General features: G+C 36.6%; 5 protein-coding genes across 8 annotated transcripts in view; all 5 read left to right on the top strand.

Annotated features, from left to right (window-relative positions):
• Window positions 1-13,434: 13,434 nt before the first annotated feature.
• On the top strand, window positions 13,435-14,540 carry LOC111911606 (uncharacterized). 3 transcript variants are annotated; one of them, XR_006187677.2, is made up of 3 exons: window positions 13,435-14,053; window positions 14,166-14,216; window positions 14,309-14,540. XR_006187677.2 is itself a non-coding variant. In XM_042898746.2 (2 exons), the coding sequence occupies exon 1, from the start codon at window positions 13,559-13,561 to the stop codon at window positions 14,048-14,050; it is 492 nt and encodes a 163-aa protein (XP_042754680.1). In that variant the 5' UTR covers window positions 13,435-13,558; the 3' UTR covers window positions 14,051-14,053; window positions 14,217-14,540. The 3 variants fall into 3 exon arrangements, 2 of the variants coding, with proteins under 2 accessions (XP_042754680.1, XP_042754679.1); XM_042898746.2 differs by lacking the exon at window positions 14,166-14,216 and having other exon boundaries at window positions 14,217-14,540; XM_042898745.2 differs by lacking the exon at window positions 14,166-14,216 and having other exon boundaries at window positions 13,436-14,053.
• Window positions 14,541-47,344: 32,804 nt separating this feature from the next.
• Window positions 47,345-48,266, top strand: LOC111897929 (VIN3-like protein 1). The gene is made up of 3 exons (XM_042902081.2): window positions 47,345-47,514; window positions 47,600-47,907; window positions 47,982-48,266. The coding sequence occupies exons 1-3, from the start codon at window positions 47,345-47,347 to the stop codon at window positions 48,107-48,109; spliced, it is 606 nt and encodes a 201-aa protein (XP_042758015.1). The 3' UTR covers window positions 48,110-48,266.
• A 4,812-nt stretch (window positions 48,267-53,078) lies between these two features.
• On the top strand, window positions 53,079-54,217 carry LOC128125970 (uncharacterized). Its single transcript, XM_052763633.1, has 3 exons — window positions 53,079-53,530; window positions 53,600-53,682; window positions 53,754-54,217. The coding sequence occupies exons 1-3, from the start codon at window positions 53,079-53,081 to the stop codon at window positions 54,215-54,217; spliced, it is 999 nt and encodes a 332-aa protein (XP_052619593.1).
• A 10,029-nt stretch (window positions 54,218-64,246) lies between these two features.
• On the top strand, window positions 64,247-67,071 carry LOC111897950 (3-hydroxyisobutyryl-CoA hydrolase-like protein 3, mitochondrial). The gene is made up of 10 exons (XM_023893903.3): window positions 64,247-64,519; window positions 65,017-65,118; window positions 65,280-65,344; window positions 65,413-65,547; window positions 65,628-65,724; window positions 65,826-65,955; window positions 66,049-66,227; window positions 66,323-66,450; window positions 66,536-66,637; window positions 66,734-67,071. Exons 1-10 carry the CDS (start codon window positions 64,318-64,320, stop codon window positions 66,833-66,835), a joined length of 1,242 nt encoding a protein of 413 aa, XP_023749671.1. The 5' UTR covers window positions 64,247-64,317; the 3' UTR covers window positions 66,836-67,071.
• Window positions 67,072-69,876: 2,805 nt separating this feature from the next.
• LOC111897962 (uncharacterized) overlaps window positions 69,877-72,089 on the top strand; it is a 3,566-nt gene continuing 1,353 nt past the window's right edge. The window contains exons 1-8 of one of the 2 annotated variants that reach the window (XM_023893912.3): window positions 69,877-70,116; window positions 70,691-70,784; window positions 70,901-71,004; window positions 71,115-71,167; window positions 71,260-71,332; window positions 71,484-71,545; window positions 71,640-71,708; window positions 71,818-71,923. In XM_023893912.3, coding sequence (XP_023749680.1) covers window positions 70,740-70,784; window positions 70,901-71,004; window positions 71,115-71,167; window positions 71,260-71,332; window positions 71,484-71,545; window positions 71,640-71,708; window positions 71,818-71,923 — 512 coding nt within the window. In that variant the 5' untranslated portion in view covers window positions 69,877-70,116; window positions 70,691-70,739. The remainder of the gene's footprint in view (window positions 70,117-70,690; window positions 70,785-70,900; window positions 71,005-71,114; window positions 71,168-71,259; window positions 71,333-71,483; window positions 71,546-71,639; window positions 71,709-71,817; window positions 71,924-72,089) is intronic. The other variant, XM_023893911.3, reaches the window with a different exon arrangement.

Below are 72,089 nucleotides of genomic sequence, written 5' to 3'. Positions count from 1 at the left end.
ATACTTTCTTTCAAAATAATAGGAGTAAATTCTCTTCCAGTGTCCAGTCTCTTCATAAAAGAATCAAGATCCATCTATTTGGACTTTAGTAGATTTCTTGGGCTTAAAGGTGTTCAGTCCATAAAACATGGGCCTTTTGGATCACACAAGGTCATTTTTTTAGCCTTGCATTATTCCAATGTTTAAACTAGCTTTAAATAAATATCACTGTATTTACTGGAATATTGTTTGACATGTTATATCATCAGATATATGTTTAAATTATCAAAGACTTCCTATAAGTCATGAATAACTATTACTTGCTTGATGTTAGAAGCATCTTTAGCATCATAGTGATGCCTTTACTAGATATCAGTTTCAGGTTTATTGCTCAAAGCAAATATTTTAGGACTAGGATCATTAAGTGTAACAATTTCATATCTCTCACGAGATCGTCTTTTAAGACATGAACTCATTCATTGAAGTTGTATCTATTAAATGTTATTGTTTCATTAAGTCATTAAAGAAAATGACAATTCATGATAATGAGAATGGATTATTTAACTACAAAATTTTAACAAGACCAGATCTACGTGACAAATGATTGCATAGCTTTATTCTTTAACAAAGGATTGCGTGGATCTATTGAGGATATGGTGGTATGTGGAGGCCCCTTCTTTGAAGACATTCAGTGGAATCTGGCTTCCTTACCAATTCGTTTCAGTGGTTTGGGTTTGTACTCAGCATATGAGGTTTCCTCCTACGCATTTGTAGCCTCGAGGGCCCAATCTTGGGCATTACAAGACCACGTCTTACGTTGCAGTGGCATATATTGTATGGACTCTGATTACTAATGTGTTATTACTCGTCTTCACGATATGATTCCGGGATTCAACTATAGCAGTTTCACTAATAAGGACACTGCCCCCCCCCCCCCTAAATCCCAAAAAGCATTGGTGTGTGCCCTTTTTAGTAAAATTGTCAAAGATATGGAAGTCAACTTCGACATGACTGTTAGACAGAAAGCAGCTTTTGAGTGTCTCCGGGCACCTCATGCTCAATATTTTCTACTAATTATCCCTGTTGATGGCCTTGGCCAGCATATGTCTCCTGTCGAGTACTGAACTATCCTTCGTTGCCGCCTCATGATTCCTCTATTCCCAATTGACGAGATATGCCTAGTTTGCCGCAAGGCATGTTTGGATACCTTTAGGGAACATTCGATTCATTGTAGAGAGCTCCCTGGTTTCAAGTACAAACATGACGTGGTTAGGGATGTTCTCTTTGATGCTTGTTGACGTGTTGGTATTTTTGCGAAGAAAGAAGCACCAGTGAACTATTTAACTGACCCGCACCATGGAAGATCCACACTTAGACCGGCTGACATTTCGGTCTTTAGGTGGGTAGGAGGGAAACACATGTGTGTGGATCTTACTGGGGTCTCTCGTCTTGTCGGTTTGAGGAACGGGGGTTTCATAGCAAGGCATGCCGCTTTGAAAGTCGTTGCGTGCAAAGTGGCAAAGCATGAGAATGCATGTATATAAAATCAACAGGTGTTTGTACCTTTTGCATTTGGTACATTTGGTTTTATCGCACCAGAGGCGGTGGAACTCCTCAACAGAGTCCAACAGGTCATGCATTCTAATGCCATATCTCCTAAATCCACAGATGTTGTTCTCAAAAGAATTGATTTTGCCATCCAGAAAGGGCTAGCAACGCAGCTTGTTGCTCGTTTGCGTTCCATCAATATGTATTGAACTATATTTCTTTATAAAAAAAAGATCCAAGTTGCAAAACAAATAAATGGTTAGGTATCATTTATCTCATCCATTTGAATGCAACCCGGTAGATAACGATTATCAGTTATATCTTGTTATATAATTCTTAGATTTATGGGATCTCTAATAACAAATTTAGTTAGACATGTTTGATCCCATCTATGTCTCGGAACTCTCTTGCTTAGGTATCCTTTATCACAAAATATTTCTGATCAAATCATCCAACTTGAAAAACTTGTGTAATCAGCCTATAGCTTGGTTATAGAAATCGCGAAGACACCCCGACCATCAAAAGACAACACTAAGCGGCTAGGTATCCTTTGTCCCGCTACTGCATACAAGAGATGTGCGGGTGTTTTTCAAAAGGATTGCATAGATTTGAGGTTTGTAAAATAAGGGTATTTATATGTTTTATAATTGTAGTTTAAAAACATATGATATCATGGTTATTACATGCATATAATAAACCATGTTATCAATTTTCAAAAGAAAATCACTTTTAAAGGTTCTATATAAAAAGCTAGTTTTTATATAAATTGGCGCAATTCAATTTTAATAACCGATATTAATTTTGAGTGCATCTGAACCTTATATATCTTTAATAAAACTTCTTTTTATTATTTATATATTTGGAGTTTGTATAAGTTACAAAAATGACCATTTTAAAACTTATAATAGAGTATTTCAAAATTTGTCATTATTAACGAGTTTATAAAACCGGGTTTTATTTTTTTTAAATTTCTTGTTACATCTTGTTTCCTTTGAAAACTCAAACTCCATGTGATGTTTATTTTGTCCAAAATTGTTTTAGCATGTGAAAAACTAATTTATCAACCACACATAATAATTGCATAAAATAAACAACACAAACATGCATAAAAAGATATGTGCATAAACATAACCAACTAATGACATTTTTTATGAGCCAACACAAAACATGTCAACTCCATTCCTAAAAGGACATTTAAGGGGACCAAAAAACTTCTTGTAATATTGTTGTAGAAGCTCCCATTTGAGTAAACACTTATTGCATGCAAAAGATTTGAAGAACTTCTTAAAGACTAAAAGTCAACAACTGTCGTTAAAAGTCCAACAGCCCTTTGTAAACAGCATTAGTGACACTTTTCAAAAAAATGTCACTGAAAATCCTGCACACATTTTAGACTCGAAAATTGCTCTTTTGTCTTCAAAAAATGGTTCCAACTTCATCTCTTTTTACATTTTTATACAAATAAATTAATTCTAAAATTCAATCTATTAGTTACAAAAATAAACTAAGAAAACTAATCTATTTAATTTATTACATACCATATGAATAAATAAATTATTACAAACATTTTTATAAAACAGCCAACAACAACACAACAAACATAATGGTCATTGATTAGTTTATGCACATCATATACATCAATATACATATAAAACATCCTTTGTTTTTCTAAGACAACTTTAAATGACAAAAGATGCATAAAACTTTTGTTACATAAAATAACAAATATAAAGTTGTCATAGAAAATATGTATGAACTTATTTTTATACAAAAACAAGTTATCCATATTCTCCAAAAACTAAGATTTCCAAAAATCAAAAAAATCTAACCAAACTTGCAAGTTGGCTCTCATACCAATTGTTGGGTTTTAGTTCCAAAATAGCTTCATAAACTAGAAAAATATGGCAACAGAAGACTTTAAATTTTGAACATAACATAACATTTTATACCCACCAAGAATCTCCTTGCAAGTTGTAGAAAGATTTAAACACCAACCAAAGAAGATGTGAAGAAATGACAACCTTTTTAGTTTTTTGGGTCCTCTTGGGAGGCTTGGAAGTTGATAAAGAATGTGGAACCTTTGAGACACCAACAATAACTCAACTTGATGTAGATACTAGTCCATAAACTCTTAATCCCTTAAGCTTTAAGTTCATAACCAATATGAACTTAAAGAGGGCATGAAAATACAGGTAATCTTCAAGAAGAGATGGAGAAAAGAGAGAGAGTAACCTTCTCTAAGGAGGTTACGGTTTTGGGAAGCAATAATGAAGCACCCAATTCAAGAGTGTAAGCCTCATATTTATATTGTCTTAAAGTGAAGTCTTTAACCATTAGGTTCTTTCACTTTAGACAAGCATGTCCCTAAAGCTTACATGTCTCTCATGCTTCTTATTACTTTTGATTAAACAAACATGAAAGCCATATTCTTGTCTTTTGACTCTTATTTTATTAAAATAATAAAAGGAAGAAAACAAAAGCTTTATATTTTATAAACCAAGTTTATAAAATATAAACTTTAACTTTTTGGTAAAAGACAAAAGAATTTATCCAATCCAAAATGTTGTGCATGACTTATTAATTCATACCATATGAATTATATATAATGTTACTTGCTAATGAAAATTATTATTTCCTAAAAATAAATAATTTTCAATTTAATTATAAAAGTTTATTGAATATTTATTAAAACCAATTTCTAATAAATGATGAGTTGTATCAAGTTGTTAGTGTGAACCATTAATATCATATGTTAATTAACAATATCACTTTAATAAGATTCTTAAACATACTCATGATAAAGATAACAATTTAGGATCGTCCCTTTCAAAAATGGATAAATACAAACATTACAAATATACCAAATACACCTTTTCTCTTATGAAAACAATTTTGTTCGTATGAATGGCCAATGTAAAAAATCAAATATATTAAAATAAATTTTAAAAAAAATGATGTTTAATCAAGATTTTACATCTCAATCCAATTAAACAAAACGTAATTTTCTTATAAGACCGGAGGGGTGTGTACGGTTTAGACCGCACTCTACTCGCCACATCATCACACACACCGCCCTTTAGGTGAGGTCCAGGTGCGGTCTAGGCCGCACTGCAGCCTTCTATGGGTGCATTCTCATTTCTCTCTCTCTCTCTCTCTCTCCTCTTTTACTTGCTCTGTCTCTTTTCTCAACCAATCATTTTTTTCTTTTTTCTCTCCTAACCGTTTTCCTACTCCCACCTTGTGGTTTCAAATTTATAAAATGAGAAAAAATATGAGTTGGCATGTAACAACGTAATTTTTCAAAACAATTTTTCATTTCTTAAAATCATAAATTGTTCCAAAACCAAACCATAAAATCCAATGTATCATAATCATAGTACAAAACATATCAAATCCCAAGATCAATTATATCCAAATCCGTCTGCGTGTGTGTGTACGAGTCATGTCGACGCCTTCCCACGGTCCTCGCTAGTACCTGAAACACATAACATAACAACTGTAAGCATAAATGCTTATTGAGTTCCCAAATATACCACTTACACACATACGCCCTTCCAGGCCATGACCTTCCGGTCCATGTGTCTCAGGGGACTTCCGTCCCAACCCGGTAAACCTTCCGGTTTTACCCGTGTCGACCTTCCGGTCCATAACTCCCTGATCTTCCGGTCTACATCATAATGCCTTCCGGCCCTTAACATAATGTCTTCCGGACCATATCAAGCATAGCATACATAACGCATACAAAATAGGCAACTTAACATACAATGCATATATCTTATAGCATACCAGACCTTCCGGTCACACATAGGTACCCTTCCAGGTACAATATAGTGAGAAGACTTACCTCGTATGATGTCTAAGTCTCACGTGCTCGATATTTCTGCATCTCGTAACCTCGACCTAGCCTCGCCTAATCACATCAATTAATCATTCTAAATCATTAACGGCTCGCAAGGCTATACTATATTCCTTCTAAAATTCCACAGAAGGGTAAAAGACCATTTTACCCCTCCCTGACCCAATAGTCCACATGTTGACTAAAACCCTAAAAGTCAACAGCAAGCAGTACGCGGGGCGTACTCTTGCATTCCAGAAACAGGGTACGCAACCCCTTACGCGGCGCATACTGGGATTACGCCCGGCGTAATGCCCAGTTTCCTTGTTTAGCCCATTCAGGTCTTAAACGGTTAAGACTTGCGTCCAAACTTCAGATCTGACTCTTCTAATATGTCTTAAACCATAAAGTTGGAAACTTTAAGCCTTTGCATGGCTGTAAAGGTCACTTTGTGCTCAAAACACCTTTCCTCTTTCCATAATGAGACTATAACTCATGCATGCCACAAGATCCACGTCCAAGACTCGATTTTTATGACTCCTCAACACATATTACACTAGAAAAGCTCAGATCTAAGCTTATGGAGACTCTTTGCACAAAAAGTCTCCAACTTTGAACCAAAAACCCTAAAAATGGTCCAACAAGCAAAACTTATAAAGAACAAGGAAAGCTTTGAGCTTTTTACCTTAGGAAGGATCTCCAACCACTATAGAGCTCGGATCTACACTTGTTGTTCAACCTCTAGCTCCAACAATGGCTCCTTCTTCTCCTTCTTCACCTTGAAAAGACAACTTCATGCTCAAAAACTCACACACCAGCTAAAGCACGAATCTCAGCTCTTCAAGGGCTCTCTCAAGGGTGTATGGTGGCTAGGGAAAAGGCCTACATGTTCCTTTTATAGAGCAAGGCCACAAATTAGGGTTTTGCATATGGGCCGGTTACGCCCGGCGTAACCTTGGGTACGCCCAGGGTACTCGGATGACCCGCATACAAATTAAGCGCGCGAGTACGCGCGCGGGGTACCCCCAGTACGCACAGCGTACTCACCCACTGCATCTTTCTCTTTAAGGGACTAACTAGCCAATTCTCCAAAATAGAAGGGTTATAAAGCTAACCTAGATTTCGGGTTGTTACAATTCTCCCCCACTAGAACCAGACTTCGCCCTCGAAGTCTCATGCTGTGAACAACTCCGGATGCTACTCCCGCATCTCCGACTCCGGCTCCCAAGTCAGCTCGGACCCTTTCCGATGTTTCCACTGGACCTGAACCAGGGGCACTTCCTTGTTCCTCAGAACCTTGATCCTCCGATCCAAGATTGCGATCGGCTTCTCAGCATAATTCAGACTCGCGTCCACCTGGATATCCTCTAACGGCACTATTGCCGACTCGTCGGCAATACACTTCCTCAGCTGCGATACGTGGAAGGTATCATGAATCTGGTCCAACTCCGCAGGTAGCTCCAAGCGATATGCTACCTTGCCCACCCTCACGATCACTCTAAACGGCCCAATATACCGGGGTCCCAGCTTGCCCCTCTTCCTGAATCGGATCACTCATTTCCAAGGAGATACCTTCAGGAGCACTAAATCGCCGACCTGAGATTCGAGTTCGGACCGTCGCCTATCCACGTAACTTTTCTGGCGACTCTGAGCGGTCAATAACCTCTGCCGGACCTGCTGTATCTTCTCTGACGTCTGAAGCACTATCTCTGTACTACCCATCACACGCTGCCCTACCTCACCCCAGCAAATGGGGGTACCACACCTCCTCCCATACAACAACTCAAAAGGTGGCATACCAATGCTCGAGTGATGGCTATTGTTACAGGAAAACTCAGCCAAGGGTAAATACGTGTCCCAACTTCCGCCGAAATCCAATACACATGCCCGAAGCATGTCCTCGAGTGTCTGGATCGTCCGCTCACTCTACCTGTCGGTCTGTGGGTGGTATGCGGTACTGAAATGCAGCCTCGTACCCAACTCCTCGTGAAACTTCTTCCAAAATTTGGAAGTAAAACGCACATCTCGGTCTGAAAAAATCGAGATCGGAACTCCATGCCGCGATACCACCTCCCTCACGTATAACTCTGCTAACTTTTCAGTAGAAGAGCTCTCACTGATAGCAAGGAAATGAGCATTTTTCGTCAACCGGTCCACAATCACCCAAATCGCATCGACACCCTTGGCCGTCCTCGGCAATTTGGTGATAAAATCCATGGTGATCTGTTCCCACTTCCACTCGGGAATCTCTAACGGCTGTAACTTACCATGCGGGCGTTGGTGCTCGGCCTTAACCTTGCGACAGGTCAAGCACCTCTCCACGAACCATGCAACATCCCTCTTCATACAGGGCCACCAATACTCCTTCTTCAGGTCCAAAAACATCTTAGTGGCCCCGGGGTGGATCGAGAACTTCGATTTATGCGCCTCTTCCATCAAGACGGTATGCGTTCCGCCCACAAACGGTACCCAAACCCGACCCTGGAAGGTCATAAGTCCTCGAATATCGATAACAAATTCCGATACCTGCCCGATCACTCGCTTTCTCTTGCGGTTCTCCGGTCTCACAGCCTCCGCCTGAGCCCCTCGGATGGCGTCCCATACCGGAGTCATAACTGTCAATCTCATGCAAATATCTCGAATCGGGGCGCCCTCCGCCCTACGGCTAAGGGCATCGGCTACCACATTAGCCTTGCCCGGATGGTATAGGATCTCACGATCATAATCCTTTACTACATCCAACCATCTCCTCTGACGCATATTCAGGTTGGGCTGATCCATCAAATACTTCAATCTCTTGTGGTCCGTGTATATCGTACACCGAACCCCATACAAATAGTGACGCCAGATCTTGAGGGCGAACACTACCGCTCCCAATTCCAGATCATGAGTAGGATACCTCGACTCATGAGGCTTAAGCTGCCTCGATGCATATGCTATCACATGCCCCCTCTGCATAAGCACCGCCCCCAATCCGGATATCGATGCATCGCAATATACCATGAAATCGTCCATCCCTTCCGGGAGGGCTAACACTGGGGCTTCGCATAATTTTTGGCGAAGTGTCTCGAACGAGGTCTGCTGCTTCGGACCCCAAGAAAATGCAACACCCTTCCGGGTCAACTTGGTGAGTGGCACGCGATCTTGGAGAAATCCCTAATAAATCTCCGATAGTAGCCTGCCAACCCTAAGAAACTCCTGATCTCAGAAGGTGACCTCGACACTTCCCAACTCATCACAGCCTCAATCTTGGCTGGATCGACCAATATCCCCTGCTGGTTAACGAGATGCCCTAGGAACTGGACCTCCCGCAACCAAAAATCACACTTGGAGAATTTGGCGTAAAGCCTCTCCGATCTCAGAACTCTGAGGATTCCCCTCAAATGCTCCTCATGCTGTTCTCTGGATTTTGAATATACCAATATGTCATCGATGAAAACAATCACTGATCGATCCAACATCGGTCTGCACACTCTGTTCATGAAATCCATGAACGCGACTGGTGCATTGGTGAGCCCAAATGGCATCACCACGAACTCGTAATACCCATAACGAGTTCTGAACGCTGTCTTCTAGATATCTTCATCCCGAACCCTCATCTGATGATTACCCGACCTCAAGTCTATCTTGGAGAACCAAGACGCTCCCTGCAACTGATCGAACAAATCGTCGATCCTCGGCAACGGATAACGGTTCTTGACCGTCAGCTTGTTCAACTCTCGGTAATCAATACACATCCGGTGTGAACCATCATTCTTCTTGACAAAAAGGATCGGCACTCCCCAAGGTGAGCTACTTGGTCTAATAAACCCCTTTCCCAACAGCTCCTGAAGCTGCGAGGATAACTCCTGCATCTCAGACGGCGCAAGGCGATAGGGTGCCTTCGTAATAGGTGCCGCCCCGGGCACCAAGTCGATACGAAACTCCACCAGCCTCTTGGGAGGCACTCCCAGCAAATCCTCGGGGAAAACGTCAGGGAACCCCCGCACAATTGGGACCTCATCAAACGAACTTGGCCTCCCATCGGCCACTCGTGCGTCCATCACATAAGCCACAAATCCCATACAGCCCTGCTGTAAACTCTGCCTCGCCATGGCAGCCGAACAAAATGCTGACTCAGGACGGGTGCCCTCACCGTACACTGTAAGTACTCCCTCACTCGGATCTCGTATCGTCACCAACTGACGCTCGCAATCTATAACAGCTCCAAATCGGCTCAACCAATCCATGCCCACTATGACACACACGTCCCCCATCGCAATCGGGACCAGATCTATCGGGAACTCCACACCGAAGATCTCAAAGATACATCCTCTAATCACATTTGTGGCATACACTGCTCGCTCGTTAGCTATAGAAACTCGCAAAGGTCGACTCATGGCCTCTCGACAAATATTGATATGATGACTGAAGGCTAACGATACAAAAGACCGACTCGCTCCCGAGTCAAATAACACTAAGGCAGGCACAAAATTCACAAGAAAAGTACCTACACATAACATAATATAAGTATAATATCTCAGAATTAAATAAGTAGAGAGAAGAATACATACCGGTCACAACGTCGGGTACTGTGCGGACCTCCTCCGTTGTCAACTGGAAAGCTCTCCCACGAGCCTTCGGAGACTCAGCCTTCACCGATCGAACCTCGGTAACCCTAGCAGCAGGTGCAGATCCATGCGTTGTCCCCTGATGCAACTGCAGACACTCGGCCTTCCGATGGCCAGTCTGGTTGCAATGAAAGCAAACCATGAATCCTTTGGGGAAATCCTTGGCGATATGTCCCTCCTTGCCACATTTGTAGCAAGCACCCGATCGACAAACTCCCTCATGACTTTTTCCGCACTTCCCGCAAATGCAGCCCTTCTGGCCTCAAGTCCTCGAATCAGCGGGCTTGGCCCGCTTGGCTGTCGGCTGAGACTGAGTCGGCCGCCGATCCATCCTCTGGGACTCGGCCTCCTCCCTGGCCTGATTCTCTAACTCGATCTCCCGCTTCCGGGCATTTGCCTGAAGCTTAGCAAAGGTACGGTACGTCGAGTTCGACACGAATTCTCGAATGTCCCTCCTCAAAATACCCAAATACCAGCTCATCCGTGCTTGCTCAATAGACACCTGCTCAGGGCAGAACATCGCCCTCTCATTAAAATTCCGGGTAACCACAGTAATCGAATCATTACCCTGCTTTAGGGTCAAGAACTCCTGAACCAAACGTTCCCTCTCCACCGGGGGAACATACTCATCCCTGAACATGGCGGTGAACCTCTCCCAGGTCACCTCAGAAATCTCAGCCAGAGTGAAGCTTGCCGTCATGAACTTCCACCAATCCTTCGCTCCTAAGCGAAGCTGGTTCAAAGCGAACCGCACCCTCAAGTGTTCCGGACAAGAACACGTATAGAAACATCCCTCAATGTCTAAGATCCACCTCATCACCGCAATCGGGTCCTGTGTCCCATCGAACTCTGGTGGCTTCGTGTTGTTGAACCCCCCGAAACAACAACGAGTCACCTCCCTGAGGTCTAGCAGCCGCAATAGCTGCGGTAGCTGCAGCCTCATTCACCGCTGCATACCGCTCATCAAAGGTCTCAATCAGTGTGTTCTTGATCTCCCCAAACATTTCTGGAATCTCAGCCCGGATGGCAGCAGCCACCTCCTCATGAATCAATCGATGGATCTCCTCGTCATTGACCCCACTGCTCTCGGGTGTGTGTCGTGTCCCAACCATGATGCCTCTGAAATACGACATAAAAGTCAGAGACTCGATCGAGCATACTCGCACTCGATATCGCAACCCTACTCGTCCTCCAATACCCAAAGGATTCTTACCTGGGCTGCTTACTGATCTGGTGTCTTCAGTAGTACGGGCCCTATACTACTGACCACACCACATCAGCATTCACCCTAAGTCCTCCTCCGTGGATCCCGGATCGCGAGTACTCTACTCTCTCTATGCAGTGGCGAGCTACTCGCTCTCAAGGCATCTCATAGCAGCAAGATTCTCCTAGGCTAAGACATCACAAATCAGGCCACTCTAGTCCTAATATGAATACCTAGCCTACTCTAGCATGCATAACATAACATAACATATCTCATAACATATAATGTAAGGGTATTCTGGGGATTCACCGTTAGGGCGCTGGCTGACCGTACACACTGCTCTGCTCTGATTGTTTCAAAACTCCTTACTCCTTTAGAAAATTTAGTTTTATTGTTGAAAATTTCTCAAATCCTCAGTTTGAGTTTAGATACGCCCAAAGGTGCATCCGAGTCCCTCAAACCAAGACTCTGATACCAACTTGTAACAACGTAATTTTTCAAAACAATTTTTCATTTCTTAAAAACATAAATTGTTCCAAACCAAACCATAAAATCCAATGTATCATAATCATAGTACAAAACATATCAAATCCCAAGATCAATTATATCCAAATCCGCATGTGTGTGTGTGTACGAGTCATGCTGGCGCCTTCCCACGGTCCTCGCTAGTACCTGAAACACATAACACAACAACTGTAAGCATAAATGTTTAGTGAGTTCCCAAATATACCACTTACACACATACGCCCTTCCAGGCCATGACCTTCCGGTCCATGTGTCTCAGGGTACTTCCGTCCCAACCCGGTAAACCTTCTGGTTTTACCCGTGTCGACCTTCCGGTCCATAACTCCCTGATCTTCCGCTCTACATCATAATGCCTTCCGGCCCATATCAAGCATATCATACATAACGCATACAAAATAGGCAACTTAACATACAATGTATATATCTTATAGCATACCAGACCTTCCGGTCACACATAAGTACCCTTCCAGGTACAGTATAGTGAGAAGGCTCACCTCGTATGATGTCTAAGTTTCACGTGCTCGATATTTCCGAATCTCGTAACCTCGACCTAGCCTCGCCTAATCACATCAATTAATCATTCTAAATCATTAACGGCTCGCAAGGCTGTACTATATTCCTTCTAAAATTCCACAGAAGGGTAAAAGACCATTTTACCCCTCCCTGACCCAATAGTCCACATGTTGACTAAAACCCTAAAAGTCAACAGCAAGCAGTACGCGGGGCGTACCAGCTCCTGTACGCGGGGCGTACTCTTGCATTCCAGAAACGGGGTACGCAACCCCTTACGCGACGCATACTAGGATTACGCCCGGCGTAATGCCCAGTTTCCTTGTCCAGCCCATTCAGGTCTTAAACGGTTAAGACTTGCGTCCAAACTTCAGATCTGACTCTTCTAATATGTCTTAAACCATAAAGTTGGAAACTTTAAGCCTTTGCATGGCTGTAAAGGTCACTTTGTGCTCAAAACACCTTTCCTCTTTCCATAATGAGACTATAACTCATGCATGCCACAAGATCCACGTCCAAGACTCGATTTTTATGACTCCTCAACACATATTACACTAGAAAAGGTCAGATCTAAGCTTATGGAGACTCTTTGCACAAAAAGTCTCCAACTTTGAACCAAAAACCCTAAAAATGGTCCAACAAGCAAAACTTATAAAGAATAAGGAAAGCTTTGAGCTTTTTACCTCAGGAAGGATCTCCAACCACTATAGAGCTCGGATCTACACTTGTTGTTCAACCTCTAGCTCCAACAATGGCTCCTTCTTCTCCTTCTTCACCTTGAAAAGACAACTTCAAGCTCAAAAACTCACACACCAGCTAAAGCACAAATCTCAGCTCTTCAAGGGCTATCTCAAGGGTGTATGGTGGCTAGGGCAAAGTGCTACATGTTCCTTTTATAGAGCAAGGCCACAAATTAGGGTTTTGCATCTGGGTCGGTTGCGCCCGGCGTAACCTTGGGTATGCCTAGCATACCCGGATGACCCGCGTACAAATTAAGCGCGCGAGTACGCGCAGCGTACCCCTAGTACGCCCAGCGTACTCACCCACTGCATCTTTCACTTTTAGGGACTAACTAATAGAAGGGTTATAAAACTAACTTGGATTTCGGGTTGTTACATGACATCTACATAGCATAAAAAAAAATACGGTTATAATGGCAGCACTCCTCCGAGCTAATGATCTAAAGAGTAAAAAGTTTATAATCATAACTTAGCAAAAAGCTTGGTCAAAGGCGCACATGTCACACCAAAATCATCTCTTCGATTTCATCAAAACCAACACCCAAATATCTACCTTTATCGTTATCGTTTCTCTCTCCCCAAATCACCGATTCAACTCGCAAACGCCATGGCCAAATCTCTCTTCTTCTTCTTCTTCTTCATGTTCCATCTAACCCTCTTCATCTCCATATCCTCTTCAACCCCTAACCCTGACAATTCTTCTTCTTCATTATCATCCACCCCACTAACCGCTCACTCTGTACTTACCCACCATGGTTTTCCGATCGGACTACTCCCCACCGATGTCCTTTCCTATGACCTGAACCATACTTCCGGCGAGTTCTCCGTCAACCTAGGCTACCCTTGCCGCCTCATCCTTCCACCTGATAACTACCTCGCTACCTACTCGAAGAAAGTCACTGGTAAGTTAGTTCAGAACCGGATTTCGGAACTCAATGGAATTAGGGTTAAGGCTTTCTTCCAGTGGTGGGGAATTACCGGAATTAAAATTAACGGTGATGATTTGGTGTTTGAGGTTGGGATGGTGACTGCTAAGTATCCTTCCAAGAACTTTGATGAAGTTCCTCAATGCGTAGGAAAAAAACATTCGTCTTCTTGAAAGGTACATCTGATTGCTATATTAAACTTTCTGTTTGTTCATTGTATGTTTGCTTTTTGTTTATGATCTCAAATTTAATATGAATTATTGAAACTATTGAAATCTGAATAATTAGGGCTTCTATGATGATAATGTAAATTAACAAACAACGTTCCTAAATTTGCAGGTAAACAGTGATGAATCTATTTTCCTGAAAAGAAAGATTTAAAGACGATATGCTTTTAAACCAAAAAATTTAAATCTTTAATTTCATTGCAGGCATTCTGATAACTGCTGCATTGTTGGATTAATTTATTGTATGAAGAATTCTCTCTTATTATGCAAGAGGAAGTATGAAGGAGTTATCAGCAGTTATTTATTCTGAAAAATTAAGGTTACAAACAATATCTATGTCTTTGATGTTATGTTGTTCTGCTGTAAAGATAGAAATGTACCTAAATGCATAAACGTTGTTCTTAATTTGTTTAGTATTAAAGATGTTCTACAATTATATGCGTTGTCTAGGCTAATTGCGAGAAATAACAATGTACTTTCATCAATTTCTTTATTATAAGATCCTACTTTTTTTTTAATATCAAAACATTTTACTTTGAAAAATCTTTTAAATCATAGCAATGAATTTTGAGTGCTATAATTAGATAGATTTTCTACAAGGGATAATGCTATAATTTAGCAGATTTTCTGAAGTACAGTGTGGTTTGGTTTTAAAAAAAGAAAGGTAAAAAACCAGTTTTGGTCCAAGTTTTTTTAAGAAATCATTTCCCAACTAGTCTTTTTCTTTCTCAAATTTGAAAGAATATTATTTTAAGGATGTATTTGCAGACTACCAGCTAATTGCTGGTTGATAAAAAGTAAAAGTTAGCTGAAAAATATAAAATGATACGTAGAATATTGATTTAATATAGTAAAACAAATATGTAATACATTTAATTATATTAATTTAAATATTAAATACAGTTCTCCAATTGTTTATATTTAAGTGAAGTTTTTTACATCTCATATCATCTTTGCAATGTTATAACAAATTTCTCAATTCTTACATACTCTCGAATGATATTATGACCTTATCTTGAACGTTATCGTTGACTAAATATATTTTTACATATAGAAAATAAAAATAGAAGTTTTAACTGAATTGAGGAATTAAAACAATATTAGTTTTAAGTTTGCCTAGTAATATAAATAATCCATCGTCCTTAGCTTTCATTTCAACAAGTTTTCTCATCTTAAGTAATTTCCAAAGACTATAAACTTTTTTCTGATTGCATCATTATTGTTCTTAGAATTTTTTGACTACCCAGTTTTGGTTGGAAGTTTTTTTAGCATGAAAAGGTCTACTATATGCCTAAAGTATTGTTGAAGTTGTCAAATAGACTAAAACGAGTTGATTTAAAGTATTTTTTTATCTTCGATTTATCAGTTCTTAAAGTTCATCCAACAATACAATAGAAAAATTAATATTTTGTTTTCCCACCTAATTAGCTATTTTATTTATCAAAAACCTTTTATTCAAATCGATTTTTTGATTTGTCGTATTCAACCAACTACAACTATCTTATGAATGGTGTGAAGCCGTAATAAACTAAGCAATCCCAAACACCTCTTTACATAATCAAAGTTTATAACCTATGTTACTTTTATTCCTCTTTACATATTCAAAGTTTATAACCTATGTTACTTTTATTAATAAGTAGGAAATACAAAGATTTGTAAGTCATTATATAATATATTAAAAACAAGTACCTTTGTGAACAGTTCTTTTCTATCATTGGTGAATTTTTTTTTTTTTTTCGATTTTTCTTTATTGTGTTTCCTTTTGGTCAGACTTACCATATAAAACTGCTAGGTGGATTGCTACGTGTTATGTTCAGCTCCCAACTCCTACCTCCCACTGCTTCCAATTACAAACCGACAACAAATGATATACCTGAATACGCCTTCTCTCCTCCACCGCTTCATGTAACTGGATTAATCCTTACCCTACGGAAGCCCCCTTCATACCACAAACTGATTCTTGATCTCAAAGGGAAGCTCAAGAGTAAGGCTTTGTCCATCAAAGTCGATTGCTCCACCGCCCATGCTCCAGCGATCACGAATCGCTAACGTTAGTCATCTTCTGTACCACCTGGATCGATCGACAATATCTTTCTTCGATTCCACCCACTGGCATCGTATTCTAACTATCGAATCAGAAGATTATATGATTACCAGGTTTGACTTTGAACCTTTTTTCCGGTTATGGATATTGAGTTTCCGGTTCTTGTGTGTGGTTGCACCCGTTTCAGTTGCTGATATCAATCCTCGAATTCCCATCGTCGGTGCTTACAACTAATCGAAATAGAGTGTATTTGTGGTTCTATTCAAAGAATTTCTTATTACCTGAAAGTCTATTTCGTTTTACATGCCACGTGTTTGATGAAATGTCCGATTCAATCCATATTGCAAAATGAAGTTTTTTTTAAAGACTTGTCATCTTACAATTGATATAGTTGTGGCTAATTCGATCTAGGTTTATAGTTTATAGTCAAAAAGGTCTTCAAGTTATGTGGTAAGCTATTGTAAATATGCTTGTTTATAGAACTATGAAATACATAAGAAACTTGGATTGCTAATTTGCATTTGAAGGTTTCTTCATCTTGATCTAAAAGAGTATAACGTTTTTTGGTTTTATAAGATTTAATAGAAAATCTTGCTTACTCTAAAATCATATGAGTCTTTTTGAGAATTTCCATTTTCAATAATATTCTTCAAGCTGGTTTTATCCACCCGCAATCACACAGTATGATTATTTTTGGGAATAGGATGGTTAAATTTGGTTTATACACAAAGTGCATCATTTCATTCCAATTAGATCAATTGGATTTTTGAATTTCGTTATCTTGCAGTTGAGGGTTCAAAACAATATTTTGTAATGTGAAAGGATTTTTATTTGTTTTTTTAAGGTCATTGCAGCTATAATTTTAGTTGTAACTGTCTAGTATCCACTTTGCGAGTGTTTTTAAAGAATAAGGATTGTTTTCAAGATTGAGTTAACTATGGATCAAGTGAGTCTTTTTCATTTTATTCCCTATGTTATATGTTTTTATTAAGAAAGAAAAACAATTAGCATCTATTTGTTTGTTTGGTTTGATGGAACTGAATGACTTATCGGTTATTACTTGCCATGATGGAATCAAAATGTACATGTAACTTCCCAAAATTCTAGACCAAAAATTTCATTTTTTATTTAATGATTCATTAAACAATTATAGAAAGCAACATCAAGTTATCACATTTCATAAAAACCATAGATCATGTCTCAAAAGCATGTCATAAGATAGTAATAATGTCAGAGTATAAATCCCAAGAATCTCATATGCGGAAAATCGTGTGTGTGTGATGCCCTGCTACCGTGTCGGCTCCTTTCCCTTCGAAGAAGAAGGACCTAAAACAAAACTGAAAAGCATAAGCACAAATCTTAGTAAGTTCCCCCATCATACCACATACCATACAATATACATACTGTCTAACATATTCGGGTACTGGACTACCCCATCGGTCTATTTCAACCGGTAAGTGCCTAGCATATTAGGGTGTTGGACTACCCATTCGGTCCTGTCGACCGGTACGTTGCCTAGCATATCAGGGTGTTGGCCTACCCCTTCGGTCCTTTCGACCGGTACCTCGCCTGGTACCTCGCCTAGCATATCAGGGTGCTGGCCTACCCCTTCGGTCCTTTCGACCGGTACCGAGGACTATTTCACCCCCTACTTCTCCCACATAACATCCTAGTGCATAAACATATGATTCATATACTGTCTAGCTTATCCGGGTGCTGGCATACCCCTTCGGCCCTATCGACCGGTACTAGGGTCTAACATACCCCTCTTACCACTATCACATAACATCATAACATACTAGCACATAAAGCATAATAGATATTGACATACCAGATAATTATCACAAAGACAATCATCTCTACTATAGCTCTTACTAGTGGGTCGACATTGGTGCCATCGACCCATTTCTACTGGAAGGTAACACACCTCAATGTCGTGAAGTAGCTAAACTGTCCTCGACTCTGGGATCAACTCTCCTCAAACTCCTACATATAAAACCTCTTTTAATTACTCTTTCATACTCATAACTGTTGGATTAGTGTCCAAGTCCATAACTATTTTGGTATGTACTTGACCCGATGGTGCATGGTCCTTTTGGGTTGCCTTCACCAAAACAACTTGATAGGATGAATTATGGAGATATAGGATTCATTATGATTTATTAACATATTATGTGAATAATATATTATAAGAGAAATCATATTGTTTAATTAATATTAGTCAAGAATTAATAAGAATTAATTTTGTGGCTAAAAGATATTAATTAAATAAAGGGGACTGGAACTGTCAATTGTGTGATAGTTGAATATTGGGCTAATGGACTCCATAGAGGATGGAGTGGACGAATTCTACGGGGAAACCCATTAGAAATCGTCCAAGGCCTCTAAGGAGGGAGTCCATAGGCTGCTTAGGGCCTAAGCAGTCAAATTAGGGTTTCCTTGTTAGATAACCCTAATAGTCTCACTATTTAAGGACCCCCTAAGGCACCAAAAACGTGGCTAACAGATTCGTTAGGGTTTCTAGACGTTTTTGGGTGCCTCTCCTCTTCTCCTTATTTATCCTCTTGCTCTTGGTGTTTGTGAGCCAAACCTCATAAGCAAATTACAAGGAGGATTTGAGATTGTTATTGCTACATAACAATCAAGGTAAGATCTAAACCTTATTCTTATGTTAATATCGATTATCACATGCTAGATCTAGGGTTTAAAGTCTTGGATGAATGCATATACAATAGAGAAACCTAGATTTAAGCATTAGGGTTTGCATGAGCACATAGGATGTTCTTATGGCCAAAACCCATCAGTGGTATCAGAGCTTTGATTGGTTTCTATTGTATTGATGCTTTGTGTTTCATTCATGCTTAGAAAATCATTTTTTTGCTCCTCTGACTGACAAACTCGTCGAGTTCCAAAGTGAACTCGTCGAGTAGGATGAACTCGGTGAGTCCCTATGGGAACTTGGCGAGTCATGTTGTCAGAAAGAGGGATTCTCTGGATTTCATGCCTTTTTGTTGTGGGATAATTGCCAAATCGTTTTTTTATTGATAAATTACGAATTTTATTGATATTGGATGATTATCCTTACCAAAATAAAAGATAATTTCAAATTAATCAAATGTTTACTTCCTTATATGATAAAAGTTAATTTTTTGGATTATTTGATCATTATCTTGCACGAAATTGAATTAGATCATAATTAGATAATCATCAATTAATTGTTTAATTGCCTTATTTGTATTTTGATCTAACAGTTTTGAAAAGTTTCAAAACTTACCCTCAAGTTTGGGAATTAAATTTTTTTTATTAAAAAGTTTAATTTTGAAATATTTAAATTCTAAACCCTAATGATTTGAAATGTTTCAATACTTGCCCTTAAGTTTTGGAATTTAAAATTGGTTGATTAAAAGTTTAATTTTTTGAAATTTTAAAATTCTAAAACCCTAAGTTTTGAAAAAGTTCAAATTGCACCCTTATGGTCTTATTAAATTAATTAAGTGTATAATTAAAAGAGAGTTAATAAACCCATAGTGATATGGTTTACATTTAATTAAATTAAAAGTATAATTTATTAAATTAGACCACCTAGTATTTTAAAAAGTGTAAAATACACCCTAATATTATATATGTATAACTTAAACTGCCAGTCTTACCGTTAGTAGGTCTCATTCACGAAGCCGGTCTATAAGGGGGTATAAGGTTATGGCGTATAAAATGGTCATTTAATGAGTGTCCACTCTCACCCACCGCTTCCTTGATTAGTGGAGGGTCGTTAGCCGAACAGATAGGATAGGGTAAACCCTCTCCTCATTAAAAGTATAATGTTAAAGTAACTAAATGTTTTACAAAAATTCTCAATCTTAGTTACTTTAGGTAAAAGTGAATTGATGAAATTCCATGAAATTACACTTTGTACCCTTGCAAAGACGTTAGTGGAGCGTGTGTGGTTAACCGACACACTAAATGGTTCTAAGCAAAGGTTGCAAAGGGTGACTAGGACTGCTCACTATTTGGATAAAACCGAATTATCCAATTGGACAATTTGGATTGGACTATTTGGTTCGGATATTCGGATTTTTGGATTGGTTTTCAACAAAACCGAATTATTATTTTGGATTTCGGATTGGTTTTGGTTTATAAAATAAGAACCGAATAGTCCAAAAAACCGAATAAACATTTATTATTTATTTATTTATTTATAACATATAGATGTATAGTTATTTATTAATTTTGTAATTTATTTTTTGAAATAGGTTCAAAATGTTTCATCCGATAAAAAAACATTAATATGCATTTTCTCTCAAAAGTTTTCTATTTAAAAAATAGTTAACTATAATATATCTTCGTAGTAATTCTTTATAAATTTCAAATCACAAGTATTGTTTTTGTTTCTTGTGTAAATTTGATAATATTATAATCATTGTCGTTTTAAAATGTTTCGGTTTTTGAAAACCGAATTATAAAAACAGGTTTTTATAAAAACCGATCCAACCGAATTGTAATTGGATTGGATCGGATTGGATTTGAATTTAGTTTGGACTATTTGTATCCATGTTTTGAAAACCGAAATCAATTTGGATTCACTTGATTGGATCGGATCAAACCGATCCATCCAAACGAACACCCCTAAGGGTGACTCAATGTTTGTCATAGTTCAGTGGAGCGTGTGTGGTTAACCAGCACATCCTATAGGTGACTGTAACATTAGGGGAACCATGTAAATTTGCATGGTTATTCACACCCTGTTTTGTGATCCTCGACATCCCAGTCACAAATCGAGGGGCATATCGAGATTTAAACATGCCACTGAAGAGTTCAATGAATTTCAAAAGGATCTAGGAGTTTTTCAATACATTTAAAACCTAATCTCTTTTTGTTTTTCATGGTAGAAAATTAGTGAATCGTCATTCACTTACCTTCAAATGTTCTGCAATTTGGGTTACGACATCCCTCTTCCAAGTTGTAGAGTATTGTGTTGGGTCCTAGCCTTAATATCTCATTTGGGTGATTTATTAAGGACTCAATCAATCAACTAACTTGTTTTTTCTCCCATTTTGTAGATGCCTGAATCTAACTGTGGTCTTCCCGAATCCCATGGGAAAGGTTTTCATGCTCAAAGTGAAAGTCTGTTACACAATGAAGGTGAAAGATCAATCCCTGCATTGTCGACTAGCTTGGTTTCACTTCCTCCACCTCCTCCTATTGCTCTCCCAAACCCACAAGATCAAAGAATTGAAAAGTTCAAAATCACTCAAGCCCTGTTGGCAATGAAACATGAAGATGGAAAATCCGTGTGTGCTCACGTCCTAGGGATGAAATCACACATCGATAGGTTGACTATTTTGGGTGCATCATTTCCAAAGAGGTTGGCTGTAGACTGGGTTCTTCAGTTACTCCCTAAATCATATGATAAGTTCGTAAGAGAGTATTATATGATGGATCCTGACGCGAGCCTTATTGACCTAACTTACATGCTTATTGCTGCTGAATCAAAAATGATTTGGCAAAGTAATGGAGCATATTTTTCTGTTAATTCAACCAACCATGCTTCTGTGGTCGCTCCAGGAGAAGCCACATGTCAAGAGAAGGAGCGTTGGATACAAAACTGCCCAGAGGACCTGAAGAATCTAAGAGATGGGAGAGTCAAGAAGTATGGCTCTACTTCAGGTAATATCCACTATCTAACTCCATTAAGTTCATATTCATTGATTCTTAATACATAATGTGATAAGATTACATTTGAATGTTTTGCGGGATCAGAGAAAATAGAGGAAGCTTGATGGAAGAGCAAGACGAGTCTGATCACGAAGAAATGGATCACGATCGCATGGATTCAAATATCAGATTTTGAGCTTAGAAAGTTATGATAGAGTTGTTAGAAATATTTGATTACATAGTTTTTCAGTTGATTTTGCATTGTAAGGACATGTTTTCCGCTGCCTTTATGAATAAAATAAATTTTGATTTGTCTTATTTGTGTGTGTGTGTGTGTGTATATATATATATATATATATATATATATATATATCCTTGTAATGAAATCGTTGTGAAAAATTGATGTTTGTGTATTTCTATAAATGGATGTGAGTCTTAGTTATGTTATTTATGGTAATGTCAAAATTTTCTAAGTAAGGAAAGATTCCCATCACCCAAGTTTCAATTGGACAGAAACTTGGAATCATATGATTTGAATCATGTGATGTATGGAAATCTTGGTACTTAGGAAATTAAGACTAATTCCTTGATCACACAAGTATGTGAGTCAAGTGAATGGCTAAAGGACTAGAACACAATGTTGTGCACTAGGCAAGTCCACCACAAATAACAATGAGACTATTCATCATAATTTACCAAAAGTCTGGTAAATGTGGTTATACTTATAAGATTAAGTGTAATTCTGAATCATTGAAAAGTTTCAATAAATAGCAGAACGAATAAGAAGAATCAATGAAGGCAGAAAGATAAAAGTTTCTCAAATCTAAGAAGAAGGGAGAGTACTTTTGTATCGGATTTTATGATCGTCTTAATGATTAAGAACCATATCACAATTGATTCTCTAAGGACATCTTAGTGCACTAGTATGGCTAAGAGGAGGAATCGGAAAGTGTTGAAATGGTTAAATCAAAAGGATGAGTCATACTTTGTTCCAAAATCAAGTCTTAGAATCGTACTCCAAGATTGTGAATTGAGTAACACACACTCATCAAATGTGAAGTAGAAAATTGTTTTTCTTACACTTGCATGTTTGAAATTGGTATGTAGTGTTTGTCTTGATGAGAATCCGCACTAACTCTTGAATATTTTTTTATCAAGAAATGTTTCTTGATAAGAGAATCTAATATGTCAAGAGGTCATTGGGAGTCTAAAGATCTTGAAAAGATTCAAGAACTAATCAAGAGTAAACTTATTAAACACTAGCACATGACTTGCGGTTTGTAACCCATCGTGTTGACATGATCTTGTTTATGTGCCATTCCGATTTAGTAAACTATGCATATGAGTTCTACGAGTTTTCAATAGGTTGCATAAGGGAAAACATCTTGTTCAATGAAAGTACATTGACTGACATAAGTGAGCTGCTAGATAACTTGGAAGCAATGGTGGGACCCTTGATGGCAAGAAATTAAGAATGAACAAGTTCTGTCCATAAGAGCTTGAATTTGTCACAAACATTATCTTTTGATTATGCTTATGACAAATTCACATGGATATGAACACATGCACCATAAAATCTAAGTGTCATAAGGTTTCTCTCCTTCATGAAAATGATTGTGAGGAAACGCTTTCACTAAGAGAAATTTTAAGGAGATAGCGATTATGTAAATTTCATTCTCAAATTCGATTATGATTACGACATCCCTCTTCATAGTTCGAATTGTGAGATTTGGCAATTGGTCTGAACATTTGGGACTTAGGGTGTGTTTGGCAAAAGTAGCTGTTAGCTGGAAGCGGGTAGTGTTTAGCTGGTAGCGGGTTGGTAGCGTGTAGCAGGTAGCTGGTAGCGGGAAGCTGTAGTTTTTATTTGTTATATGAATGTTTGGCAAAAAGTAGCTGAAAGATTTTGAAATATATAAAATTACATAAAAGGACAATTGATTAAATATATATATATATATATATATATATATATAAATATTTTTTTAAGGGTAATTATGGAAAATGATTTCAAAAGCTCAGGAGCATTTTGGTAAACGCTACATCAAGTAGCTTTTAGAATCGGAGCATTTTGTTAAAACTAAAAGCTAAACGCTCGTACTGCTAAACGAAGCTTGATGTGTGTGCAAACTCACTTAGTTTTAAACCTACTTTTAATTATCAAATAACACACAAAAGGCAGTGAACCTATCAATTGTGGTATAGCTAAATAAGCAGGGTATCGAACAAAGGGAACGGCAAATTAAACTAAAAACTAATTTAATCTAAGTTAATTAAGAAGTAGGGATTTTTCTCTAGTTTTACAAGACTAGAAACTTACTAACTATTACTAATTTAAGACTAGAAAATAACGATTTAACTAGATTCAATAATTGGAAAGGAACTTCTGTTTAGTTCAAGTTGGTTAACTCTACGGTTGATTTCAACGTAATAGTGCAATAGATTAATTCTTTCATTGGTTACCGATTCAAGTGATTAGATTCGTATTCACTACCCTAATCCTTAGCAAATAAACTAACTTAAACAGTGGCCAATTGTCTAATTTAATTATATTCACTATATTAATTATTCGTGTTAAGTTAGACTTGCAATAGTTAACTAATTTATTCTTTTAATTAACTTCTTGTTTGATGGTCATCTTACAAGCTTGCACATGAATTTACTCAATTTTCTTATTAATTCTAGTTTCATGTTCATTAATCCTACACATATAGCATAGTGATCACATAGCATATGAGGTCAATAATCAATAGATGTTCATGCTAATCAATTATCTTCCTATTAACAGAAAATTAATTATTATTCACACACAAGGTTCTTTAGCAAGCTAAAATAACAAAACTTCACCAACTTGGAATTAATCCTACCAATCAGTCAAACCATATTGTCAACTTTGTATCCCCAAACAGAAGTCTAAAGGTTGTAGCTCATAATTAAAGTAAATAATAGCAAACAAACAAAGTCAAGTTGCTTAATCATAATGATAAAACAAAAGAATAAGTGGAATGATGAAATTTTGCCTTAATTACTCTCCGGAATTGAATTCTAGCTTCCTTCGTCGTCTTCTAGGGTTTTTCTGGCTTCTCAATCATAGCAAAGTACTTTTGAATCGTCCCAGAACTCTCTTCAATCGATCTGTGGAATTATCTTTAAATATACGAATCGACTCGTCGAGTCAAGTGGTGACTCGTCGAGTCCCTCTCACATTCTCCGTATTGCGATAACTCTCTGGGATCCCGAGTCATTATCTTCTCGATTCTTCGATTGGACTCGCCGAGTAGTCGATCTGACTCGCCGAGTAGGTGCCTTTTTTTAGTGTTTCTCTTCTTTATTTCATTCTCGATCTTCTAACTGTTTCTCCCGCTTCCTTTCGCTTCCGAGCTTCATCTTTGGACTGAAAAACATAATTTAACACTTTTAAGTACCTTCTGTCCATAATATGCGATAATTAAGCTAATCAATGAATAAAAATGTATACTTAATATGAACTAATTATGCACATATCAAAATACCCCACACTTGTCTTTTGCTTGCCCCTAAGCAAAACTGAATTTTAAACATATTAGAATCATATATATAACAACTCCAATCTAACCCAGCCATTATGCCAAGACCGCAACGCATGCATTTGTGTCTAAAATTTTTCCTAAAAACCTCCCATACTCCAAATACTCACAATCCTCATAAACACTTGCCCACTCATCCCAAACTATGCTCATTTTATTTAACCCTCCGAATCCATCCGCAGAAAACCTCTTACCCTCAAGGTGTTTTTAATTGAGCTACCCAAGCATACATAATCTAGAATTACAACTTTTTGATACCACTATGGAGCTCTTTTGAATTCATCTCTTCTTTGATATTTGCTTTGATCTCTTTGAATTCACCACCTTTATTGTTTGATTTTCGGGTATCTTCAACTTTTTGGATTTTTCTTGGAATTTTGATCTTTTGATCTTCACTTTAATTGCTCCAAAATTCATACAATTTTTCTAGTAATTCTCTCTTTTTTTTACATGTATCTCTCTTTTTTCACTCAAATCCCTACATGCTTAAGCAGGGGCGCTCAATCTCAACCTTTATTGGCTAACGATAACAATCTTCCAGGATACATTTCAGGTTTAGGCTGCTAAACATATTGCATCCCTCGGGCTGAGCAAGGTTATGTTTTTGTCCCATGATTTCACTGGAATAAGGAAGCCACAAATACACTAGAACGTATATAGGCTCAACTAAACATTTGGGTTATCATGCAATTATCAACACAACTCTAACATGGAGTCCTAATTACTTTTACCAAAATTTTCTAAATAAGGTCCTAAGTAATACTTTTGGTATGCAAAATTTTAAAATTAACCTAAATTAAGACTCTAAATTTTCTATTATGTAACCAACCCCCTACCCCACACTTATTTAATGCAATGCCCTCATTGCATATTATGCATAATAAAAACATAAAAAGAACTAAAGAGGGAATTGGAACAAACTCCCCTGGGATAGCAGTGGATAGGTTGATCACTTTCATTTTAGCTCCAACTTCAATTAACTTTAGACATGGTAACATTTCATCCATGCCTTGGGCGTCAAATCTCGTGTGGGTCGCTCCAAATACACGAAAAACAGTGTAAGATCTTCAGGAATTAATATGGAAAGAATAAATAGTCAAGCGGTACTCTAATTAGCATCAAATCAGCAGCCCCTTCGACATGAAACGAAACGACTCGTCGAGTATATACCAGAGTCGTCGAGTTACTTCGGGAAATCTTCGGATTTTTGAGAATTAAGGGCGACTCGTCGAGTCAGTTTAGTGCACTCGACGAGTTGGTCACTGAATGAAAATTATAGAATTCTGCCTCTAATCCAGCTTCCAATAAACTCTCTATACTTCCTATTCACTTCTAGACTCCCTTGCCAACATCTCTAAGGACCGGACTCAATACTTTACCTCTAACGCTCCTTTTTCTTGACTCTCTTTCTCACTTTGATCTTATAACTCTAAACCCTTTTGAAGCTAGCACTCCTAATTCAATTCTGAAAAATTGTCAAAGCATCAAACATTAATTAAACATTAAAAACAAGTTTTAGAAACATCAAACAAACCAAATAAAACAAACAAACACAAAATTAAAAATTGTTCAATAAAAATGCATAAAACATCAATCCTCCTCCTCATCATCATCAAGCCCTACTCCACTTCCTCCAGCCCCACTTCTTCTTGCACTTATCACTTCTTCCCATGTTGGACTATATGGAAAGTTACCACCATCAATGTGTGGAATGTTAAAGTGGTCAAAAAGTCGGATATGAGATTGGTTGCTAAAATTCAAGCCCCGTGCCATTTGATCCTGGAGTCGCCTCATCTCCACATTGTACCAATCCATTGGTACTTCGTCATTCTCAACCGGAATCACCGGCGGCTCCTCCTCAATATCCCGCTCTCTCCTCGAACGAACCCTCCTCCCCGGTGCTTCGGGACCAACAACCGGATCATCATTCGGGATGGCATAGTGGCCACCACCATAATCTTCAATAATCCTCGCTCTCCGGAAAAGAATTGGATTGAACGGAGGTGTAGGGATCAACGTCATGAAGTTCCACGCACCGCGGTTCATCAACCCGAATGAATTGGCCAACCGAGTGACAAACATCCCACCATTAATTCGGGAAGTTTTGCGATCCTTGACCGCACCCTCCGAGAGATATGAAGCTAGACACCAAGGAATGTTGCAAAAAACGCCGGGTGTAATGATGTTCCATAAATAGAAGACGTCAAGGTTGGAAACCTTGTCATCATCCTTTCGTTGATTGATGGTGGATGAAATGAGGCGGTGTATGAGGCGGTGTGTTGGGGATCGAATGCTCCCTTCCTGTGCCGACTTTCGAATGTAAACTTTGTTACCAATAGTATTCCACCAGCCCGTACTCGTAACTCCCTCGGGAAACACCATATGGGTTTGTGCCAAAAAGGCCCGAAAGATGGGTGTTAAGACCAAGGGCTGATCATAAACCCCTAATCGACAGGTAAGATCCACCATAGAGCATTGACGAAACTCTCCCCCAAGACAAAAACTGAAGCTGGACGGGTGATAAGCATCCACTCCCCCGGTGAAAGATACCGTGGAGAAAAACTCAAAACAAAGCTCCAAATAAACCGGCTCCTGAATACGGAAGACCCGGCTCCACCCGTCACACACCATTGTTTCGCCTTCATGGTGAAACTCCTTCAAGAGATAAGGAGCTAACTCCTCCTCATAACAAACATTCTGCAGCCAGTCCCAATCTATCCGGTTGGGCACATAGACCTCTTTCTTCTTGATATCAGTCAGCTTCTTCTTCCATTTCCGCAATGTCGAAGCGGACTCGATTTGGGGGAAGTTTAGCCATGGAAAATCCCCTTGGTTGCCACTGGAACTTTGCCCCCTTCTGAACATGATTTCTGCAAAACAAATACCCAAAACCCAGAAAACACAGAATATAATTAAAAAACATCTCGCATATGCTTCCCGACTCGACTCGTCGAGTCCAGGCATGACTCGGCGAGTCTCTCGAACTGCACGAGTCAGTCGGCGGGTCGATGAAAAATAGTCCATGAAACCTGGAAATTTCGTCAAGGGTTTTGTCTAGGGACTTACTATTAAGGTATTAAGGCCAAAATAAACAATCAAAACAACATAATTCATGAAAAATCAAAACCCTAGAAATTTACTACTTTTCAAAAATGGGTTTTTCATGCAATTGCTACTATAGATGGCCTTATAATCACGTTCTTAACAGAAAACAAGAAGAAATTTGTTACCTTTTGAGATTGAACTTGAGAAATTTGAAGAAAACTTGAAGAACAAAGATGAATGCTTGAGAGAAGTTTAGAGTGAGGCGCTCGTCGAGTGTGTATGTGGAAAACTGATTCTTAGGGTTAAAACCCTAGTTACCAGATGTAAAAGTAATTTCGAAATTATATTTTTTTTTCTGTAAATAATACCGACTCGTCGAGTCGGGGTCAGACTCGACGAGTCTGGTCGCGAAGTCAAAGTTTTTCTGAAATCCATATGGACTCGTCGAGTCGTGGTCAGACTCGGCGAGTTTCTTGCAAAAAATTCATAATTTTCAAAATTTTGTTATTTATTTAAAATCATTTCACCCCACACTTAACCTATGCACACACTCAAGCAGACATGTCCGATGATTTGGAAGATTAAAATTCTAAAAACGAAGCAAAAACTAAAAAAACTAAAAAGTAAAAGAAAGCAAACTCTATATAACGGGTTGCGTCCCGCCAAGCGCTTCTTTTTAAGGAGTCATTAGCTAGACTCCTTCCCATCTACGTTTCGTCATCTCCGAGCATCGGGAACGCACGCCTAACTTTTTGTGATTTGTACTTGGTCTTGTAAGCGTGAATCTTCTTCTTGTAAGCCCTTTTTAATGCATCTCTTTTCTTTTTCACAGCCTCATCCTCAGCTTCTTGGGCTTCCCTTTTCCTCTTTTTCTTCTTTACCCCATTCTTTTTCACCTTCTCTTGCACTTCCTTCTCTTTAAATTTAATTACTTCATATTTCATGATGGTTCATGCTTTAGGTTTAGTAGCGAATGATTGAGCAGCTTCTACCCTCCTTTCCTTTGTCTCTTCATCCTTTCCAGTGCTCAACCCATCTTCAAACGGAATTGTATCAAGACATGCCACATCGTTGTATTGAACTTTCCTTCCCTTTCCTCCTTCTGCTGTTTGTTCTTCTAAAGAATCATGAATAATATCTAAATCCAAGGTATATGAAGAACTAGTAACAAACAGATTTAAGTCGGCCAAGTCTTCGTCAAATTCGACTGGACTCGTCGAGTCCATTAAAGTGACTCGGCGAGTCTGATCGGGTTTCATCACTTCTTGGGTGTTTTCTAAGTTGGCTCCTTCCAGTAACTTTTCTAACTCCTCCAAGTCCTTGCTAACATCAACATCCTCTTCAGAGTGTATCAAAAACTTGCTTGGATCATCTTTTAGCAAAAGTTCAAGCTCTCTTTGTAATATCTCATCATCCAATTGGATAATTGAGATTTCTTCTTTCTTTTCCTCTTCTTGCTTGGCTTCTAGAATAGCTTTAAACATTATAGATTCATCACCCACCCTTAATGTCAATGTAGACTCACATATATCAATTAAAGCACACACGGTGTTTAAGAATGATCTCCCCAAAATAATTGGAATTTCGGGGTCTTCTTTCATATCAACTACCACGAAGTCTACTGGGAAAATAAACTCGTCGACTTTTATTAGGAGATCCTCACAAACACCTTGTGGATGAATTATCGTCTTGTCCGCCAAGTGGATCTTCATATTTACTGGCCTTGGTTCTGGTAAATTCAACTTCTTAAAGAATGACAAAGGCATCAAATTGATGCTTGCCCCTGAATCAGCTAATGCTCGGGTGAAAACTTCATTACCAAATTGGCACGGAATCACCATATTTCCCGGATCACCCTTCTTTTCAGGTAGCTCACTCATCAATATTTCCGCGATTTCAGCCAAATCCTTCCTAGCAGCAAAAAGGCCCTTAAGCAAGTTGAAGTACTTAGGTGTTTGTAGCATTGTTTCCACAAATGGCACATTGACTTGTAAAGCTTTAACATGCGTCATGAAGGTTCTGTATGCTTCTACTTTTTCTGCAAGCATGGCTTTGATTGGGTATGGCAGAGGAGGATTATAAGGCTTCAAAGGACTGACAGTTTTCTCATTTACGCATGGACTCGTCGAGTCCATTGGAGTGACTCGGCGAGTCGGATCGGGTTGTGCTGGGTCCGATTCTCCTACCTTTTCTGCCTTCTTCTTGGAGATTCTCAGTGCTTCTGTAACTGTTTCTTCACTGCTGGAGGTTATCATACTTACATTTTCCATCCTTGGATTGGGTTCGGTGTTACTCGGAAGTTGACCCAGTCTTCTATCATTCACTTGATGCGCAAGCTGCTCCAGCTGTTTCTTAATGTTGAGAATTGATGCTTGCTGATTCCTAAGCATGTTTCTGGTCTCGTGTATGGCAGCATCGTGATCATTGTGTCTTTTTTTCGGACACGGCTATGAATCTAGTGAATAACTCTTCTAAATCGGCTTTCTTTTCCACTGGTTCTTCCTTTTGGTATAGTCCCCTCTCCTTCTGCTTGTATTTCTCCTCCTTTGCCTTCTTATACTCCTCGTATGGTAGCCAATCCTTCTTAGGTTTTCACCAATTTTCATCATACCGATCACCACTTGAATAAAAGACTTGAGCTTTCTTATTTCCATTCTCATCCAAATCACAATCCTTTGCGAGATGGGGCCCTCCACAATTTTCGCATCCTACCCTAATAGCATGGATTGCTTGATCCATTTTTGTCATTCTTCGATCTAGACTATCAAGCTTTGCTATCACCGCCGCCATGCTATCATTTTCCGCGTTTACTACCCCTCGACTTACTTCGTTCCTCGGATTGTGGTATTCTCTAGAGTGCTTAGAGAATTCTTCAATTAATTCTTTAATTACCGAGGGCGCCTTCTTTGTGAGCGGGCCTTGAGAATCAAGTAATTGCCTTGTGGTGACATTGACTCCATCATAGAAAATGGAGACCTCTTGTTGGCTATTAAGGTCATGGTGTGGGCAATTTCTAAGTAGGCTCTTGTATCTTTCCCTAGCTTCATAAAGAAATTCTCCGGGTTGTTGCTCGAAGTTGGCAATGGCTTTCTTTAGCTTGGCTATCTTGGAGGGCGGGCAGAAATGGTCTATGAACTCTTCTTTCATCTTGGCCCATGTGGTGACCGATCCGGGAGGAAGTGACTTTACCCAATCTTTTGCAGCTCCTTTAAATGTGACAGGAAGCATGCGAAGAAGCTAGGTCTCGCGTGGAACATTCGGGACGTTGAAGTAATCGGCCACATCATTCACTTCGTCCAAGTGCTTGTAAGCATCTTCGTGATCCTTCCCGTAAAAAGGAATCTCCTTGAGTTGGGCGAGAATATGGCCTTTTAGTTCGAAAGTGGCGGTCGCGGGAATTGCGGGTTGCACAAGTCCCGGCCCGGTGTCATCACACATCCTTTTCTTCCATTCCCCCATGGGGACTTCATCAATGTTAGCCATTGTGATAGCTAACTCTTCTTCGGAATCTATTTCGTGCTCGTAAGTGTGCTCTTCTTCTTCCTCGGTCTCGTACTCGATATCTTCTTGAATTGGTTCTTCAATTGTCAACGAGGCACTGGATGCTCCTGATTTGCTGCTCTTCTTCTTGTTGAACACGGATTTTAAGTTTTTGAGTGGTGAGTTCTTTAAAGATGTGGTTTCTCCTACGACTTTTCCTTTGCTTCTTCTTAATGCGGATTCCGGGTCTTCTAAAGGAGGTACCAGAGGTGTATCAGATCCTCGGGTCATGAAACAACTAAAAAAACGAAATAAAAGAAATGAAACGCGTAAAAAGAACAAAAATGGAATAAAAAAAATAAAGCTGAAACAGCGATGTACTCGCCGAGTCGGCGCGAATGCACTCGGCGAGTTCAAAGCAAAAACTGAAAAAAAAAATTCTAGTTATCCTAAAAACAGAAATTTATTCAAACTAATTCTACTTACTGTATTACTTTGTAAATAACTTTGTGTAAGATAAATCCCACACAATGGATCAATTAAACTAGAATTTAATACTAATTTTAGAACCGTCCCCCGGCAATGGCGCCAAAAACTTGATGTGTGTGCAAACTCACTTAGTTTTAAACCTACTTTTAATTATCAAATAACACACAAAAGGCAGTGAACCTATCAATTGTGCTATAGCTAAATAAGCAGGGTATCGAACACAGGGAACGACAAATTAAACTAAAAACTAATTTAATCTAAGTTAATTAAGAAGTAGGGATTTTTCTCTAGTTTTACAAGACTAGAAACTTACTAACTATTACTAATTTAAGACTAGAAAATAACGATTTAACTAGATTCAATAATTAGAAAGGAACTTCTGTTTAGTTCAACTTGGTTAACTCTATGCTTGATTTCAAGGTAATAGTGCAATGGATTAATTCTTTCGTTGGTTACCGATTCAAGTGATTAGATTCGTATTCACTACCCTAATCCTTAGCAAATAAACTAACTTAAACAGTGGCCAATTGTCTAATTTAATTATATTCACTAGATTAATTATTCGGGTTAAGTTAGACTTGCAATAGTTAACTAATTTATTCTTGTAATTAACTTCTTGTTTGATGGTCATCTTACAAGCTTGCACATGAATTTACTCAATTTTCTTATTAATTCTAGTTTCATGTTCATTAATCCTACACATATAGCATAGTGATCACATAGCATATGAGGTCAATAATCAATAGATGTTCATGCTAATGAATTATCTTCCTATTAACAGAAAATTAATTATTATTCACACACAAGGTTCTTTAGCAAGCTAAAATAACAAAACTTCACCAACTTGAAATTAATCCTACCAATCAATCAAACCATATTGTCAACTTTGTATCCCCAAACAGAAGTCTAAAGGTTTTAGCTCATAATTAAAGTAAATAACAGCAAACAAACAAAGTCAAGTTGCTTAATCATAATGATAAAACAAAAGAATAAGTGGAATGATGAAATTTTGCCTTAATTACTCTCCGGAATTGAATTCTAGCTTCCTTCATCGTCTTCTAGGGTTTTTATGGCATCTCAATCGTAGCAAAGTACTTTTGAATCGTCCTAGAACTCTCTTCAATCAATCTGTGGAATTATCTTTAAATATACGAATCGACTCGTCGAGTCAAGTGGTGACTCGTCGAGTCCCTCTCACATTCCCCGTATTGCGATAACTCTCTGGGATCCCGAGTCATTATCTTCTCGATTCTTCGATTGGACTCGCCGAGTAGTCGATCTGACTCGCCGAGTAGGTGCCTTTTTTAGTGTTTCTCTTCTTTATTTCATTCTCGATCTTCTAACTGTTTCTCCCGCTTCCTTTCGCTTCCGAGCTTCATCTTTGGACTGAAAAACATAATTTAACACTTTTAAGTACCTTTTGTCCATAATATGTGATAATTAAGCTAATAAATGAATAAAAATGTATACTTAATATGAACTAATTATGCACATATCAAAGCTTTTAGTTTAAACTAGAGTTTTTTTATCAAAAGGTAAAACCTAGAAGCTCCCAAACGCTTCCAAAAGCTCCGTGCCAAACACGCCCTTAATAAAATAAGTTCTAAATTAGTTTAGACACACATGTGAGCTGTCTAAGGAAAGGTGTGTGATTTTGAGAAGCTTAGATAAAGGCTTATCGGAGCACATTGTATTGGAAATATGAACTTTGGAAGTCAATAAGTATTGTCTTTTAGAAGTCCAACTGTTTTCTGAATACGTGTCAAAGCTAGTGGGAGTATAAATGTTATGCTGGAATGGATATAATCATCATGTTAGTGGGAGCATGATTATTATTTAAGTATTGCAAGTTGGCAATATTAATTATAGAAAAACAAAAGTCTCACTTTGCAAAGTTGCAGGGATAGAAAAGTTGTTTTTGCTATAATTAAGGGAGAGATTGTTATACTTCGTTTCCAATCTAAAAGATTAGATCGAGAAACTTTAATTGAATTTAGTCAAGGGTATATTTATTACTCAAGTTCAATTATGATTACGACATCCCTCTTCAAAGTTCGAGTTTTGAGAACATGGCAAATAAAAATATTATGACGATATTATAGTAAGAAACTGGTAAAGTATCACGTTTTTATTATGAATTGTATCCCATACGCTTCAGGTATAGGATCAATTGCATATGCTGTAATATTCGACCGTTCTAAAATTTCCAAATGCCTAGGGCATTTAGAGGGAAAATGGAAATAGAACCGGTTTTTGACTAAAATAATTAAAATAACTGCCAAGGACAATCTAAGGTTCGCCAATGATTGGTCGCTTGTGGACAGTTGATAGTATAGTCATGGATGGACCATATTGACATTATTATGAATAGATAAGATTCTATTTAGAATGAGTTGTCATACGGAAAATATGGAATTTTTTTCATATTGGGAGTTGGATATCGAGAACAAATGTCTAGATTAGAAACTTTTATGCAAGAAGGATGTTTAAAGGAATGTACTTTGAATATGAGACTTCATGAATATGGAATTGTCTTGTAACAATCTCCAATAGAGTATTTTGTAATTTTATTGGCCGAGTCTTGGTGAATTTTGTGTCGTGGCATTACGAAAGGACTGTTGCATAAAATGTTAGAATCTAACATATTCTAGTAGTGGCGAGAATTTTGTATTCTTACACTAATGGATTAGGAATTGTGAAATGAGTGTGATTGAAAATGTTATTCAACTATACTATTTCACAAAGTAAGGACCATAAGTAAACATAGTGTGCATGCTAAGAGCATGGGACAAGTGTTGTTATAATTCAAGTAATATGTTGATTACCCGAAACATTATACAATGAATAATGTGTAATCAATATGGTGATTAAATAAAAGGAGTTTTATTTATACTCAAAAGTTTGGGGCCATATTGGGTTTGATTATTCTTGTTTTTCACTTTGCATGTTTTGACTTCCAGAATAATAAGATTATTCGAACGTTCCACAGTCGGTCATACTTTAGGAGTAGGTATGAAAGAAGATTGTCATGAATTGGTTTGTAGATTACCTAAAGTGTATTAGACATAGCAAATGTTTGTTGCAACGTTCATGAGTGCTTATGAATATGATTTGAGCATTAGATTAAACCTACGCTCACTTGGATCGCTTCATGGATTTTATCACGAGTGATTGGTGAGACGATAATATCTTGTATTCTTGAAACCAAGATGTGTAAGTTGTATCTGGCGAGTCGGTTACACATTGATATTATGTAAACGCACCAGTAACTTGGTGTTATAAAACGTATTGTTGTGTGTAATTCGGTGAGTGAGTACAAGCGAGCATTGAGTCAAAGTTTATTCGTTCCTTTTACCCAAAGAAGGATAAAAGCGATATATGTGGGCCCCTCGATGATTTAGTGATGACACTTAAAAGTGCTTGGCCAAGCCGGGACTAAGTTAATGTGTTCAATTGTAGTCTGTTGTCAGTCGTCATAAATCGGAAATCAGGAAACGACACATAGACTGAGAGACTTATTTAAATCCATGTCTCACGTCTATACGATATCTAGAATGGAGGAATATATGATACCTTATCTAAAGGACACGCTTCTGATAAGATCAGAGTTGACAACGACTTTTGAAAGCTACGATTGCAGATCAGGATCTGAAGTCATAAGCATAATAATTATTAGACTTATCCAAGTGGGAGACTATTGGATTAGTGTCTAAGTCCATAACTATTTTGGTATGTACTTGACCCGATGGTGCATGGTCCTTTTGGGTTGCCTTCACCAAAGCAACTTGATAGGATGAATTATGGAGAGATAAGATTAATTATGATTTATTAATATATTATGTGAGTAATATATTATAAGAGAAATCATATTGTTTAATTAATATTAGTCAAGAATTAATAAGAATTAAATTTGTGGCTAAAAGATATTAATTAAATAAAGGGGACTGGAACTGTCAATTGTGTGAAAGTTGAATACTGGGCTAATGGAATCCATAGAGGATGGAGTGGATGAATTCTATGGGGAAACCCATTAGAAATTGTCCAAGGCCTCTAAGGAGGGAGTCCATGGGCTGCTTAGGGCCTAAGCAGTCAAATTACGGGTTCCTTGTTAGATAACCCTAATAGCCTCACTTTTTAAGGACCCTTAGGGCACAAAAAATGTGGCTAACTGATTCCTTAGGGTTTCTAGACGTTTTTGGGTGCCTCTCTTCTTCTCCTTCTTCATCCTCTTGCTCTTGGTGTTTATGAGCCATTAGAGGAGTGACACTTGTAACTCTAAGCTTTTAGAAGCAAATTACAAAGAGGATTTGAGATTGTTATTGCTACATAACAATCAAGGTAAGATCTAAACCTTATTCTTATGTTAATATCGATTATCACATGCTAGATCTAGGGTTTAAAGTCTTGGATAAATGCATGTACAATAGAGAAACCTAGATCCAAGCATTAGGGTTTGCATGAGCACATAGGATGTTCTTATGGCCAAAACCCATTAATAACCCCTTTAAGGGTCAACTCTGTTCAATGGTCAAAGTCAAAGTCAACATCCTGGTCAAGGTCAACATCATGGTTGACTCAGCTCATCGAGTTGTTCCATCAACTCGTCGAGTTCCATGATCAATAAAACCCTGAAATCTCGATCCTATTTGTCGAGTTCTTTCATGAGCTTGTCGAGTTCTTTCATGAACTCGTCGAGTTCTTTCATGAACTCATTGAGTTTCTCCTCATAACATAGTCGGGACCTTTCACTCACAACTCGCCGAGTCCCTCCTTGAACTCGTCGAGTTCCTCAATCTTCATAGCCCAAAACCATGGCCAACTCGCTGAGTCATCTCCTAGACACAATGATTTTGCTCAGTAACAGAAAAGGTTGGGGGACCACGACCTAACTCGCCGAGTTATATGAACAACTCGTCGAGTCCCTCATAGTCTAAACCCATTCAGTCGTTTCTAGTCGGGTTCAATGCTTTCAAACCATAGATCTGGTCCCATAGGACTAACTTACCATGTAAAGTTGCTAACTTTACGTTCATGCATGGTGTCATGAAGCTAATAACACCAAAACTAAACTCCTAAAGAGATCTAAGGCATGGAGAACGGCCAAGAATTAATAAAGTTGGAAACTGTAAATCTCATATGGCCATGGAAGTCTAGATCTGAAGTTATAAATCCAAAGCATGTTTATATCCATGAATGGTTCCAAAATAGGCTCCTTAAGGCCCTAAACTACTGCATGAAGAGATCTAGTAAATGAATAGTCAAGGTATAGACTTTATACCTCAATAAGGCTGCTTTGACAACGAGATCTATTGATCCAAAGCTTCTTCCTTCAACCAAGCACTTCTAGCTTCCACTCCTTCAAGGAAATACCACAGAATCACTCTCTTTTAACTCACACACAATCAAAAGGCTCAAGATCACGAATTAAGGTTTTGCTGGTGTGACAACCGTCAATTTTCGGTCAAGTCAAAGTCAACTCAATTTGCCCGTAGGTACTAGAGCTTACGTTATGTAATTTCTAAACAACTCTCTATTCTAATGAGAGATCATAAATCGAAAAGTGCGTACATCTAGATCTCCTTAACCTAAAACGGTGGTACGTGGAGAGCCAAACCGATAAAATAATGTTACATACTCATCGGGAGTATGCAAGATCCTTAAACAAGGCTTAACGGGGTTTACGGACCTTGCACTGCGAAGCCGGACACTCACATTCGTCACACACAAAACCGCTCTCAATCGTTTTCACTCCATCTCTTCTTATCGGAAATCTCTCCCAAATCCCTCTAAGTATGTGAAATCTCTCCTAGATCTCTCTTTATATGAGAAATCTCTCCAAGAATGTCCAATCTCTCCCAAATCTCTCTAAGAATGTGAAATCTCTCCCAAATCTCTCTATGTATGAGAAACCTCTCCAATAATGTCAAATCTCTCCCAAATCTCTCTAAGAATGTGAAATCTCTCCCAAATATCTCTTTGTATGTGAAATCTCTCCAAGAATGTCAAATCTCTCTAAGTATGTGAAATCTCTCCCAAATCTCTCTCTGTATGAGAAATCTCTCCCAAATCTCTCTAAGAATGTGAAATCTCTCCCAAATATCTCTTTGTATGTGAAATCTCTCCAAGAATGTCAAATCTCTCCCAAATCTCTCTAAGTATGTGAAATCTCTCCCAGATCTCTCTTTGTATGAGAAATCTCTCCAAGAATGTCCAATCTCTCCCAAATCTCTCTAAGAATGTGAAATCTCTCCCAAATATCTCTTTGTATGTGAAATCTCTCCAAGAATGTCAAATCTCTCCAAGAATGTGAAATCTCTCCCAAATCTCTCTTTGTATGTGAAATCTCTCCAGGTATGTCAAATCTCTCCCAAATCTCTCTAAGTATGTGGAATCTCTTTCAACTTTCTATAATCACTCGGGGCATCCCGACCCTCAAATTTGGCGAAAACAGCCCAAAAACAAAAGTCTACGCGAAAAACGGACTTAAGGAGCCGAAACCCCTCTTAGGACCCGAAACCCCTCTTAGGACCAGAAAGCCCTCTTAGGAACCGAACCCTTCTGAGCCGAAGGCTGCTGAACCGAACCCGAAAGGTCCTCTCGGGCCCGAACCTTGCATGCCTCACCCGAACCCGAACGTTCGGCACATTTCGGGTCTGACCACTTCCTCTTCTGATGACCTACTGAGCCTTCGCTTCTGATGACCTACCGAACCTTCGCTTCTGAGCCCTTGACCGAGCCCCTCGCCTTCGCCTCTTCTTCTGGTTCGCACTTCGCTTCCGGCTCGGCACCAGCAAGGACCGAACCTCGACCTAGGGACCGAACCTCGGCCTAGGACCGAGAGGTCTCGCTGGAATGGCTTTTTCTCCCGGTTTTCGACTAAATTTGCGTTTTAGGCCCGTTTTTAATTGTTTTAACACGGGACTTTCACCCAAAACTTTATTTTAACATATAAGGACCCTTAACTATTAATTAATCACGTTTTTAAGGATAAAACCTTATCCAAAAGAGAGTGGGTGAAGTACAAAGGTAGAGTGTTGACTTTACTTATTTCTATGACACAAGCAACCACTCCCATACCCACTCCATGTCATTATTCACCACCAGCCCATCCCTAGTCACTTCATAAGTCCTTTCTCATTATTTTCAACTATTCCCATGTTCTTAGGGCTGGAACATCCACCCTCTCTCCTCACACTTCATTCATTCTCTCATTTTTCACCAAGAACCACACTCCAAACTCTCTCATCTTTCTCTCCCCAATTCGAGAATTTCAAGGCATACTCCAAGACTTTTCTCCTACAATTAGTAAGTATCATCATCTTTTTTATGATTATTACACATCCTCCTACTCAAAATCATAGATTGCTTACACAAACATCATCACATTCTTGTTAGATCTTCGAATCTTCAAGTGATTCTTCAAGTGTTCTTGGGTTGAACACTTCTCTTCTTCAACACTTACCTACTGAAACCACTCAAGGTGAGTTCATACCCCCACATTTTCATGTTTTCTCAAGTTTTTAGGGGGAGAATGCAAGTAAAACAACAAGAACAAAACTAAACTTTTCTAACAGCCTTCATCAGAAAAGTTAGACCCCATTCACGGACTGTTTTGGACAACTTAAACATTTTTGCTTACAAAACTGTTTTAGGTGTAAGTAGTTCCAGTTCTTAGCTTTAAAATGACTACTTGCACATCTCCATACGATGTTTCTACAATTTATGGTGATTTTTACAAAACTGTCTATCACCTCAAACACCAATCCGGACCAGTCTGTGATTTTGGACTTCTTCACACAAGTTAGAGGTCCCTAAAAATTATGGAAAAATTTATGAACCAACTAGACTCATTTTCCAAACTCTCAGAAGTTACGGAACTTGATTTGGACATTTTATGATTTTTCTACAAATTTTCCAATAACAGCTACAGAAAATGTTATAAATAGAAAAAACACTATAAATTTCATTTCACCTTGTAACATGTTGAGCAAGGTATATATATCATTATGTGATTATGTGTTATTGTAGTATGTGACACTTTTGTATTCATACCTAGATATAAACCAGTTAACAAATGAATTTTCACTAGATAATACATAGAAATAACCAAGTGTTAATAATTAAAGTACACCCATTACATACAAACGTATTATTAAACTATGTTAAGTATAGTTTATGTATTTTACTATTTCTACCCTTGTTTTTGATAAACTATAATAGGTATAGTTTATGATACATTACAAAATACAAGTATATTTTCAGAAGGGTACATTTATACAAAAGGGAACTTTCATTACGTTAAGAGTAAATTTATTACAAAGCGTCTTCATAAAAGAGTTTTTATACATTACAAACGTTTTTGGATAAACTGTAATAGGTATGGTTTATGTTTCCATTAACCCAACAAACACATTTCGGAAGGTTTTATTCCCACAGGAAAAGGCTTTACACTTATGCACACCACACGTAAACTTGTTAACCTAAATTGTGAGACATTCTCGTCCGTACGTCCGAGTACGGAATCTAATTCCTGCTAGTTATAATCAGAGTCTCCTGGAGGGAGAACGTGATAGTTGTGTATAGATCTATATTGGGTTTGACACCACACACCTCGCTGCTAGCTACAGCCGGACCTGCAGGTCTGCGGGTGACAAGTGTCATTTTCATATTCGCGACGCCTGAGAAACATCGTAGCAGGTGTATATAGGTCATTAGTATGATTATAGCGGCTCACATAGGGATCTAACAACATAATTTTACATGGATTGCATAAATCAAAAGAGGTTTTATGTTAATGTAAAATCACTTTTTATATCAATAATTACAGATATTATGGTATATTTTCAGTCTTGGTATTTAAGACCACACATCATTCATTACGGGATTTTTCTCAAATCTAAAAGGGGTTTTATGTCAATTTAAAACCACAATTATATCTTTAAGTATGACAAAATACTTATTCATTTCGGTCCTGGCATTTAGGACTACATAACTTTTATAAGGAAAATATTGGATTTTTCTTGGTGATATACATCTTCTTACAAAGATCGATTTTCAAACTCTTACTGTCAAAAGCTTATGAACTCACCAACCTTTGTGTTGACACTTTTTCAAAACTACTTGTATTCTCAGGAATTCAGTGAATCAGGAAATCAACCACGTTTTGAGGATGGGACGATAAATCGTCAAATAGTTCATTTTGTATCATAATGTAATTGATTCGAATCATGTAAACATATACTTTGGTGTAACTTTTTCAATTATATTTATGATGGTTGTATTTACTTTGAGCACTATTATACTCGTTGTTGTGATACTCTACATGAAGTCCTCCACCCCAGGACGTTTCCGCCATCCTTGGTTTGGGGGTGTGACAGCTGGACTGAGGGAAGGGATGAGGGAGGCCACAATAAAGTGTTAAGGTGCTTAAATAGGATGCAAACCCTGAAAATTAGGGTTTCACTCTGGCAGCCCTACTCGTCGAGTTGAGGCTTCTCAACTCATTGAGTAGACTTCAAGTCCCACGTCCAAAATCCGTTTCTACTCGACGAGTTTGGGGCCTCCAACTCGTCGAGTCTCTTTTCAAAAATGGATAGATTGGTTTAAAATACATACCAGGATCTGAGCATTACAAATCTCCCCCACTTATTTTAGATTTCGTCCTCAAAGTCTGATGCATCTGAGAATAGCTCTGGGTAGTGCTCCCTCATCTCATCCTTTGGCTCCCAAGTCCATTCCGAGCCCTTGTGGTGCTGTCATTGCACCTTCACTAACTCGAACTTCTTGTTCCTCAAATCCTTCGTCTTCCTGTCGATGATGGCCGCCGACCGGTCGATATAGTTCAGGTTGTCGTCCACCTGAATATCCTCCAGAGGTACCACCGTAGAGTCATCTACCAGGAACATCCGCAGCTGGGAGACATGAAAGGTATTCTGGATCTGACTAAGCTCGGCTGGCAGATGCAACCTATATGCTATCTTGCCCACCCGGGCTACAACTCTGAAAGGACCAATGTACCTGGGGCCCAACTTGCCCCGCTTCCTGAACCGGATGACACCCTTCTAAGGTGACACCTTCAGCAGAACCATATCCCCAACCTGGAACTCCAAGTCCGATCAGCATCTGTTAGCGTAGCTCTTCTGCCGACTCTGAACAGTCTGAAGCCTGTATATGTGAAAAGGTTCTGATTTTTTATGTCATTAGTATAACACATTGTGCTTTGTTGTGAGATAGGTAACCATGATAAACTGATATCTTAATTTTGTTCCTTGTTCAGTTGCATACCTTAGCAAAAAGATTTATCAGGGATGAAGAAATAATAATATGATGGACAATATGTAAATAATCTCAACTCTCAAGTTCTCAACCATTATGTCCATTTATGTTGCGTGATTGGATGAAAATTATGTAATAGATTATGGTTGTGAGAAGGTAAAAATATTTCTAAGGCATGTAAGTGATAAAACCTGAAAAGTTCATTAATCTTTTCTATCCATTTTACTTTATGAGATATTACAAAGATTGTTAAGAAAAACACCTAATAATTAGTAGCACTAACTCAAATTTGTGAATTGATAGGGTGAACTTTTGCTTCAAACTAAAATGTATGATGCTTTTTCTTGCTTATTATAATTGTGTTCTTGTAGGATTATGATTATGCTCTCATTTAGTTGGGCTTAAGTTTCTTCCTCCATTGAAATTGTGGCATTGCGTTTCTTCCTTATATATAATGCTAAATACTAATTTGATTAGATATCAGTCACAATAATATTAAATTTTTAATCCTATTTCATCACAGGGATAGTTGCTTGAACATCATGGACACAGATGATAAACTTGTTGCTAGAGGTGAGAACCTGTTGCTTCTATCTAATTTCCTGCATCATATTCTATAATGCCATCTTCTTATTGGTATTGACATACTGATTCATGTATAACAACTGTATTACAATGTACACTGAAGCATGTGTCAAGAAACTGTAAACAGAAACTATCCAAATCTATGCACATATACACAAACCCTTTTACCCAAAAATAGAGTGCTTGAAAATCTTCATAAGAAATGTAGATCAGAACATGGCAACTAAATTGTCAAGTTGGTTTCATTTGACAATTTTTTTAAAGAATTTCCAAGCAAAAGAATGATGTATGAAATGGTTGACATGCTATTGCAGATGTTGAGCTAGAGAACCTTTTTATTGTATGGAAGAAGTTGTAAAAAGGAAGGTGAGGATAATATAAATTTCCATCATGACATCATACACTTGATATACCCTTTCCATTCTTACCCTTTATATATCGTCAGTATTATGAGTAGGTTGTTTAGAACAGAAACATATAGTGATAAAGTATGCTTTTCAATTTTCATTTATATTTTCAGAACTAATTTGGTTTTTCTTTGTGTGTCTAGGTGTTCAAAGTCTATCTTCCAGTGTTCAAAGCACCCTATAGAAAAAAGGACACTCAGATGATGCTTCAAGAACTCCAGAGCCAATTCAATAGTTTGTGAAATCCGGACCCCGGATAGACCTATTCAATTCTTGTTCTGAAAAAGGAAAAAGCAATTAGCTTCATCAAAACCTAAAATGTCCGAACCAAAATTAAGTAAAAAGACATTAAAGAATCAAGATCCCAAAAAGGAATCCTCAAGTCCCAACAAACACTAGCAACCCCGGAAACAGAATAGGAAATGGGAAACCCTTATTCGGATTCCTCCGGAATCACATTTCGATGCTAAGTTTTCCGATACATGGATTTGCAAAAACTCTGCTTGTAGAGTTGTTTTATTTGTAACTGATACTTTCTGCAAGAGATGTTCTTGCTGCATTTGCCATTGAAATTAATGATAAATAGTATATAAATATGAAAGTTCAATACATATCGATTGAAGGCAAACGGGCAACAAGCTGCGCCGCTAGCCATTTCTGAATGGCAAAACCAATTCTTTTGAAAACAACATTTGTGGATCTAGGAGATATGACATTAGAATGCATGACCCGTTGGACTCTATTAAGGAGCTCCACTGCCTCTGGTGCGAGAAAACCAAATGTATTGAATGCAAAAGGAACAAACACATGTTGATTTTCTCTACATGCATTCTCGTGCTTTACCACTTTGCATGCAGCGGCTTTCAAAGCGACATGCCCAGCTGCGAAACCTCCGCTCCCCAAACCAACGAGAGGAGAGACACCAGTAAGATCCACGCACGCATGCTTCCCTCCTATCCATCCAAAGACCAAAATGTCAGTCGGTCTAAGTGTGGACCTGCCATCCTGTGGGTCCGTCAACAAGTTCACTGGCGCTTCTTTCTTCACAGAAATACCAGCACGCCGACAAGCATCAAAGAGAACATGTCGAACCACATCATGTCTATACTTGAAACCAGGGAGCTCTCTACAATGAACCGCGTGTTCCCCAAAGGTATCCAAACATGCCTTGCGACAAACTGGGCATATCTCGTCAATTGGGAATATGGGAATCATGAGGCGGTAACAAAGGATAGTTCGGTACTCCACAGGAGACATATGCTGGCCAAGACCATCAATAGGGATAGTTAGCAGAAAATCCTGAGCATGAGGCGCCCGCAGACACTCAAAGACTGCTTTCTGTCTGACAGTCATGTCGAAGTTGACTTCCATATCTTGGACGATTTTGCTAAAAAGGGCACACGCCAAAGCTTTTTGGGATTTAGGGGGGGCGGTGTCCTTATTAGTGAAACCGCTACAGTAAAATCCCGGAATCGTATCACGGAGACGAGTCATAGCACACAAGTAATCCGAGTCCATACCACATATGCCACTGTCACGTAAGATGTGGTCTTGTAATGCCCAAGATTGGGCCCTCGAGGTTACAAGTGCGTAGGAGGAAACCTCGTAGGCCGAGTACAAACCCAAACCACCGAAACGAATAGGTAAGGAAGCCAAGCGCCACTGAATGTCTCCAAAGAAGGGGCCTCCACATACCACCATATCCTCGATAGACCTGCGTAGTCCCTTGTCAAAGAATAACGCTGCCTCTTCTATGTGTACCGGCTGACATGTCCTTAAACCAAAGAAAAGTTTTGCAATGCCCATACACGATCGAAGCAAAAGGAGCTCACTCTGCGGGTCACATAATTGTGGAAGAAGGCCCATCAAATCAACAGCATTGACCGCTCTCTTCATGGCCAGCCTGCTAATAAACCCTGCGTCTCTGCTAACAGCACCCCCAAAGAGTTTCACCCCCAAAGAAGGTCTCCCTATCTCCGTAGGGAATAAATCAACACGAAGCTTCCTTCCATCACATGAGAGCCAAAAAATCTATGTTTTCTTGATGTTCAACTCAAGACCCAAACCTGGACCATGCAACCGAATTATGTTCAGCACTCTAGCCACCTCCTTTGAATCCCCAATGACAGTCCCATCATCTAGGTACCAAGCATGGAGAAGGAGCTTAAAATTGTCTCTAATCTTGTGCACAAGTAGGTGCAAAACAAGGGCAAAAAGAAGAGGGCCCAAGGGGTCACCTTGCTGCACCCCAGTGGCAGACCATATATGTTGGTCTCCGATATAAAGTCTCACTGCTTTCCCGTACAAGAAATTCACCCACAAAGAAATAGAAGGGCACATCTTGTTAGCTTCGTGGAGCAATGCTGAACGATCAACCAGGTTAAAGGCATTCGAAAAATCCATAGTCAGCATTACAAGAGACCCATCAACATGGTGTTCACTCAACACCCTATTGGCACTGTGTAACACAACCTCAGCACCGCCAGATACACCAACCTCGAACTGAAAATCATTAAGGTACTTGGTCATTTATTTACCCACACCTTTCATGGCAACCTTGGAAACCAGACGTCTCCATATAGTGCCTACTGCAATCGGACGGATCCAGTTGTCAGGTTTAAGAAGAGGCGTGAGAGGAGCGGATGCAACAAACTCTGCCAAAATGGTTGGACATCTTCTCGCTAACCATAAATTAACAACTGAAGTGATAGCATGTATGAGATCTGTGGCAATAGCAGACCCTTCTCCACTAAGGGCGTCTAGCAAGTGTTGAGCCCTCAAGCCATCTCTCCCGCAAGAAGTTCCTTTAGGGAAGGATTTGATGCGACTAAATACACAATCAAAGTCTGCCACAAGGGGAGGTTCAGAAATTATAGGGCTCGGCATGGATGGGGGTGGTTTGAAAGGGTGTTTGTCCTCCAAAGCTTTAATAGTATCACCATTATATGGTGCAACACCCGATGAGCATAACACTTTCACTGATGCGGTAAAATGACCATCTACAACCTTACGGAGGCACTGTCTGATGTTGGTGTTACTTGATGTAGCCTCCTTCTGAAGGATGCCTCCACCCTGTCTCATAGCTCCAACCTCATGGTTGTCTAACATATTTTGAACTAACTTCGTGATACCACCCTCTTTCCCCCATGTATCCAAGGATTTCAGGATGGAGCTTTGCTGTAAAGATTTTCTATTCTCAGACCTACATTCTTGTCTACTTTTGGGTCTAAACATCTGCAGTGTGCATCGAGGGAGAAGTAACAAACACATCCATGCCTCAACCGAGCCAGGTTGGGCAATCACCTTGTAAAGAGCGGTCTTCAAAGCCTGAGAGAAAGCAAGACGACAACTATGGGGGATACTCTTGACAGTAGTGATAGGCTCTTTAAAAACACGATCAAGGAGCGCAACATCAAAAACCAAACCTTCAAGAGCATTTGTCACCGACTCTTTATTTGATGGCTTTAGAATACCGACAATATAACGACTCGAGCCGTCATTCCCTGTAACAAACCTCACACGACCATCCGGGTGAAGACAATAACGGCTAAGAGCCTGCAAAGTCATATACTCCCCACACATCCATTGACCAAAGGCCTTCAAAGTTTCTTCCTCTGCCATAAATAGACCAACATCCCTAGAAAGAGCTTCACGTAACACACTTTTACGATCTTCGGTAGGTAAGTGATGTCTTTTGATGTGTGAATGTTCTTCAGATTCCTCAAATGGAGAATCTTGTGGCTTATTTTGTCACATTGAATGTGCCCTTCAACAGAAAAAAGTAGGCGTTGTGAATCTTGGCCAGTTAATGCAGCTTGATGGGAGTTACTGTTGTGTTTCTTGTGGTAAAGTTTCAGGAATACTTAGGTTAGTTTTTGTTTTTCCTCTTTTAACATATGCATTTAACAATTTACATATAATATAGAAAATACTGAAGTAATAATTCTTGCAGATATTGGAAGAAGCAATTAGCAATTGCTAAAGATGCACGACGTGTTGATAGCCTATGTTACATAATATATTTAAGTTACAGGCTTTTAGATGGAACATCAAGGTTTCAAGAGCTTCATAAAATTGTTAAAGAAGCCAAATCCATATTAGAAACGGAAGTGGGCCCACTAAGTGGAGTCTCAGCCAAAATGGCTAGAGGCATTGTAAGCAGACTAACTGTCGCAAACGAAGTCCAATCACTTTGTTCAATCGTAATCCAAAATGATGATCAACTCTCCAAAATTTCCACCACATCCCAAATTACCAAAGGTAACAAACTTTTCTCTTCTCATGTTCAACTCCATCTCAGTTTATAAAATCCCACATTTATTTACCCTTTGTAGAAGGCTCACTAACACTTCCCGCAGCATGCAAATTACTCTTTGAAGAAATAACATCCTCTTCTGTAGTCCTTGTTTTAATCGAACTATCAACTGCATTATCAAATGATATAATCATATTCAAACTATGATACTGAAAAACAACCGAAACAACACTAATAAAAGATCCAATCGCAACATTTCCAAGATCCCAAAGAAGAATTCTAATTTCAAATATGCAACCATGCACCGAATATGTATTCAGACATTGATTGATGATCCATGTAGTTTGTCTAAATAGTTGGTTCACTCGTTGTTTGCTGATGTTATAAATGTTAAGCGGCCTAGAAATGAGTTTTGTAGTAAGCTTTGGCGTTAATTCAAAAAACTAGTGAGTTTTTTTTGTTTTTTGTTTTTTTGTTAAAGTATTAATTATCGTTAGAATGTGAGATTAATGAAACTAAAATTATTTTTAATTGGTTTTTGTATATGTATTTTTTCTTCATGGATAGGAAAAGACGATACAGTTACTGAACTTGTGTAGTTGTGTTGGACGTTTTTTTAGGTAATTTCTTATTTTCTTTGGTATTAACCAATTTATCAACTTTTTATTAATTTGCAATTAAAAGTATTCATATTTATTTTGTCTAGTTGGGTAGAAATCAGATTTAGATGTACTTGACTTGTGCTAGTCACAGAAGCATTTATCAGTGTCCATTTTCTCTGGCATCTTTGTCAAGTAATGAAACTCTACAATCAAAAAAAGTAATTAGCTATTCACTTTCATTTTTAAAGTACTCAAATGCTTTTCTTTTTAATGGAAAAAAAGCAAGAGAAATTTTATTACTATCTTTTTAGAACGACTAACTCTGGTACCAACTAATCATATTCCTAAATTTACATATGTTGTCCATCTTGAAACTTTGACCACTTGAGGGAAAGACACCTTTCTCATACATCTGATATGGTGGATGGTGGACAAATTATTACTACTACTAGCAAGATAAGTAAAAAGAATTACAAAGAGAAAATATCATTTACTTTCTCTTTGTGTAGCTAACCAACGTAGTTAATTTCTAACTTAGTGCTTCTATTAAAAAAGCAAAAGAATGATTGAGATACAATTTTATCAAAATGCTCCAAATATCATCATGATAACAACTGCATCCAAATATCTCTTTGAATCACATTAAGCGCCACATGATTGGCTGGAGATGTAGAAAAAAAAAAAAGGATATCAATATCCCAACAGATCGACTTGATAGAAGATGCCAATGACAAGAGAATAGTATTAAAAAATCCACATTAATTTTTTGTTTATCCATTTAACTTAGTAGCCTAGCCATGTTTCGTTTCATACTACATGCTTTTAGCGTTTAGTTTAAACAAAACGTTTCAAATTAAAAAACTATCTTACGTAGTGTTTAACAAAATGCTATCAGCCATCTGTTATCAACTAGTTTTGCAGAATATGTTTTTGATTCCCCAACTAGCTTCTATTTCACTCACTAGTCTTAAAGTTTCTAAATACAATATTGGAGAGTTAATTTCTTAACATTATATAGATTCGACCTAGTCAAGTCAAGGTGAAACTAAGAGGCTGTTTGTTTTTTCTTTGCAGATCTGCGTGGACTCTTTTGTTTGCGCGGCGCAGACCACGCGCAGACCTATAGGTTTGCAGTGTGTTTGTTTTTCTGAAGTGCGCAGACATAAAAATGTCTACGCGAGGTCTTCACCACACAGACTTGGCCCAACCTCTTCTCACGTCTGCGAATTGTTTTTAACCTAAAAAAAAAAACGCGTCCCTCTTTTCTATCTGCCTCCATCGTCGCTTTCTTACCTGTCAATATTTCTCCACCCAACAATCCTTTGACTGCTCCATCTTCAATTCGTCGAGCATCACCACCGATCAGGACCGCCGTCGCGAGCATCCTTTCCGATTGAAGGCGTCGAGCGACCAGGCGACCAATCGACCGGCCGACATTGCGATCTACCCACCTGCGAACAACAGGTTTCGCCCTTCTGCCTTATGTTTTTTTTTTTTCAATTTCAACATGAAGTTCTCCATGATCAGTTCCATCAGTTTCGATTTCTGCTTAATACATGATCAGATTTGGTTTTTATATATAATGATTACGATTTCTGCTTAATACATGATTAGGAAGTCTTGCCAATTTTTTCCTGTTTATGTCTCACTAGTAGTGCAGGAGCAAAAATAATCGTATGCATCAATTACTTGTATATCCACATTTACAACTAGAGCACCTATGATTTACCTCTATTATTTATGATTTCCTCCAAAAAAAATCCAAACAACTTCATTTTTCAGTTTCAGAAAAACTAGAGCCAAGAACTCAAAAGTATGAAAATAAATGTTATTTTTAGATTCAATGTAGTACTACTAGTCTTGGTATAGCCACTGTTTTTGAAGGTTTCACAAACTATGTATCACAATTATGCCACTTGAGGTTTTATTTAGCGAGTATAATGATATGGGTAGTTGTTGCCTTGTTGGGTGTGTATCTCATTTTTCCTATTGGATATGTGAATTGCTTTTTGTTGTTGCTACTCTATAAAAAAGAAGAAAACAAATACACAAAAATGGTTACAATCAAAAGCTGAAAATCAAACATGAAAAACAACCAAACAAATACATAATGGTTATAATTCTGAAAAGAAAAGACTCTTCGTTGTAGGATAATAATGTTATTTATGCATATTAACGTTTAGACAATAAGTGGTCATGAATCGAAATGTTTCTCTGTATATATAATGACGAATGTGTTGAAAAGTTTAATTAGCTATTTAATAAGATTAATCTTGTTAATATTTTATTTAGAAAGGGTATTTTAGTAACATCATATATAATTTATAATTTTAGACAAGTTTTTTAATATTATATTAGTTTAATTTTAATTAAAATATAAATTTGGATATAGATGTAAATATTATAGTTTTAGAATGATGTATACGTAATTTTTAAATTTATAAGGACGTTGACGTAATATTTAATGTTTAGAAGGATATGAATGAAATTTTCCCTTTTTATAAATTCCTTTAAATAAAATTATCACATTAGAAAGGTCTTATACCCCGGGTCAGCAATATGGATCAACCCAATAGACCACTTTAGGCCAATCTTAGAATTTTTAACACGTCTAAAGATTACCTTCACCAAACTGACAAAGTCACTGTCCTTTTATTTATATATGTATTTCAAAAATAAGATTGGATTTGACCATTACCATTTCAATATCCCCTAAATTTTACTTTTGGAAACGGGTATAACAACTTCAAAATTTCAATTAAATACTAATATTAAACATGATCAAGGATTTTGGCAAATAACTAAATATATATGTTCTTGTTCTTGAAAGGATATTTTTATAACTTTCACAACTCCCTTCATGACTTTATCTCGCATAAAATGTACATCACGTTTAATATATTTTGTTCTCTCATGAAATACAAGATTTAACGATTATTTTTGGAAAATCACACTTTAAAACACTCTTTATGAAATAATGATGTTAGTTGTTGATTGTTTATTGTTATTTGGTTTTGAAAATACTCTTTATTGTTTCAAATCGTTATTTTTTTTGTTGGAATTTGTATGATATGCAATACCTTATGAATGCTACAATACCTTATTAAATTATTATTATCTATGATATATTGCTTATTAGAAATGGGAGAAAAACAACAATGGACCAATGAGCATTTAAAATGCTTATTGGATACTTGTATTGAAGAAGTAGAGAGTGTCGGTAGAAAAGGATTGAGTTTGCAGAAAAATTCATGGATAAGGCTTGGAAGAGTTCTTAAGGAGAAATTTGGGTTTGAGTTGACTCAAAAGCAAATGAAAAACGCATATGACAATCTGAAAGCCAAATACACAGGATGGGTGTATTTAAAAAACAAAACCGGTAACATATACAACTCTCAAACAAACACTTTTAACTTAACAACCGAGGAGTGGGATGACTTTAAGAAGGTATATATACACATATTATACATTTACGTTTGAAGTTGCTAAATATTCTTATACTATTTTTTTGTTACATTTGGGTTTAGGGGCATCCGAAGGCTGCTTCATTGAGAACAATTCCACTGCCTTTTCCAGATCTTTGTGCATGTCTTTTTGATGGAAATAGTGCCACTGGTAATTGTAGGAGTTACTCAACCCAATCATCATCAGTAGCTGGAGCATCCTCTTGTCGTGTTCCACCACTTCAGATTACCGCCACCCCTTTTCGTGTAATAGATGATGATGGTGATGACACTTCCCACCATGAGCCACCACCTTCTGCTGCTTCACCTTCTACCGCTTCACCTTCTGCAGCTTCACATTCTGCTGCTTCACCTTCTGCTGCTTCACCATATACTGCTTCACCATCTGGTAACCCCAACAAAAGGGCTAAACCCTCAACTCCTATACCTCCATGTGCTTCACCATCAGCTTCTTCACCTGATGGAACTTCTATTACTGCTGACGACTTAGCATTAGAAATGAAAAAAGCTCTACAAAGTTTGACTAAAGGGTATACAATCCCTCAATGTTTAGAGAAGTTAGAGGTGCTTCAATTAGGCCCTACAGATCCTTTACACTTTGTTGCATATCATATTTTCGGAGGGACCATGAACATGAGAGAGATGTGGATGCATTTGCCTGATGTTCCCGAGATATTACGAGGATGGCTTGAGATGACGGGTACAAGTTTAGAAGTTTTGAAGGATGGAAAGATTGTCCGTTGATTTTTCTAGTGCTGAAACTATTTGTTAGGTCTTTTGCATTTGTTGGAACTATTTTGTTAGGTATTTTTGCCTTTGTTGGAACTATTTTTTGCTACTTTGCTACTTGGAATCTAGTTTACCTAATGTTTTTTTGGTACTTGAAATATGGTTTAAGTAATGTTTTTTTGCTACTTGAAATATGGTTTATGTAATGCTTTTTTGCTACTTGAAATATGATTAATGTAATGTTTTTTAAAGTTCTACTTTGTTGATTTTAGGTTCATAATGGATCACGATTAAAAGTTGCTTCTCGTAATTCTTATGTATATGTACATCCGTTATTTTTGGAAGAGAGGTGTGAAACGATTGCGGGATAATGATTCGGAAATGACGGGACATGAATACACATTGGAGTTGTTACATCGTAATCGTTTACAATGTGTTGAAGTACTACGCATGTCCCGTGACTCTTTTGTACGACTATGTGCTCATTTTAGAGCGAATTACTCATTAAAGGACAGCAAACACGTATCGGTTGAGGAAAAGATGACTATGTTTTTTATGATGATCGGCCATAATCAACGTTATGTGATTATCAAGCGGAGATTTCAACACTCGAAGCAAACAATTCATAAATTTTTTTATGAAGTGTTGGACAAAATGATGCTTTTCGCACAAGATGTTATAGTACCAACTTCTTTTAATCCGAATCCAAACATTCCAGGACATAATAGGAGGCTACGAAGGATTTTCAAAGGGGCGGTTGGTGCCCCTGATAGCACTTTGATACATGTTGTTGTCCCTGCTAAGAAACAAGACTTATATAGAAGTAGAGGAAAGTGAGATTGCTACCAAAACGTATTGGCAATTTGTGACTTCAATATGATGTTTACATTTGTTGTGGCCAGGTGGGAAGGGGTAGCGCATGACTCTAGAATATTATCAGAAGCAATAACCGATCCACAAGCATCATTCCCGTTTCCACCACCCGGTAAGTTTTTGTTTTTTTAAATACTCTTATCTTAGTTTGAAAATTGATTAGTGTTTTGCATTTTTTTACAGACAAGTATTATCTTTGTGATGCCGCGTATGCACACACTCGAGGATTTATGGCCCCTTATCGTAATGTGAGGTATTGGCTTGGAGATTTTCGTCAAAGACGTGCATTGACCAATAAAGAAAAATTTAACCATGGACATGCAAAACTTCGGAATGTCATTGAGCGTGCTTTTGGTGTTTTGAAAGCACGCTTCCCTATATTGAAGAGGATGGCACCATTCCCGTTTGTGACACAAAGAAACAATGCCATGGCATGCTTCGCGCTTCATAATTTTATAAGGAGAGAAGGACTGAGTGATGAGTATTTCGCACGATACGATGAACCCAATGTCTCATTTCGGAATAACAATGTGGCCGTTGATGATGATGAAGACGAGATTCCAACACATGGTACTGCAGCAGACCGTGAATATATGACTCAGTTACAGGATGAAATTGCTGATCAGTTGATGCACAATATAGATTGAATTGTTTTAAATAAAATTGTTATTGTAAAACTAGTTTTTTTTTTATTGTATGACTAATTTGGTTGCATAAATTTTATTTTCAATGTTATTAGGGGGTGTTTGTTTTTTCTCTGCAGATCTGCGGGAGGTCTTCTGTCTGCGCGGCGCAGACCACGCGCAGACTTATAGGTTTGAAGTGCGTTTGTTTTTCTGAAGTGCGCAGGCATAAAAACGTCTGCGCGAGGTCTTCACCACACAGATATGGGCCAACCTCTTCTAAAGTCTGCCAAGTTCATTTGACCTAAAAAAAAAACACGCGTTTTATTTTTCCGCCTCCATTCATCCAAGCCTCCCGTCTTTGTACACAGATAGCTCGACAACTCCATCTTCACTCCAGCAAGTTTCGCCGACCGACTGTCACCTTCGATCTGTCGCCGCACCGCCCGTCGCCACCTTCCTCTCCGGTCGCATCTCCGTTCGTCGCCTCCGAACAGCAAGCGCCACTTCTCGATTGCAGCGAACAGGTATGTCGTCATCCCTCCTCTCTCTTTCAATTCAATTTCAATTCAGCGAACAGGTATCTCCAGTCGCATCCTTGTTTCCTCGAAAATATTAATTTTGTTGGGTATTCCTTCATATTCAAATCTTGGAGGTGTATAATTTATCATATATTCTTGCTAAAATTGAAAATACTACCTGTAAACAATTCCCAGCAAGCTGTCATTCTTGTTAAACCTTACCTGCAAGCTGTCTTCCTGTTTTTTCACACCTGGGATCTATAATTTTTTTTTATTGGAAGCCAATAAACAGAACTACCAAGCAAAAGATAACATATTCTTTTGTTAATTGTGAATGTGTATATGATTGTTGATTGTGTATATGTATATGGTTGTTGATTGTGTATGTATATATGATAGTGTATATGAATAAGATTGTTGATTCGTGGATGATATAATTTGCCTAGAATGTGTTGAAATCAAAGCTTTTTCTTGAAATAATGTTATGAAATAATGATGTTAGTTGTTGAAATCAAGCTTTTTCTTGATGAAAATTCTTATTTGCTAAATATGATAGTGTATATGTATATAATTGTTGATTGTGATTGTTTATGTGTATATGAGTTTTGGTTGTGTATATATATATATGATTATTGATTGTGTATATTTATATGATAGTGTATATGTATATGATTGTTGATTTTGTATGTATATGATAGAAAGCATCAAAAAGAGTCATAAGTTTTGTTTATTTGATAGAAGTAAAGTTTTTGTCGTTAAAGTGAAATGTATTTGATTTATAAAGTTTTTTAGAAAACTTTGAATTAAAACACTCTAATTGAGGTTATTTATAATTGAATAAAAAGTTTCACATTATTGTGATTGAAAATAAAACAAAATTACAAATGTGTCGTAAAACAAATTTGTCGTGAAAATAAAAACTTTTTCTTGAAAGAATGATGTTACTTGTTGATTGTTTATTGTTATTTGGTTATTAGAGATGGGAGAAAAACAACAATGGACCAATGAGCATTTAAAATGCTTATTGGATACTTGTATTGAAGAAGTAGAGAGTGTTGGTAGAAAAGGATTGAGTTTGCAGAAAGATTCATGGATAAGGCTTGGAAGAGTTCTTAAGGAGAAATTTGGGGTTGAGTTGACTCAAAAACAAATGAAAAACGCATATGACAATCTGAAAGCTAAATACACTGGATGGGTATATTTAAAAAACAAAACCGGTAATATATACAAATCTCAAACAAACACTTTTAATTTAACAGCCGAGGAGTGGGATGATTTTAAGAAGGTACATATACATTAATATACAATAATATATATATATATATATATATATATATATATATATATATAACATTTACGTTTGAAGTTGCCAAATATTCTTATACTATTTCTTGTTACATTTGGGTTTAGGGGCATCCAAAAGCTGCTTCTTTGAGAACAATTCCACTGCCTTTTCCAGATCTTTGTGCACGTCTTTTTGATGGAAATAGTGCTACTGGTAATTTTAGGAGTTACTCAACCCAATCATCATCAGTAGCTGGCGCATCCTCCTGTCGTGTTCCACCACTTCAGATCACCGCCACCCCTTTTGATGCAATGGATGATGATGGTGTTGACACTTCTCATCATGAGCCACCACCTTCTGCTGCTTCACCTTCTACTGCTTCACCTTCTGCTCGTTCACCATATACTGCTACACCATCCGGTAACCCCAACAAAAGGGCTAAACCCTCAACTCCTGTAGCTCCTAGTGCCTCACTGTCTGCTTCTTCACCTGATGGAACTTCTGTTACTGCTGACGATTTAGCATTTGAAATGAAGAAAGCTCTACAAAGTTTGACTAAAGGGTATACAATTCCTCAGTGTTTAGAGAAGTTAGAGGTCCTTCGGTTAGGCCCTACAGATCCTTTACGCTTTGTCGCATATCATATTTTTGGAGGAACCATGAACATAAGAGAGATGTGGATGCATTTGCCCGATGTTCCCGAAATATTACGAGGGTGGTTTGAGATGACGGGTACCAGTTTAGGAGTTTTGAAGGATGGGAAGATTGTTCGATGATTTTCTAGTGTTGAAAGTATTTGTTATGTCTTTTTGCCCTTGTTGGAACTACTTTGTTAAATGTTTTTGCCTTTGTTGGAACTATTTTGTTAGGTCTTTTTGCCCTTGTTGGTACTTGAAATATGATTAATGGAATGTTTATTTGATACTTGAAATATGGTTTATGTAATGTTATTTTGGCTTGAAATATGATAAATGGAATGTTTATTTGATACTTGAAATATGGTTTATGTAATGTTTTTTAAAGTTCTACTTTGTTGATTTTAGGTTCATATGGATCACGATCAAAAGTTACTTCTCGTAATTCTAATGTACCTATACATCTGTTATTTTTGGAAGAGGGGTGTGAAACGATTGCGGGATAATGATTCGGAAATGACGGGACACGAATACACATTGGAGTTATTACACCGTAATCGTTTACAATGTGTTGAAGTATTACGCATGTCCCGTGAATCTTTTGTACGACTATGTGCTCATTTTAGAGTAAATTACTCATTAAAGGACAACAAACATGTATCAGTTGAGGAAAAGATGGCTATGTTTTTTATGATGATCGGACATAATCAACGTTACGTGATTATCAAGCGGAGATTTCAACACTCGAAGCAAACAATTCATAAATTTTTTTATGAAGTGTTGGAAAAAATGATGCTTTTCGCACAAGATGTTATAGTACCAACATCTTTTAATCAGAATCCAAACATTCCAGGACATAATAGAAGGCTACGAAGGGTTTTCAAAGGAGCAGTTGGTGCACTTTATGGCACTTTGATACATGCTGTTGTCCCTGCTAAGAAACAAGACTTATATAGAAGTAGGGGAAAGGGAGATTGTTACCAAAACGTATTGGTAATTTGTGACTTCAATATGATTTTTACATTTGTTGTGACCGGGTGGGAAGGGGTAGCGCATGACTCTAGAATATTATCAGAAGTAGTAGCCGATCCACAAGCATCATTCCCATTTCCACCACCAGGTAAATTTTTGTTTTTTTTAAATATTTTTATTTTAATTTGAAAATTGATTAGTGTTTTGCATTTTTTTTCAGACATATATTATCTTTGTGATGCCGCGTATGCACACACTCGAGGATTTATAACCCCTTATCGTAATGTGAGGTATTGGCTTGGAGATTTTCGTCAAAGACGTGCATTGACCAATAAAGAAAAATTTAACCATGGACATGCAAAACTTCGGAATGTCATTGAACGTGCTTTTGGTGTGCTGAAAGCACGCTTCCCTATATTGAAGAGGATGGCACCATTCCCGTTTGTGACACAAAGAAACATTGCCATGGCATGCTTCGCGCTTCATAATTATATAAGGAAAGAAGGATTGAATGATGAGTATTTCGCACGATACGATGAACCCAATATCCCGTTTCGAAATAACAATGTGGCCATTGATGATGATGAAGACGGGATTCCAACACATGGTACTGCAGCAGACCGTGAATATATGACTCAGTTACGTGATGAAATTGCTGATCAGTTGATGCACAATATAGATTGAATTGTTTTAAATGAAATTGTTATTGTAAAACATTTTTTTTATTGTATGACTAATTTAGTTGCATGAATTTTATTTTCAATGTTATAAGACTATTATTATTAAAATTTTGGTGTTGAAAAATCATTTTAAGTTTGTAAAATAATTTTATTTAAAATTCAGTTTATTTCAGCAGCCTGCAGACGTTAAAAAACAAACAGTCTTCTTATTGCAGACTGCAGACGTTTGGTCCACCTCTTCTGCTGCAGAGGCTTGCAGATGTGGTCCGCAGACTGCAGACATTTTGGCTTCAGAAAAACAAACAACACCTTAGACTATTGTATGACTAATTTGGTTGCATGAAATTTATAAGACTATTATTATTAAAATTTTGGTGTTGAAATTTCATTTTAAGTTTGTAAAATCATTTTATTTAAAATTCAGTTTATTTCAGCAGCCTGCAGATGTTAAAAAACAAACAGCCTTCTTATTGCAGACTGCAGACGTTTGGTCCACCTCTTCTGCTGCAGAGGCTTGCAGATGTGGTCCGCAGACTGCAGACATTTTGGTTTCAGAAAAACAAACAGCACCTAAACTTTTTCGATTTGGCAAGGTCCTCAAACTTTAAAATTTTGATTCGACCCAAATTAACCTTCCAATTAACTTGAATTTTTTAAGTCCATTAACTTTATTTATTTTATTAACTTCAACTATATTTATTTTATCAAAATTTTTAATATAATTTATCATAATGAGCAATACTTCTCTCCCCGAAATATAAGTGTTACATTAGATCTTTTAACTTTTAGAAAGTATTAACATTATCAATATTTCACATACATGACTAATAATGTTATCATCAAAGTAATTTGCTCGTTGGATGTTTATAATTCACACATTGCTTTTTCTCAAATTTGACATATTTTGGTTGCTTGTGAATATTATTACTATTATTGGTTTGTGATGTATGATTTGGATTGGTCATTTTGTGCCTTGTAATAGTTAAGGTTTTTCATTCTAGTTATTATTCAGACAAAAAACCACAAAAACATAAACCTTACCAACAAATGGACTACTACTCAAGCCTAAAGCTGCCTTAGCCCAACAGTCTTTGCAACCTAAAGTCCAAGTTGCAAGCCGACTTTAGAAGCAACCAACCAGGCCCAAAAAAAGACAACCGATCACGTGAGTCAGCTCACAAGGCTCGGACCGAAGGTGGGCCGCCTCTCTTGCCTTCCGCGGTGGAGCAGCCCACCACATACGGTATGCTTGGTGACCTGTGTTGGCAGTAGCAACACAGAGTAGCGTGCCAGATGTTTCCGATGAAACCCCTAAAAAATTAATTAAATCCTATTTTTGGGAAAAAAAATTATTTTTGATTTTTTACCTTAGGTTGGGGTCGTTATTTTATGGTGGTTCATGGAATAGTCATAAGATTTTTAGGCATGGGCAATTCATGATTTCTTTTAGTTAACTGTTGATTATTAAACTACGTGTTTAAATTTTATTATTATTATTTTATAGCCATGAATTGTTTATGAAACTCTTAAAAGCATAATTAAGTTTTGAAATTAAAAGAGTTTATTTTGTAAAACTTTTAACCACTTCTAAAATGGGTTTAGAATCGTTTTTTTTTCTTTTTTTTTTTGTGTGTGTGTGTGTGTAAAATTGTTTTAGTAAAAAATTTAAAAAATGTTTTTAATTGTGCTCACAAATATTTTTGTATGCATGCAATATACTCGTAATACAAAATATTTTTTGTAAGATAAAGATTATACAACCACTATTAATAAGCACCATAAACGCAAAGTTTGCCATCTTAGAGTTTGAACTTGTGGCTACATTTGGGCCATGGTCAGACCTAACCATATCATATATGTGATATATGGCCTTTGAGGAACCTTAAGAAATGCACGTATAGAAGAAAAGGTAAATCAAATGTTTATAGTCTACAAGAAAAAAAAACTATTTATTTTTCATATTTTGCAGGTTGCTACAACTGAAGTTGAAACAAACTATTTTTTTTTTTTAAATTTAAAAGTCTTTTTTCAATAATTATAATTTTACAACATTGAAATTTAATACAAATTTTAATAACTAACATAGGATGACGAAGGTGAGTGTAAACTATATATGGAGTTCAAAGAAAACCTATCTCATATCGGATGTTGTATAGAAAATTTTACTTGATATATGTAATAAGCAAGGGAGAAGTCCATGGTAAAAAAAAAAAAAAAAAAAAAAAAAAAAAAAAAAAAAAAAAAAAAAAAAGGGAGGGAGAAGTCCATGGTAAAAAAAAATTACTTGATATATGCCTATATAATAAAAGGGGAAAATGACTCTTGAGGGTAATTAACTTTTGCGTTTGTATTCATTTGGTCCCTTTTCTTTTTTTTGTATTCAATATACCATCGAACTTGTTGTTGGTGTTTACCATAGCCCTTTTGACCGGCTTTTGACCTGTGATAGCCGGTCAAAGGGTTATGGTGAACACAGACAACAAGTTCGATGGTATATTGAGTACAAAAAAAAGGGACCAAATGAGAACAAACGCAACAGTTGGTTACCCTCCTGATTCATTTTCCCTTTACTTATTTACAACAAATCTCACATCATCTCCTACTGATATTAATAACTTTTATGAGATTCATTCTTGCTTCTCTTCAAAACATAACCTACGAAAGGACATTATTCATACATGTACAACTTTGTAATGCACTTGAATATTTATTAGGGGAATCTTGACTAAGCAGGCGCATTTCATGACTACATTTACATTTCCAATCAAATGATTTATCGTATCATGGATTCTAGACAAGTCTACAAACGAGTGGAATCACAAGTGCTATGATTTTTGAGTTAACTTAGCTTTAAGATCGAACTCATGGGATAAGATACAACATCAATATGTACAATACACCATAATATTGTACATATTGATATTGTATCTTATCCCATGAGTTCGATCTTAAAGCTAAATAAACTCAAAAATCATAGCACTTGTGATTCCACTCGTTTGTAGACTTGTTTAGAATCCATGATACGATAAATCATTTGATTGGAAATGTAAATGTAGTCATGAAATGCGCTCGCTTAGTCGAGATTCCCCTAATAAATATTCAAGTGCATTACAAAGTTATACATGTATGAATAATGTCCTTTCGTAGGTTATGTTTTGAAGAGAAGCAAGAATAAATCTCATAAAAGTCATTAATATCAGTAGGAGATGATATGAGATTTGTTGTAAATGAGTAAAGGGAAAATGAATCAGGAGGGTAACCAACTGTTGCGTTTGTTCTCATTTGGTCTCTTTCCTTTTTTTTGTACTCAATATACCATCGAACTTGTTGTATGTGTTCACCATAACCCTTTGACCGGCTATCACAGGTCAAAAGCCGGTCAAAAGGGCTATGGTAAACACCAACAACAAGTTCGATGGTATATTGAATACAAAAAAAAAGAAAATGGACCAAATGAGTACAAACGCAAAAGTTAATTACCCTCAAGAGTCATTTTCCCTAATAAAAGCAAGGGAGAAGTCTTAGTAGCGTCTAAACAAAGTACTATATGTCCTATCATTTTGCACTTAAAGTTTGTTATACTTTTAAGAAATTAAATATTTTTTAAAGACCTTAAAAGTGGGATTTGTCTCTTTTTTCTACAATGTTTAAATGTGTTAATGAGATCAAACAAGATAAACATGTTACATGAAGAGCGTGTTTTTTTATTTTATTTTAGTTATTTTAGTATTTGATAGAGTCTGTGTCATGTCTTTTAGGAAAAAAAGATACACAAACCTTTTTAGGTCTACGGTCTTCTAAAAAACAAACACCTTGCAACGAAAATGTCTATCCTCCGACAGACAAAAATGGCCAAAAGAGATTTTAGAAAAAAACATACAACACATAAGAGTTTGTATAAAGATAAAATTGGTAAATATTAACAACCCTTTGATCTTATTGTGTGTATATGGGTCTTAGGGCGTGTTTGGCAAAAGTAGCTGTTAGCTGGAAGCGGGTAGCGGTTAGCTGGTAGTGGGAAGTTGTTGCTTTTATTTGTTATATGAATATTTGGCAAAAGTAGCTAGAAACTTTTGAAATACATAAAATTACATAAAAGGACAATTGATTAAAAATAGAAAAAATATATAAATATATTTTTAAGGGTAATTATGGAAATTGATTTCAAAAGCTCCGGAGCGTTTTGTTAAAAGTTATATGAAGTAGCTTTTAGAATCAGAGCGTTTTGTTAAAACTAAAAGCTAAACGCCCGTACTGCGAAACGAAGCTTTTTGTTTAAACTAGAGCGTTTTGTTAAAAACTAAAAGCTAGAAGCTCCCAAACGCTTCCAAAAGCTCCGTGCCAAACACGCCCTTAGTCTTGTTAACTTGAGTTTGATAACAAACATAGATAACTTTTAAAAAGATTTAAATACCAAAAATACTAAAATTGGATTTCATTTTCATTCATTGTGTAACCTTCTTGTATGCCTTTTTCTCCCAAATACAACTAGACGATCATTAATCTGGTGCATCATTACCAAGACTTGTTTCCTTCATATATACTTTTATCCCATATGCATTCACATCTTCATGAAAATCAAAGTCACTATCAAAAAATATATTTATATAAAATTGCTCTTTAGAATCACCATCGTAAGCATTCGCAGCATCTATAAATGAAACATAGATGAAAATCCTCATGTTCCTCATAACATTCCAAATATAGTTGATCACTAGGCTTCATTTGATTCCAATTACTTGTTTTATCTTATTTTTGCATCTATCAGGTGCCATGAAATATTTGTCAACATCTTTGACAAATTTAACATATGGTGATCAATTTGTGAAGTCAAATGACCCATCTTAGCTCTCAACTTCCACCACATCACCATTTTCTTTACAAAAGGTGCCATATTAGATTAGGGTTTTGATGATTAGAAATGAAAATGCCTATGCATTTTATAGTGGAGACAAAGGTTTCTTTTGCCACACGGTTTAATACTTTAGATTGCTAGTTGAGTGTCGTGACAAATATAGACAATGACAAGCGATTCATCGGAACTATGCTCATCAGGCCTCATGTGTGTTGCACATGTTAGAGTTTAACACTAAGAAATGTAAGAATAAAAACGTAAAAAATTAAAAATTAAAGACCGAAAACCAAATGTATGATTTTTGATAAACTATATATAGACAAGTGATGTAATTCACTCCAGATGGAATTACGAGAAACAATAAGATTATAAGAAGTCTATGCAACAAACAAATTAAATAATTAAGAATAGATATAAGTTTACCTAATTATTCATAACTTATTTATCGTTTTAAATAGGGGTGTTCGTTTGGATTGATCGGTTCGATCTGATCCAATTAAGTAAATCCAAATTAATTTCGGTTTTCAAAATATGGATCCGAATAATCCAAACTAAATTCAAATCCGATTCGATCCGATCCAATTAAAATTCAGTTGGATCGGTTTTTATAATTCAATTTTCAAAAACTAAAACATTTTAAAATGACATATAATTATAATATTATCCAATTTTTATAGAAGAAGCAAAAAAAAACATTTAATTGTGATTTAAAATTTATAAACTACTAAGAATGTATATTATAGTTTAATATATAATAGATAAAGAACTTTTAAGAGAAAATACATATTAATGTTTTTTATGAGATGAACTTTTTGAACTTATTTGAAAAAATAAATTATAAAATTAATAAATAGTTATAGTTATATTAAAAATAAATAAATAATAAATTGTTATTCGGTTTTTTTGGATTATTCGGTTCATATTTTATAAACCAAACCAATCCAAAATCCAAAATAGTAATTCGGTTTTGTTGAAAAACCAATCCAAAAATCCGAATATCCAAACAAAATAGTCCAATTCAATTTGTCCAATTGAACAATTTGGTTTTATCCAAATAATGAACCGTACTAGTTTTAAATACTAAAAATATGAAAATGAGAAAAAGAAAAAGAATCTTTATGAGCTTCACTTGTCCTCCTGCTAGGCTGCTAGCTACTGCTGTAAAAAGCAGTGCGAATGCTCTTCGGATTATCAGTGATTCCAGTCTTCCCCAAGTTCACTCGCACTTTCTCTCTCTACATATCAAATCGATCTCTCTCTGTAGCAGCTTACGCGACCATGGCCACCGCCGCCGACTTTGTCAAAGGGAACGTCTTACCAAACGGTGTTGCTGTTATCACCCTCGATCGTCCAAAAGCTCTCAACGCCATGAATTTAGGTTACATGTTTTTTCCTTATTGCTTATCTTCCAGCCATAATCATCGAGAAATTTAACCCCCTTAGATGATGCTATCTGTGTACAGATTAATAGAAATGAGAATAATCCTACGATATTGAATAATTGTAATCGTAATTAACTATAATGAAGTTGGGATAGAGTTTTGAGCTTTGCTGTTTGAAATAGAATAACGAGATAACGTTTCGATTAATCTAGGATACAGAAATTTGGTTAATATCAATTATCTCAGTTCTTAAGGGACGTAATCGGTTTGGTAAGTTGAATTTGATTCACTCGAGGTATAATTTGTTTCTTTGAAGCTAGATCCATTATGAACCCTTCTGCATGATTTTTCACTACCCTAAGCTTTGCGAATATACAAATTCCATTTCAACGAGTTCAAAATGCATCAAATATATAGTTTACTATGTTCATCCACAGTTCTAGATTTGAAGCACCAATTGGAATTCAAAAAAGATTTGTTCTGTCGACTGCAGATATGGATTTAAGGTACAAAAGTTTTCTTGATGAATGGGAAACGGACCCAAAGGTGAAATGTGTTCTGGTTGAGGGCAGCTCATCACGTGCTTTTTCAGCAGGTATCAAGATTGTCTTCCATAAACTATCTTCTCCATTTCTGCAACACATATTGGTTGATGATATAATCACTTCCATATTTTTCCCATTCATCTTTTAGAATGTCAATTATAATCTCAGTGTTAATGAAGGTTTACATATGTAAACATTCATGGTCATGCAGGAATGGATATTAAGGGGGTTGTTGCTGAAATCCAAAAGGACAAAAACACACCTCTTGTGCAAAAGGTTTCATAAATATGTTACATTATGTTACAAATTATATAATCCTAACTCTAACTTATTTATATCTACAGGTATTCGCTGCTGAATATTCTCTTATTTGTAAAATATTTGAGTACAAAAAGCCATACATAAGCTTCATGGATGGTGTAACAATGGGATTTGGTATTGGCCTATCTGGACATGGTCGCTACAGAATTATAACAGAGGTAAGCCAACAACAATCATGTGGTAAAAATGTAAAAATGTAAAATTCATCATAATGACATAATCCTTTTTTTTTTTCTAGAAAACTCTTCTTGCTATGCCAGAGAATGGAATTGGTTTGTTTCCAGATGTTGGGTTTGCTTACATAGCAGCACAAACTCCAGGAGAAGGATCAATTGGTAAATATTGACACTAAAACTTAACTTAACAAATTATTCATCCACAAAAAGAACAAAAAAAATAGTAAATATCATGTTCATGTGATTATTTGTATGCACAGGTGCATATCTTGGAATCACAGGGAACAGAATTTCAAGTCCAGCTGATGCACTTTATGTAGGTCTTGGGACACATTTTGTCACATCTGGAAATCTGGGCCCACTTAAGGACACTCTGTTGTCAACTACATTGTATATTTCTTACTTTCCCTTTGATTTACATATAAGCAATAAATATAATATATGTATCATGTATATATATATATATTTGTGATTTGTATACAGTTCTGAGGATCCACATCATGACATTGAAGCAATATTGGGGAAGTATAGTAGCAACCCTGAGTCAGAGTCCAAATTGAAGTCACTTTTGCCTCATATAGTTTCAACATTTGGTGCAAATAAATCTGTTAAAGAAATTACAGAAGAGCTGGAAAAGTATCAGCAAAATACTGATGCATCAGGTAAGAATAAAGGCATTGAAGTTGTTTCTTTTTGACTTACTAAGGCTTAATAGGGGCAAATTCGTAAAAAGAAACAAACACCCTATTGTGTGCAGTTTCACAGTGGGCAACAGATGCTCTTGTGGGGATTAAGAAAGGAGCTCCATTTTCTGTTTTCCTTACACAAACATATTTCTCTAGAGTTGCATCTGCATGCAGAAACAACCAACATGAATTATCCACAGTGAGTTTTAATATATTTATTTATTCAGGCTTGAGTTTTAATGAAATTTTGATTTGATATGATGATTTTTGTTGTATATATATAGTTAAATGGTGTTATGAAAACTGAATACCGCATTGCTTTAAGGTCTTCTGTAAGAAGTGATTTTGCTGAAGGGGTTAGAGCAGTATTGGTGGATAAGGATCAGGTTTGAAAATTTGCCTTAATAAGAAAAAAATGAAGTCTATGATGTAATAATGTTGACATTTTTTTTTTTTTTTTGATATCCTTGAATCTTAATTAGAATCCCAAGTGGAATCCATCAAGTTTAGAGGAAGTTGAAGCAAGTGAAGTGGAAGCTCTTTTTGAAGCATTAGGCTCAGAGGCAGATGAACTTAGTGTTTGAGTCATTGGGAATTTGTCTTGGAAAAATAGCAAGGAGACATTTAGATAGCAATTAGCATTCTAAGTTCCAAGATATTTCAAGTTTAGCTCTTATTGGTCCTTGAGCCCTTCAATGTGCATGTTTTTTGTTAATGTGCAATATGGATATATTTCATGCATAATTTAAGTATTTGGATGTGAGGCAAAGAAAAATAAATATATGATATTTTGGGATCCAAGTAATAAGATTTGAACATACATGCAAAAAGAGTTTACAAGAATTACTATTTTTTTTTAAGGTAAATATAAAAATATATTTTCTTGTTATAATCATAACTATAATATGAAAACAAATATCTCATAAACAAATCTGATAAAAAGAACAAAATTCACAATAGATGTGATAAGTTTGACGCACTTATAGATAAGCCAATTTTGGTTTTCTATAATTTTTATGAATCAAATAAGTAAATAAAAACTAAAAAAATTTCTAATATTTTACCATAATTTACAAAAAAATTCAAAACTAAAATTTGTTTAAAAAAAAAAAAAAAAAAAAAAAAAAACAAAAACATGAATTACTGGTAAAAATGACGATTTGATAATTTTTTTTTAGGTTTTTCGGTTTCATTATTTACTTGTTTCATGAAAATCTCATTATTTTACACTAATTTATGAATAAGTTTCAAACTAAAATTTAGTGATAATTTGATAATTTTCTTCCTGTAACATACATTTTATCAATTTTATTGGTGACCTGGATGCTAGTCATTAAATGAGCTGATGAGATTGACATGTTGGGTTATATAATGCTATGCTTATCGATATCTAGATTTATTGTATATTTTTTTGAAATATAAAGTGCATCAAACTAAGACCGTAATAATTACATAAACTAACAGCTTCATCATTTTTTATGTTTATAAGAAATTTCAAAATGTCTATTTAATCTTATGTAACCCAATAAATACATCTCATCAGACATTAGCTCACTTCCTGTTATTTTTTCCTGCAAACACAAATTTTACTGGTTTCATTGCTGAACTAGATACATGATCATAAACGAACCGATGAGATAAATATCAAATTTTATAGTAAATATAGCATTATATAACCCATCGAATCCATCTTATCAGCTAATTTAATGGCTATGTGTTAAAGTCAGCAATAAGACCACTAATATTTATGTTACATGGAGAAAAATGTCAAATCATTACTAAATTTTAGTTTGTGATTTATTCGTAAATTAGGGTAAATTGATGGTACTTTAATAAAACCATGTACTGAAATTGGTAATTCGGGAAAAATGGATCAAATCATCTTTTTATTGGTAATTCATATTTTCCGTAAACAAATTTTAATTTAAGATTTTTTTTTTATAAATTATGGTAAAATATTAGGACCTTTCTAGATATTTTTCTAACAACTATCGGTCAAAAAAGAAAAGGGTAAGATTTAAATCTCCTTATTCTAATTCTAACTTTAATAAAAGAATAATTTTATTCTCATTTTGACATGTGTCACTATATTAACTCTCATAATTAATGCATATTTTATTTTTCTTTTGACATGTGTCACCATATTAAGTCTCATAATTAATGCATATTTTATTTTTCTTTTGTAATGTGTCACCCTATTATGTTTCCTAATTAATGCATGTCACTTGTCAACCTATTGATTATCCATTTCAAATTTCAAAATTTAAATTTCCTACTCTAATTACATTAAATTAATAACATTAGAATAAAAATTAAAATAAAATTAATACAAATTAAAAAGTGATATAATTTTATATATTTATTTAAATCAATGATTATAATTTTATATATAACTAAAAAAATCTATTAATTAATAATTTAATTAAAATAAATGATTAATAATTTTGAATTTTTTTACTATTAAAATCTAATTAATTTTGTAACCATGCACTGCACAAGTTATAAACTAGTAAACCGGATAAATTTAAGTTAACTAATACTTGGGTTTCCTGGCTAAGTTTTAAGAGTTTTTTACTAAACGATAATGATTGGAAAAAATATTTACTAAACACTTGTTATTTATAAAATATTTACTAAAACATGGTCAAAGTAATTTCGACCTTAATTTTATATTGAAAAAAAATATTCTCGTGGATATCCCTCCCAGTTTCCATGTCGATAGCCTTCAAAATTGAGATGCTGGCAACCCCCTCCACCGCCCTCTCTTCTCTCTTCTATCTTCGTCATTTATTCATGGCCGGAAATTGCCACGTTAAACCAGAAGAAAGCAAAGGTCGTCTCCATTTTATGAAGACGTTCGGTCAATGACATAATCAGCCCTGAAAAAACCATCACAATTTGCAAACCAACTTGTGTTCATCACTATTCAAGTCGGTGATCGGGATGTAGATGTTTACTCTTCGATATATTGTTACCGATGTGGGGTTTTCAAATCATTACAAACGAAATTTAACTTTCGGTTGATTAATGTTAGGTGTATTCACTGGGTAAAGTGGAATGGATTTGAAAGGTATGGGTACTTGTAAGTCAGAAAAAACCATTTTTCACAGAGGTCATATCGAAGAGATTGGGAATGGGATCGTTAAGAGATCCGATCATTGTATTGTTGTAATATGACAAGTCCAAAAAATTATATTCATGGGTCTTCCAGATTTACAGTGGATAGAGAGGCCCACAGTAATGGTATATCTTCTACACTATAACATAAATATAATTCACGTATGAAAAAAAAAAAAAAAACAGACAACTCAAAATTGAAAGGGGATTGGTGGTGGTTGCTATAAAATTGAAAGGGCAATTATATATTTTAAAAAGGAAACAAAACCGATCAAAAATTAATTTACTATCTTATAGTAATTATTTTTAAAAGTAAAACTATATCACGGCACAAAACTCAAGTTTTAACCTTTTTAGATAGTTTTCTGTTTTGAACTACAGCTAAAGGTTACGAGATTCGAATTTTGGAATGTTTGATGTAAATACCAGTACTCCTCAAATAGTTGAGGGACCATTTTTGTAAATTACTAAGAGTCGTTTTGCAAAAGCAACGGCGCTGAAGTCCAAAAACAAACATCAGTATCCTCCTCGTTTCGTGTTCGTTCAAATCACCAAATGCTTCAAATAAACTTCCAAAATTCTCTTCCTCTTCCATCCCCAATCCCTCCTCAATTTGCGTCATTATCGCCTCCGTCTCCGCCGTTCTTCCCGGTGCCGCAGTCCAATCCCTGAGATGACGTCGGGATCTCTTGCAGCCGCCCAGACTCCCACACTCCGGACGGTTGTCATTCCGTTTACGCAGCTTAAAGTAAGTTTTATCGTTTACAATTCCGCTTTTAACTTCCATAAAGGTCAGAGGTTCATGTAATTTTTTATTGGTAAGAAAGCGAAGTAATTAAGGAAGTTCTGCTACTTAATTAGAATTAGAATGAGATAATTGGATCATCAGGTAATTTTACATATATTGCTTCTTCAAATCTGATTATCCTGTCTGTAAATTATCACAAGCCATGATTATAATCGGTTATCACCAAACAATTTTACCTGAAAGTCGCCATAGTAAATTTCTTAGATAGCCAGAAAGTAGATTTATCTTATGGATTCAAATCAATATAAGATGATGGGAAAATAGTTGATTTTGGCTCAATAATTGGTAGAACAGGAAATGTTACATTTTCAATAGCATTGACTATTGAGTGGTTTAGTGTGTATTGTTTTTATTTTTTAATAAGTCATATTGATTAGAATCAATAAAGAAAGATCAAGCATCTCATCAAGATTCTGATCTTAGTAAACTGATAAAAATTTGTTTGAATCTTGTTTTTATTTGTTTATTATGCTGACCCTTGTTTTTGTTTGTTAATTGTTACCCATGTGAATAGGATAAAGATGCTGATCTGTCCATGAAAATTGAAGAAGGATTTGGACCAGATGGATTGGGAATTATATCAATATCTGATGTATGAAAGTTTAGTGGTATTTTTTGCTAATTTAATCTGTCAATCCGCTTATAACCACATAACTTTCATCGATTTTGCATTTTATAAATGGCATTAAATTTGTCATCTGAAACTGCTCTACATTTTGTGTAGGTTCCTGGGTACACTGTATTGAGACAAAATCTTCTAAATCTTGCTCCTATTTTAGCCAAACTTCCTGAAAAGGTGAAGAAGGATCTAGAAGATCCTCAAAGCAGGTTACCACAAACAACTTGTATATTTCAGAAACAATGTATTTATCAAATTTTTATTTTAAATTTAGGAAATTGCATATCTCTAAAATTTCACTACATTTGTTCACATATAGATATAACTTTGGATGGAGCCATGGAAAAGAGAAGCTTGAATCTGGAAAACCAGGTGTGAAGCATACAAATTTGAGATAAAACCATAATATAAAGTATAAACTTTTATAAAAGATATTTGATGGTTATATATTAATAATTATGCAGATCTGCTAAAAGGTTCTTTTTATGCAAATCCATTATTAGACGTACCTACTACTGATGCTTTACTACTTCAAAGGTAAAATCTTGATATCCTCAGCCTATTTTGTAGAAGCTTCAATATGAAATTACTCTTTTGCCCATTAGTAATTGTTATAAATATATTGGTCCATCAGTTAGTTTTAGATCAGATTTTGGTTGCAACTAATCTATGATCCTTTGCTTCACAGGTACCCTGCATACTGTGGATCAAATATTTGGCCTCAAACTGCATTGCCTGAACTTGAAGTCGGTATGTTTAATACCCATGAATCGGAAATTACCATTTTGCCCCTTCATGAGCATTTTAGAATGTTGATATATCTTATCTTTTGCTGTGCATGTAGCTTTTAAAGCTCTTGGAAAGCTTATACTCGATGTCGGTTTACTTGTAGCTTATCATTGTGATAAATATGGTAACTTTCTTTATAATATATCATCCATAATCATATTTTAATTCTTGAATTTATTAATGTTTTTGTAAATCTATGAACTTTTATATGTAACTGTTTCTTTAATGAACAGTGTCGAATGGGATAGATATGCAGTCCAATCAAGGGATTGAGCAGATTGTGTTCCGTTCTCGGTGTCATAAAGGTCGTTTGCTGTATTACTTTCCTGCTGAAAAAGGGTAAAATAGTCTTTTCACATCTACACGTTTACAAGTTTATTACAACATTACAAGTATCATATAAACAAGATCCACAAAACAAAAATGTTAAAACCCCTAATGAAATAGGGCATTTGGGCCAATCTTGATGTGTAAACATAACATTTATTTATTTTATTTAAAATTT

Source organism: Lactuca sativa, chromosome 5, assembly GCF_002870075.4.
Source record: "Lactuca sativa cultivar Salinas chromosome 5, Lsat_Salinas_v11, whole genome shotgun sequence".
Lineage (NCBI taxonomy): Eukaryota > Viridiplantae > Streptophyta > Magnoliopsida > Asterales > Asteraceae > Lactuca > Lactuca sativa.
Note: the sequence above shows the minus strand (reverse complement) of the source record. Positions and strands in the feature narration are given on the sequence as shown.

Excerpts from the sequence above, each read along its gene's own strand:
- LOC111911606 (XM_042898746.2), top strand. The coding sequence starts at position 13,559 with ATGGCCAAATCTCTCTTCTTCTTCTTCTTCTTCATGTTCCATCTAACC.
- LOC111897929 (XM_042902081.2), top strand. The coding sequence starts at position 47,345 with ATGTGTGAATGTTCTTCAGATTCCTCAAATGGAGAATCTTGTGGCTTA. Across the intron at positions 47,515-47,599 it reads AAAGTTTCAGGAATACTTAG|ATATTGGAAGAAGCAATTAG; the intron begins GTTAGTTTTTGT and ends TAATTCTTGCAG. Across the intron at positions 47,908-47,981 it reads CACATCCCAAATTACCAAAG|AAGGCTCACTAACACTTCCC; the intron begins GTAACAAACTTT and ends TACCCTTTGTAG.
- LOC128125970 (XM_052763633.1), top strand. The coding sequence starts at position 53,079 with ATGACGGGACATGAATACACATTGGAGTTGTTACATCGTAATCGTTTA. Across the intron at positions 53,531-53,599 it reads TTATATAGAAGTAGAGGAAA|GTGGGAAGGGGTAGCGCATG; the intron begins GTGAGATTGCTA and ends TGTTGTGGCCAG. Across the intron at positions 53,683-53,753 it reads ATTCCCGTTTCCACCACCCG|ACAAGTATTATCTTTGTGAT; the intron begins GTAAGTTTTTGT and ends ATTTTTTTACAG.
- LOC111897950 (XM_023893903.3), top strand. The coding sequence starts at position 64,318 with ATGCTCTTCGGATTATCAGTGATTCCAGTCTTCCCCAAGTTCACTCGC. Across the intron at positions 64,520-65,016 it reads TCTCAACGCCATGAATTTAG|ATATGGATTTAAGGTACAAA; the intron begins GTTACATGTTTT and ends TGTCGACTGCAG. Across the intron at positions 65,119-65,279 it reads ATCACGTGCTTTTTCAGCAG|GAATGGATATTAAGGGGGTT; the intron begins GTATCAAGATTG and ends ATGGTCATGCAG.